We start from the raw sequence: 69,921 nt of genomic DNA on the forward strand, positions 1-69,921 counted from the left end.
TGGATCCTTAATCCACTGAGCCAGGCCAGGGATCGAACCCATAACCTTATGTGTTCTTGTCCACTATAGAGTAGTGGACAGGTGCCTGGGGGAGAGACATGGATACTGATGTGTATTTTTGGGACCATGGTGACAAAATCCTCCAACGGGAGCACCTCCACTGTGATGAAGACCCAAACCCAACACTCTCAGAGCAAACATTTCATTCATTCATTCAGTCAACACATCTTCCTTGAGGCACACTGTGGGCCATGCAAAGTTCTAGGCAGCTGAGACTCAGGCCTGCCCTCATGGGGCGCTCAGTCTAGCGAGGGAGACAGATGAGAAATCAGGCAGTCACAAGGCAGCCAGACAAGCAGCAAGCAGAGTGGGTGCTCTGAGGAGGGGAAGAGGAGCTTACCTCTCTGAAGGGCCCAAACATGGAGAGATGAGAAATAGCACAACTGGCAGGCAAGAGTCTTGTAATTCTTAGAGTTCCCTCTGTGGCGCAGTGGTTAAAGAATGACCAGGAACCATGAGGTTCCCAGTTTGATCCCTGACCTTGCTCAGGGGTTAAGGATCCGGCGTTGCCATGAACTGTGCTGTGGGTCGCAGATGTGGCTCGGATCCCTCGTTGCTGTGGCTGTGGTGTAGGCTGGTGGCTACAGCTCCGATTAGACCCCTAGCCTCGGAACCTCCATATGCCACAGGAAGTGGCCCTAGAAAAGGCAAAAAAACAAACCAAACAAAACAAAACAAAAAAGAGTCTTGTAAATCTTGTAATTCTACAAGAAAAGCCCAGCTGCTGAAGCAAATGTGTGAGGAGGGAGGGGCAGGGAGGAAGGTGGAGGAGGAGGTGGTAACAATCCCAGTTCCAACTGCTTTGCACAGAAAAACTCTTTTTAAATTTTTTAAAAATTTAAAGTTTTTTTACTGCTGCACTCACACCATATGGAGGTTCCCAGGCTAGGGGGCAAATCGGAGCTGCAGCTGCCAGCCTACGCCACAGCCACAGCAATGTCAGATCAAAGCCACATCTGCGATATACACGCAGCTCACAGCTGGATCCTTAACCCAATGAGTGAGGCTAGGGATTGAACTTGAATCCTCATGGATACTAGCTGGGATTCTTAACCTGCTAAGCCACAATAGGAACTCCAGCAAAAGTCTTAATCTTCATGAGTCTTTGAGGCAGGCACTCTTAACATTCTGATTTCATAGAGAAGGAACACATGGAAAAGTTGGTGCAGAGAAGTTTAGTAACTTGCTGGGCCACACAGCTAGAAAGTAGCAGGTGGGGTTTGAACCCAGGAAGTCAGCCTCTAGCAGCTGTGCATCTTTTTTTTTTTTTTTTTTTGTCTTTTTGCCATTTCTTGGGCGGCTCCTGCGCATATGGAGGTTCCCAGGCTAGGGGTCCAATTGGAGCCGTAGCCGCTGACCTACACCACAGCCACAGCAATGCAGGATCTGAGCTGCGTCTGCAACCTACACCACGGCTCACGGCAACGCCGGATCCTTAACCCACTGAGCAAGGCCAGGGATCGAACCCACAACCTCATGGTCCCTAGTCAGATTCGTTAACCACTGAGCCACGATCGGAACTCCTACCAGCTATGTTTCTGATCACACACGGCACTGCTTTGGCAAGAGAGAGTCAAACCATCTCGGTCCTTTTAAGTCATGTTAAAGGGCCCAAAATGATCCCCTGGGCAATGGGGGGACCATGAAGCCTTCAGTGGAAAAACTTCTCAGACTGGCTCTTTAGAGGACAAATGTGGAGGCCACAACAGAAGATGGATTTTAGGGACAAGGCAGAAAGAGTGGCTAGGAGACTGTTCATTTGACCAGGTGAGAGGAGGGCAAAAGGGGCTGGTGAGAGATCGCAGGTGGGGGTAGGGGTGGGGGGGGTGGAAGAGGTGGGGGGAGGGGGTTGTTTTGAGAAAACTGAGAAGGTAAACTCGGTAAGATGTGGGAACTGGCAAGAGATAAAGAATGAATTGGAAGGAGGAGGTGTGAGCTCCTGATTTCTGGCTGGATGCCTGGGGCGGTGCTTCACCTGCCAGGATCCAGAGTCCAGCAGAAAGTATGTCGATGGTGGGTATGGGGGTGACGCGTTAGGGATGGGACGTGTTACTTTTGAGGTGCCTGTGGGACGCCCAGCTAGAGATGCCCAGCCATTGCGAAAGAGCTCTTCAGCCCTGCCGGCTGGGGTCCCACTTCCTCCCACCCTCCCTCTCCCCCAGCCACCCACTGCCCAGCCCCGCCTTCCACAACCACCCAGAGCCCCGGGCTGGTTGGAAAGCCCCTGTGCTCACTCTGGATTCCAAGGGCCATGGTTTCCAGGGCCCCCTCCCAGCCGATAGCGGTAGCCTCCCAGTGGATGGGGTGACACAGACCCTCTCCCCTTTCCGGAAGGGACTTTTCCACTCTGTTTTCCCCTGGCAGCTGTGAAGGTTCCCTCCCTCCCTCCCTGAGACAGACCGCTCCGCTGTGACTCCACCCGCCTCAGACTGAGAAGAACCCCCCGCCCCCCACCCTTTTCCCGCCAGTCCGCACCCAGGAGCTGCCAGTCACCCATCAGCGTTCCCAGGAGGCAGCCCCCAGGTCTGCGGTGAGAGATGGAGAACCCAGCGCGATGGGGCAATGCTGGGGATGGGCGGGTCCCAAGGTGCCCCGCAGTGACGGCGGACCAGGGGTCAGGACACCGGCTTGCTATTCCTGGCCCTGCCGCAGACCTGCCACGTGACCCTGGGCTACTGACTCACTTGCACTTGTTCCTCTGCAAAAGTGCAAGCTGTCACCTATGCACTTTAGCTTTCACCCTCGCAAGGGCCGCCTCTCCCATCTCTAGGAGGAGAAAGGCCTGGGGCTCCCAGGCCACAGAGTGTGGGTCTGGAGCGGAGAGGGGCGCTGGCAGAAAACTCCGCAAGGTGTAGCAACAAACAGGACAATGGAGCGGCTTAGCGCCGGGAGCTTATGCTGCTTATTTTTCCTTCTGTGTGTCAGGACATGCCAGGGCTGGGTGTCTACATTTCTGTAAGCCTCTCGTTACAATAGCATTCTCTGCAGCTCCAGTCACTTAGACCGCAGTGTAATCCGCTCAGGAAGCGTCTGGCCCTGCTGCTGTAGCCCCACAGCCAGTGTGTTTGGAGCAGGGCGACCTCCTGCCGCTGCAGCGACTCCTACTGCCTGCCTTCCCTCTCCCCTTGCCCCTTGTGTCACCCTCAGATGCCTTACAAATGCACCAACAAGCCTGGTCAGTGGGAGCACTTTCTCAATGAAAGGAAGTGAGTGAGACACTAGGAAGCAGTGGCCAGTGCTGGGGTGGTTCAGTTGAGCGCAACGTGGTCTCTCTTTGTTGCAAGAGAGTTTTAAAAATACAAGCTATTTTCTGGTCTGAGATAGAAGTTAGATGAATGCAGGTCTGGCATGAGGTTAGGGAGCTGGCCATTCAGCCTCCAGAAGCTTCTGGAAAGGAGATGAATGGGAGCTGGGAGGACTACATCAAAGACGTGGGTGGGGAAGCCTCCCAGAAATAGCCCTCCTTTCCCCTTTGAGGTAATGAATTTGACTGTGGATCCTAAGTCCTGGGTGTGGGTCTGACTATAGGAACCTCTCTGACCTGCTAGTTCCTCATCATACAATTTGTGGTCGCAAAACCTCTCCGACCTGACACTCCCAGTGTTTGATACTATTCACTTCTCCCTCTAGGCTGAAATCGTCTCCTTCCTTAATTGCCAAATGTGACATTTTTCAGCATCTCCTCTTTACTTGGTGCGAGTTAGGAATCTTCCATTCGCAAGAAATAGAAAACAAGACCTAACGGGCTTAAAGAAAAAAGGGCAGTTATTGATTCCTGATGGTTCAGGCAGGGCCTGATGGAGCAACTTGGGGATGTCACCCTGGGCTGCTTCGTTCCCTCCCCACCTCTATCTTCCTCAGCCTAAGACTGGCTTCCCTCGGGGACCCAGAAACAGCCTCCTTCTTCATAGACGGATGGAAAGAGCTTCTTTGTCCATCACATCCATCGAAAGTGCTGAAACTCGGAAGTTCCCTTGTGGCACAGTGTTAAGGCTCCCGTGTTGCCACAGCTGTGGGGCAGGTTGCAACTGCGATGCAGGTTTGCAGGTCCAATCCCTGGCTCATCAACTTCTATATACCAAAGGCTCAGCCAAAACAAACCAACCAACCCCCAAAACCCTGTAATTTTCTGATTGGCCTGACATGGGACAAATGCCGCTCCCTCAACAGCCAATCATGGTTGCTAGAAGGGTGCATGCGCCCCACCCTGGGATGGGAGGGGGTGGCTCCAACACACACCCATCCCCTGAGCTTCTCCCTCTAGGTCCTCTCTCTCCAGCTGCTCAGCCCCTCCCCACCTGCTCCCCTGGCAGCCGGACTCCCTCTCTCGGCTTCAGAGATCAGGTCCATGAAACCGATTCCTTCTTGTCTATGTCTTGAGCCCTGACTCTCTTCTAATATTCTACCCTGCATCCTGATGTGCTCACAGGGCTTTTCTACTCAAATTCATCCACATAGAAAAAGAATTAACCATCTTTTCCCTCCATCGCCCACTCACACGTACACGCTGGACTCTCCAGCTAATCCCGTCAGGGGCTAGTTCTTCTCCTTCAGCCTCCCCATCACATCAAGCTCAGCACCCTGGTGGTTCTTCTGGAATCCAAGCCCTTTCCACTGTATCTAATTATCTTAAGCCTGGACCTTAGAAACATCCTCCTCTACTTTCTTTCCAAGGCACCCAGTCTCCTCATCACTTTCTTTCTTTCTTTTTTTTTTTTTTTCTTGGTTGGCCACCCCATGGTGTATGGAATTGCTGGATCAGGGTCAGATCCCAGCCACAGCTTTAACCCAAGCTGCAGCTGTGGCCACACTAGATCCTTAACCCTCTGGGCCGGGCCAGGGATCCAGCCTGCATCCCAGCGCTCCCAAAATGCTGCCAGTCTGGTGGCACCACAGCAGGAGCTCCTCCTCATCACTGTCATATCAGCCTTCCTGGGACACCATTGCTTCTACCCCCCTCAAAGCCTTCATGTTCGCATGCCACATGACAGAGTCATTCTGAGCTGTATCATTTGGGACTCTTCCAACTTTAGGGGCTTACACTCTGCTGTCTGGTTCACTGTGCACCCTGAAAGATGTGCACACTCCTGCCTCTTTGCTCTCCTTCCTGATGCTTCCCAAAGGCCATCTGCCCAGCAACCTCTCTGTCACTGTCCCCTGCCAAGACACATCTGGGGGTGGATGTGCCTGTGTGCCCTTGCGTTCCCAACTGCATCAAAGCCCTCGGACAAAACAGTCCCACTGCTGCCCCCAATCCCCCTGGGGGAGCCTGTCCTGGGTAGAAGTGAGCTCATGTGTGTGGAAGCACTTGGTGGAGGTGTGGCTTGATGCTTCACCAGCCTGGAGGGCAGGGGCAGGGACACTAGAAGAAGCTGTAGGAGGTGGTACCTCAGAGAGAGGGTGGTCACTAAGGACAGTCTGTTGACCCGGAGAGAGCTGCTCCTGGCACTGGCAGAGGTGACACGGGCTACAGTCCCAGCCATCCTGCTAACGAGCTGGGGGACCCCAGGCACGTCACCTCACCTGTCAGAGCTTCAGTTTGCTCACTGAATGAGGAGCGTTATTCCTCTGTTGTCATTGGAGGATGACATGAGGTGATATATAATAGACCAGAGAGGAAGTGTTTATCCAGTGACCTGGCCTCAGCCTGGGCTGCCTCTGGGGAACAGAGAAAGGGCAAGAAGGAAGCCCCGCCCACCCCCTGCGGGAAGCTCTGCACCCGTCTGACCCTCAGCAGGCTGTGAGGAGGACATGAGGAGATCAAAGGCCAAGGTTGTAAACAGCAGGGCCTGCCCTTCTCTGCAGGCAGGAAACCTGCAGATCAACTCCATCTGACACCCTCCCCGCCGCCAGCAGGGCCTTCCTGCCCTCTAGTGGACACAGTGAGGTGGTGCATGCACTTCAGTAGCAGAACTGCAGGCAGTTGCCTGCCCTTAACAGCAACAAGGTCTTCAGAAAGTCACTGTGCATTGTGCTATCAGTTTTGTCATCATACAGAATTCTCAATGGTCCTTCAGGAGCTTCCTTATCATACCCATCTTACAGATGGAGATCCTGAGGCTTAGAGGTCATGGAATTGCATGAGCTCACACATTTCATAAGAGTGATCTCAGCTCTCTAGCACCCCCGCCTCTGGGGAGAGCTGATTTGCGGTTAGGAAGATGTAGGTTCATTGTGGGGGAGCTTTGTCATGGGAAAATCAGGCTCTGCAAAGGCCTCCGAGGGCCCACCCCTCCTTCTGCTCCTTGGCTGCCCCTCTCAGCCTGAACTTCCCCCGGGCAGCTTCCTTTCCAATAGAGGGAGTGGATCTTGTGGCCCAGGGCCCTTTTCCTCTAAGGTAGGGCTCCACAGACTTTTCTGTAAAGGGCCAAGGAGTATTTGAGGAGTTCCCACACGACTCGGAGGGTTAAGGATCTGACATTGTCACTGCTGTGGTTTGGGTCACCTATATGAGCGAAGCTTTGATCCCTGGCCTGGGAACATCTGCATGCCAGGAGTGGGAAATAAGTATTTTAAGCTTCATGGGACTTGTGATCTCTGTTGCAATCCACTATGCTATTGTAACAGAATGCAGTCATAGATGATACATAAGTGAGCCTGGCTATGTCCCAATAAAACTTTATCCATAGACATTGAGGTTTGAATTTCACATAATTTTTTTTTTTTCTTTTGGGCCAAACCCATGACATATGGAAGTTCCCGGCTAGGGGTCAAATCGAAGCTGCAGCTGCCAGCTAGGGGTCAAATTCAAGCTGTAGCAGCCATAGCAACGCAGGATCTGAGCCTCGTCCGCAATCTACTCTACAGCTCATGGCAATGCCAGATCCTTAGCCCACTGATCGAGGCCAGGGATCAAAGCCGCCACCTCAAGGATGCTAGACGGGTTCGTTAACGTTGAGCCACAATGGGAACTCTCTCATGTGATTTTCAAGTGTCATGAAATAGTATTCTTCTTTTGAATCTTTTTTTTCTTTTTTCTTTTGTCTTTTGTCTTTTTAGGGCCGCACCTGCAGCATATAGAAGTTCCCAGGCTAGGGGTCTAATTGGAACGTTGCTGCCAGGCTACATACACCACAGCCGCAGCAACATGGGATCCAAGCCTCATCTTTGACCTACACCACAGCTCATGGCAACGTAGATCCTTAACCCACTAAGCGAGGCCTGGGATTGAACCTGCAACCTCATGGTTCCTAGTTGAATTTGTTTCTGCCGCGCCACTACGGGAACTCCTGAATCTATTCAACTATTTAAAAATGCAAAAAATATTTTTTTCTTACCTTGCAGGCAGTACAAGACCAGGCAGCAGGGCTGACCCCGGCTCTAAGATCTAAGATGTGAGGGTCTGTCTCTAAAGCATTCAGACTTAACACCTCTGACTGTTCCTTCTCGGCCCATTGTGCTATTTCTCCTTCCAATCCCTCAACAAGGCCAGAACCCAGGAGCCCATCCCCTGCCCTCTGCTCTCCTCTCCCTCCTCTCCCCGTGGATCTTCATTCTTGGCATCTCTATCTCCTGAGTCCAGGGCAGGGTCCACCCCCTTTCCACCGCTTCTCAGCCACAAAGGCTTTGTCTGACCTCCTCAGGGCTCACCCTTTAACTTGCCTTGCACTTCCTTATCTATACCTTTTAGAAGGCTTTGCCCATCTCCAAACCCCCAGCACTGACGTGGCACCCTCTAAAACACCCACCAGTATCGCCACCGCCCTGACATGAGTGGGAAATCTGACCCTGGCACCAGCCAGCATGTAGCTTTTGTCTTGTCCTTCTCTGGGCCCTCCTTTTGGTCATGTTTTCTGCCCCCTTGTTGGAAAAGCAGTGTGGTGCTGAGATATGAGAACTGAGTCAGGAGCCAGGACCCCCAGGTTCTAGTGCCAGCTCGGAGCTTAGGGTCATTATAGGGTGTTGGGGTGCAAGAGCCACACACATCAGGACACAGAGATCTGGATCTCAGAGGAAAGAAAAATTGGGGCAGAGAGGTCTCACCTCCAAAATAATTAAAAATTAGGAGTTCTTGTTGTGGCTCAGAAGGTTAAGAACCTAACCAGTATCCATGAGGACGTGGATTTGATCCTTGGCCCTGCTCAGTAGGTTAAGGATCCAGTGTGGCTGGGAGCTGTGGTGTAGGTTGCAGACATGACTCAGATTCTGCGTTGCTGTGGCTGTGGTGAAAGCCGGCAGTAGCAGCTCTGATTGGATCCCTAGCCTGGCAGCCTCCATATGTTGCAGGTGTAGTGTAAAAAGGAAAAGCAAAGCTAAATCAATCAACTGATTAATCAATCAATCAATCAATAACTATATAAAGTGATGGTTGTGTTAACTAAAGGTACTGTAGTGAGCATTCAGAATATGTACCTGTATCAAAATCATCACATGGGAGTTCCCATTGTGACTTGTCAGGTTAAGGACCCGATGTTGTCTCTGTGAGGATATGGGTTCAATTCTTGACCTCGATCAGTGGGTTAAGGATCCGGCGCTGCCACAAGCTGCGACATAGGTCGAAGATGTGGTCCTGATCTGGTATTGCCAAGGCTGTGTCCTAGCCAGGCAGCTGCAGCTCCAATTCTACTCCTAGCCTGGAAACTTCCATATATCACAGGTGCAACTGTAGAATAAAAATAAGAAAAAAGGAGGAGTTCCCGTTGTGGCGCAGTGGTTAACGAATCTGACTAGGAACCATGAGGTTGCAGATTCGATCCCTGGCCTTGCTCAGTGGGTTAAGGATCCGGCGTTGCCCTGAGCTGTGGTGTAGGTTGCAGATGCGGCTCAGATCCCGCATTGCTGTGGCTCTGGCGTAAGCCTGCGGCTACAGCTCTGATTAGACCCCTAGCCTGGGAACCTCCATATGCCCTGGGAAGCAGCCCTAGAAAAGGCAAAAAGACAAAAACAAAAAACAAAAAACAAAAAAAAAGAAAGAAAAATAAAAAAGGAAAAAATCATCTCATTGTACATCTTAAACTTACACAATGTCTTTCTTTACATGTATAACTGAATCACTTTGCTGTACACCTGAAACATGTTAAATCAACTATATGTCAATTAAAAAATGGAAAAAAAAAAAACCGATGTTGACCAGGATTTCTAGATCGTTTCAAGCTATGTTATGATTCAGTTAAAAAAAAAACACCAATCTTTAAAAAAAGAGCACACAATATTAAGTCAGTTCCATCTTAATAAAACTTAAAAAAATATGGAATAACAAAAAAAGTATATATTTGGGAATCAACAGTCACATAAATCTGAGAGACAATGACGTCACTGAGACAGGGAACGTGAAAGGGAAGATTCCTGAAAAATACCCACAGAGCTTGTCTTAACCCTCTGTAGCCAGGAGGTGGCAGCACAAGCCGTTAGGGGATGCTCTCAGGGGCAGGAAAGAGGGGCTCTGCAGAGAGAAGGAGCGGCGCGTTCCCCCCGCCCCACAACTTCAAATTTGCTTCCTGGTTGAGCAAAGGTGCCTGGCGCCCAAGGGAGGGAGGAAAGGGGAGTTGAATCAGAGGGTGTACGTATAAGTGAGTAGAAATATACATAGCTTTTTCCAACTAAAACCCTTCTGGATGGGGATCAAGTGCCTAGAACACTGAACTGGGAATCATCTGGGGAGTGATGGAAGAGCACAGGCTACCCACTCCCAGGCTGCCTACATTCAAATCCCAGCTCTACTGCTTACTAGTCTGTGATCTTGGGCAATTGACTTAATTTCTCTGTTTCAGGTTTTTTGTTTGTTTGTTTTTTGTTTTTTAGGGCCACACTCACAGTATATGGAGGTTCTCAGGCTGGGGTCTAATCAGAGCTACAGCTGCCAGCCACAGCCACAGCCACAGCAATGCCAGATCCGAGCCGCATCTGCGACCTACACCACAACTCACAGCAATGCTGGATCCTTAACCCACTGAGTGAAGCCAGGGATCGAACCCGCAACCTCATGGCTCCTAGTTGGATTTGTTTCCACTGCGCCATGATGAGAACTCCCTCTGTTTCAGTTTTTTCAACTTTAAAATAGGACAATGACAGTATCCTTCTCCATGGGGTGGTGTAAGTATTAGATGAATTGATACATGAAAAGCTCTTAGAACAGTGTTGACACATAGAAAATGCTTAATATATATTAGCAGTTATGTCATTGCCTTTTTAAGACCCACACTGACTGAAAAACTTTCCAGGTCCCTCTTTCCTAGGAAGAAGCCCCAGGATCTCAGCCCTAGAGCTCAAAAAGGTAGCAACCATGCCAGATCAGCCACGAGAGAAGGGTCCTGGCACAAGTATAGCATACCAGGCCACCCTGGCAGCCTCGGATTCCAGAGGCCGTGCCAAGGTTACAGTCAGAGGGCACACTCCCCCTTACCCGAAAGCCCTTTTTACCTGACCAGGATTTAGCACCTCCCTCTACCAGTCTCCAGGAGGAATTAGTGTGGATTGTGTGAATACAGAGTTTGTTGGTGGTGATGGGTTCTCTTTTTCCTTCACTAACCCAGTTTGTCTCTGATGCTGAACTCAAATGATGGAAAGATTTGATGGAAAGAGCTCTGGGCTGGGCATTAGGAGACCCAGGTCCTAGTCCTTGCTGTGTGACTTTGGGTGACATAATTTCCCTCTCTGATCCCTTCTGGCTCTGATATTTCATGGTGTTTGAGTGGACCTTTTTTTTTTTTTTTTTTTTTTTTTTGCTTTTTAGGGCCACACCTGCAACATATCAAGGTTCTCAGGTTGGGGACTGAATCAGATTTGCAGCTGCTGGCCTACACCACAGCCACAGCCACAGCCACATGGGATCCAAGCTGCATCTGCCACTTGCACCACAGTTCACGGCAACCCTGGATCCTTAACCCACTGAGTGAGGCCAGGAATTGAACCTGCGTCGTCATGGATTTAGTCGGGTTTGTTACCACTGAGCACAAAGGGACATCCCCGAGTGGCTTCATGAGTCCTCTCCGTGGTCCTGCAGCTGCACACCAGACTCCTCTTCTGTTCTCTTCTCCCTTATTCCCCCTCGCCCCACACCAGCGTCCTTGTAAAAGGCTCCTAGACCTAGAAATGAGGTATGTCTTTGGAGAGCAAAGGAGAGAAGACAGACAGCCTCCCTGCCTATCAGTTTCCATTTCCCTGGCAGGATGCTTCTCAGAGTTCAGTAGGTGGGCCCAGACAGCCGAATTAGCAAAAGGCTGGGCCCCTGGGAACTAGAGCTAAAAACAGCTAAGGGTCAGACGCAATGCCGAGGAGGTCAGAAGCCTCGGAGAATCTGCACTGAGGGAGGGCGGCCTCTGGTTCCGCCTCGGCTTCCAGTCCTGGGACCTGCCCTGGCCATCATTTCCCGACCTTGCTGCTCAGAGCTCTGTCTCTGCCCTGGCCTGCAGCCCTTACCCCACAAAGGCAACAATAAAGCACTAAACTTAGTGTGGAGCCTCCTGAGTGTGGGGCCTTCTGAGCACTGGACCCTGGGTGACACATGATCACGTGCCCAAGAAGCCAGCCCTGACAGGAACTAACATGCATTAAGCACCTACTATGTGCTAGATGCTTCATATGCAGTATCTCATTTAATTCTCACATAGCTCTATGAGGTAGGTATGACTAGGACCTGTTTTGTTTTTTTGTAAGTGTTGCACCCGTGGCATATGGAAGTTCTTTGGCTAGGGACTGAATCAGAGCTACAGCTGCCAGCCTGCACCACAGCCACAGCAACACCAGATCTGTGCCACATCTGCGACCTACACCACAGCTCGCAGCAATGCCGGATCCCCAACCCACTGAGCGAGGCCAGGGTTTGAACCTGCATCCTGAAGGATACTAGTCAGATTCATTTCCACTGCGCCACAACAGAAACTCCCTGATTTTGTTTTAGAAGTTCCTGGGCCAGGGGTTGAATCTGAGCCACAGCTGCAACCTACACCGCAGCTGAGGCAATGCCAGATCCTTTAACCCATTGTGCAGGGATGGGGATCAAACTTGAGTCTCTGCAGCAATCCGAGCTGCTGCAGTCGGATTTTTAACCCACTGCACCACAGCAGGAACTCCGAGGTCCTCTTCGCTGGAATGAGCAAAGTTAGGCTCAGAGAAATTAAGCCATTTGCCCCAGGTCACATAGGCTAGCGAATGGTATCTGAATCCAGATTTTTCTGAGGCCAGAGTCTGTGTTCTTCTCTTGAGTGGTGCTGCCTCTGATGTGCAGTCTCTGGGGGCTGCCAGGAACAGGACATCTGAGTGTGGGCACCCTGAGGTTGTGGCAGAGACCCCCTCCCCCTGTCTGACCTGGCCCATACTGGACTAAGGTGTGGAACCTGGCTTGAGCATCCAGCCATTGCAGAAGGCACATGTGCTGTGGTCTCAGACAGACCTGAGCTGCGTTCAGCTCTGCCTCTCACTAGATGACCAAGAAAGTCACTTGAGGAGTTCCCGTCGTGGCTCAGTGGTTAACAAACCTGACTGGCGTCTGTGAGGACACAGGTTCGATCCCTGGCCTCACTCAGTGGGTTATGGATCCTGCGTTGCCATGAGCTCTGGTGTAGGTTGCAGATGCGGCTCGGATTCCGAGTTGCTGTGATTCTGGCGTAGGCCAGCAGCTGCAGCTCCAATTGGACCCCTAGCCTGGGGAGCTCCATATGCCACGGGTGTGGCCCTAAAAAGAGAGAAAGACAAAAAAAAAAAAAGTACTGGACCACTTACAAGCCTTGGTTTCCTCATCTGTAAGATGAGATAACAATATCTACTTCCTATTATCATGAGGATAACTCTGATCTATATATGGTACCTGAAATAACAGGCATCCAGTAAATTCCCATCAGGAAACCACACTGGCAGCCACCTCAGCCCCCACCTTCTCTCTCTTGAGCGAGCCTCGCTCCCTCCTCACCTGCCTCCCTTCCTTAAAGCAGCCTCAATTCACTCTGTCTCTGGAACAGGAGAACCCCAGGACCAGCTGGCAAGGGAGCTCCCTCAGCTGCCTCTGCCTTAAAGAACCTGGCAGGGTACATGGCGTTTCAAGGTTTATTGCTAATCGCACCAGGGAGAATAACAATGCCTAATGGAGACATCACCAAGTGTCTGGATCCTTAGAGCATCTAGGTGGGTCTGACTCCTTTCTGCAGTGGCAGCCCCCGGCCCTGATGCTCAGGTACCATTCCCCAGTGGGGGCTAACCCCCGTCCCCTCTTTCCTCTTCCCCATCACCTTTCAGGGGAAAGCAGGCTGAACACTTCCTGCAGAGAAGCCACCTTCCCCTTCTAGCCACCCTCTGGGTCCTGGGCAGGACCCGGGGAGTCTGGGTTCTGACAGCTCCTGGCTAAGGGCCCTCATCTACTCAACTTTCACTCCTCTCAGGGACAGTTTCCTGGGGACAAAGTTCCCTTCCAGTCCCTCCAGGCCCATGCCAGGAAGAGGCGGGGATGGGGGCATGAGGGCACACCTGGAATCTGAGAGACCCTCTGGTACCCAAGGACAGAGGGCACATCCTCCCTCCCCACCCCCACCCCCGCCCCCACGAACCCAGCCAACTTCCGCTTCAGGCTGCCTGGGGTGACGCCTGCCCCTTTGCCCTCTCTCCGGGAGTAAATACTGGATCAGGTTCAGTCACCATCTGTCGAACTAAGAGCAGAGTCGTGGGTTCATAAATGGCTGGGATCTTAGGGAAGAAACGCTGAGCCGTATTAACACCCTGGAGGGACCAGGATCGAGCCCCTGGGGCCAGCAGCAGGCCTGGGAGGCCAGACTCTGTTCACAATCCCTTCCTTCCCTGGCTACACCAGGTACTGCCAGATACCAACCGGTGAGGCTGGGCTGTCACCTAGAGTGGCTGGTTCCCTGGAATAGGTCTTTCTTGCCAGGACATTTGGCACTCGGATCTGATTCGGCTTGTGCCTGGTCATACACGTTGACTCAGACTTACCACCACTGCCAGGCCACTCAGGTGCATTTTGACATGGTAGCATCCGCCACGTTCAGATTTTTTTTTTTTTTTTTTTGCCTTTTTGTCTTTTTAGGGCTGTGCCTGCGGCATATGGAGGTTCCCAGGCTAAGGGTCCAATCGGAGTTGTAGCCACCAGCCTACGCCACAGCCACAGCAGTGAGGGATCCGAGCCACATCTACAACCTACACCACAGCTCATGGCAATGCCAGATCCTTAACCCACTGAGCGAGGCCAGGGATCGAACCCACATCCTCATGGATGCTAGTCGGGTTCGTTAACTGCTGAGCCACGATGGGAACTCCTCAGGTGTATTTTGATCAGACATACCTGCTCACTGCAGATCATTCAGGTGTATCAGAGCGGGCCTGGGATCTGCTGCATCTCTCAGACAGCATGTGCTCCGGGGAGACCCCTGGTGATCCACACCGTTCTGGTCATGGAGTTACCCCAGGAAAGAAGGGGTTGTGAGCCTCGCCCCCTAATTCTTCCATAATTACTCCTCCACATGTGCCCCCCACCCTGGGTCTGTCCAGGTTACTGCTGGTTCCTGACTCCTGCTGACCCCTCCCCATCTGCCTGGTCCCCCTCCCACCCCCTCAGGCCACACCTGGCTGCTCTGGAGCCCCAGCCCCTCCCAGGCTGCAGGAAAAAGGGGAAGCTGGCCTGGGAGGAGCCCCAGGAAAATGAGCCTTGGCTCCAGGGAACAATGGTCCCCGGGCTGGGTTCACAAGGTGTGGTGGCCATGGGCTCCCAGCTGGTTCCAGCAGGATAGGCTGGGCCAGGAGACTTGGCTCCTCCAGGCTGGGGTGGGAAGTGAGATGGCTGCCCCAAGCCTGGCACAGGGCTGCTGGGGAGTTGGGATTCTGAGAAGGGGTGAAAGGAGCCTGCCCTGGCATTTCTCCGGGCTCCGCCAACCTCAGAAGCCAGCACCGTGAATCACCACTGCAAAGCTGTCCTCAGCCTCCTGCCCTCCCCAGACTGGGGAGGCTGGAGGGGCAGCAGCTGGGCCCAGGGCCAAATCCGAGCCAGGATAAGCACGGGGGAAGGGCAGGGCTGGGCTTCTATGTGTGCTCCGACTCTCAGCCAGTCCCCTGGGCTCTAGCCGGGCGTTGGCCACCAACCCAGCCGCCCAGTTTAACATAAAATGCCTGCCGAATGGCATCCACATCTATCCACGCCCCACTTTCAGCCGCTCTGGCCTCTGGGTCTCCCTGTCTCTGGCCCCAGAGAACTGGCCTTCTTGCCTACGTGACTGGTTTTTCCTCCATGGTGCTGTACTTCCCCATCACAGTCCAGCTGCCGGAGCCGCAGCTTGGAACATCCTGCAGTGGTCACACCTTCCAGACCCAAGCCACTCAGGCAGGGGGAGGAGGAAGGACACAAGAGAGCTCTAGGGGGCGTGGTGCTCCCCTCCCCAGGCCCCAGGCGACTGCCTTCTCTCCCACCTCCTCTCTCCTGCTCTTACTGTGGGCCCTGGGGAGAGGTTTAGGGGTGAGGGGTTGCGGAGAGAGAAGGGCTGCAGTCTTCTCTATCCCTCTTCCTTCAGCTGGAGTCCTGGGTGGCTGGAGATGTGCCGGCATCCAGGGCAGGCCAGTGACCTGGTACCTCTTCATGAGGATGTCTCTTCAGTGTTCAAAGTGGATTCAGGAGTTCCCGTTGTGGCTCAGTGGTTAACGAATCCGACTAGGAACCATGAGGTTGCGGGTTCGATCCCTGCCCTTGCTCAGGGGGTTAAGGATCTGGCGTTGCCGTGAGCTGTGGTGTAGGTTTCAGATGCAGCTTGGATCCCGTGTTGCTGTGGCTCTGGCGTAGGCCGGTGGCTACAGCTCCGATTGGACCCCTAGCCTGGGAACCTCCATATGTCACAGGTGCAGCCCTAAAAAGACAAAAAAAAAAAAAAAAAATACAAAGTGGATTCAGAAGAGAGGCCAGGGGCTTGTCAGGGTGGACAGAGAACTGGTGGGACCAGACCTGGTCCTCTTGCCTTCCTGGTTGGTCCCCGTGCCCCACACGGCAAAGCAAAAACTCTGGTGTTTAGCCAACCCCACTCTCTTCTCCATAGAGCATCCCTTTTTTTTTCTTCTTTCTTTTTCTTTTTAGGGCCACGCCCTCAGCATATGGCGGTTCCTAGGCTACGGGTCCAATCAGAGCTACAGCTGCTGGCCTACACCACAGCCACAGCAATTTGGGATCTGAGCTGCGTCTGTGACCTACACCGAAGTTCATGGCGATGCCAGATCCTTAACCCACTGAGCAAGGCCAGGGCTTGAACCCGCAACCTCACAGATACTAGTTGGATTCATTTCCACTGCGCCACAACGGGACCTCCCCATAGAACATTCTTGACCTCGAGCAGAGCTTACCTCTGCCCTAAGAGGTTTGTCCAGTGATTTCTCCTACACATGTCTCGTTACATTTCCAGTATTCTAGGCATCTGCCTGCTGGCCCAGCCCTTACTACAGTTCTGGCTACAAGGGCCTCTGGGGGCAATGCTGTCCCACCCCGAGACCTCCCCCTGCCCCAGACACCATGCCCATCAGCCCCCTCTGACTGAGGACCCGTGGGGGGGCTGTGTGTATGTGGCATGTGTGTCACGTTGGGGTGTCTGTGGTGGGTGGGGTGCCTGAATGTTCTCAGACAAACCTGGAGCAAAGACTCCATACACACCCCACCCCCCCTTGCCCGGACTTCACTTCTGAGGCCAGCTCAGAGTCACCTGCGCAGCCAGTCTGGCCCATTTGCTCTTTGCTCTTGGTCCCCGGATGCCCTGGGTGACCAGGCAGGGAGAAGGTGGGGTCCTTCCCCCGTTCCCTGCCCTTTCACTTCCTTCCCTGAGGACTTCCTAAATCTCCTCCCTCCCAAGGTCATGGGAGGGCCGGGGACTCCCCACTCACAACTCAGACCCCTCTAATTTCCCATCCCCTGACTCCCCCGCCTCCCCCCAGAGCAGGGCCCATAGCCAGGCCTTGCCCTGCCCCTGCCTGCTGCCCCCCTACCCGCCGGGAGGGGCGGGCGGGTGCCTTGAAGAGACCAGGATTTTGTGTTTAATTACGGAGCAGGCGCTTGGCAATGAGGCGGCTCCCGGCAGGGCGTGCAGCGTCTCTGGCACCCTGGCTAATGAGACAGTGCCGAGCCAGCTGACAGAGGCAGGCAGGCTCTGTAATTTACGGGTGCCTAATTGCTATGGAGGCTATTGCTTTTTAATGCGATCAGGAGCAAAGGGCTTCTTCGTCCTCTTCTTCTTTTTTTTCCCCCTTTAATCTGTCCATCTAGGAGAAATAGGGTTCTGGTCTCTCCTAAAAAGTTGCCCAAGGGACACACTACTCAGTGGCCACGGGGGTCCATTCAAACCGTCTTTAGTCCTGAGCAGTTTGTTTGTAGAGTAGGTTCCTGAGCTGCTTGGTGCTTGGCAGATGCAAAGAGGAAGTTCAAGGTGCCCCGACTCTCCCTCAGCCTCAGATTAATGCCGCTTTAGCACCTGTCACAGCCCCGTGGTAGGCATACAGGTCATTCCACCAGTGGACCATGGGCTCTTGGTCTTTTCTGGATCATAGAATCCTCTGAGAGGCTCACAAAAGTTTCCCTCACTCTCTCTCTCTCCAAAAGAATAAGAGCCAAGGAGTTCCCGTCATGGCTCAGTGGTTAACGAACCCGACTAGAATCCATGAGGATGCGGGGGTTCGATCCCTGGCCTTGCTCGGTGGTTAAGGATCCGGCATTGCCATGAACTGTGGTGTAGGTCATAGATGAGGCTCAGATCCTACTGTGGCTGTGGTGTAGGCTGGCAGCTACAGCTCCGATTAGACCCCTAGCCTGGGAACCTCCATATGCCGTGGGTGTGGCCCTAGAAAAGACAAAAAAAAAAAAAAAAAAAAAAAAGAATAAGAGCTAACACTAACTGTCCTCTTAGTATGTTCCAAGCACTGTGCTAAGTTATTTACATACATTTCCCATTGAACCCTCACTCTGACCCTATGAGAAGGGTGCTATATTATCCCCACTTCACAGATTAGGAAATTGAGGTACAGAGTGGAAAATACTTTGCTGTGTCAAACAGATAAGACTTGAATCCAGATTGACTCCACTTGAATATGTCCATTTGTAGAGTCTCTATCTTTAGAACCTCTGTCTCTGTCTCTGTCTCTCCCCGCACCCCACCCCCCACACACGCAGAAGTCAATATCAGCATATAACAATGAGTTTTCATAGACTCACTGAAGCCCTCCACTGCTCCAGGGTATAAAATTCCCCACCTTCAGGAGACCTGAACCCAGGCTACGAGATACCTGAGGGCTGGAACTGTCCCCAGCATTGTGGCCATTGGATAGATAGCACTTCATTCATGTTTATCGAAGGAAGGAAAGGGGGAGGCGAGGGAGGAAGAGAAGGAGGACAAATCCCTACCTTCGAGAAGCTCATGGAGTTCCCATTGTGGTGCAGTGGTTAACAAATCCGACTAGGAACCATGAGGTTTCGGGTTCGATCTCTGGCCTTGCTCAGTGGGTTAAGGATCTGGTGTTGGCATGAGCTGTGGTGTAGGTGGCAGATGCGGCTCGGATCCCACGTTGCTGTGGCTCTGGCATAGGCCAGTGGCTACAGCTCCGATCGACCCCTAGCCTGGGAATCTCCATATGCCACAGGAGCGGCCCAAGAAATGGTAAAAAGACAAAAAGACAAAAAAAAAAAAAAAAAAAAAGAAGAAGCTCAGGATCTAATTAGTTGGGCAATATACACAAATTCAAAGAAGACTTTTATTTATGTATTTATGTATTTATTTTGGCTGTACCCTGGACCAGGGATCGAACCAGTGCCATAGCAGTGAACCAGAGCCACACCAGCCATTTAACCCACTGAGCCACTAGGGAACTCCAAAGAAGGCTTTGGAATAATAACTCAAAAGGAGCGAAGAGCCCAACCAGTCCAGGCAGGATCCACTGTGATCACTGGACAAAATACACAGACAGACACTGAGGATGGGAGGCCACTGATGCTGCGGGGATTGGGGTGGTGGGAGGACCTGTTGGGTGACGGAGGTGGCAGGCTTGGAGCCCTTTAGGAAGAAGGCAGCCAGATGCCCATGGTGGTCCTGATGCCAGCTTTGTTTGCTTTCTCTGCTGAGTGGTGTGGCCAAGAGAGCTCCTGCCTGCTCTCCCCTCCCAGCACCACCTAACAGCTCAGCGGTACCCCAGCTCCCTCCACCACCTTCCAGGCACCCCTCAGTCCCCCACATCAGGCTCCTGCCCACCTCCACCCTGGAGCTGCCTTTGTCAAGCTCACCAATGGTGGGGGACCAACCATCTCCATTTGCCCAGGACTTTTCATTTTTTTGCTTGTTATCGTTTTTTGTTTGTTTGTTTGTTTGCACCTGCGGCACGTGGAACCTCCCCAGCAAGGGATCGAGCCTGTGCGGCAGTTCCACACAGCCACAGCAACGCCAGATCCTTAACCCTCGAAGCCATAAGGGAACTTCCCGCCCGGGACTTTTCATTCTAGAGCTAGAAGAGTCTCAGGAAAACTGAGACCGCTGGCTTTCCAGTTGCCAAACTCAGTGATGCCTTCAGTCCTTAACCACCTTGACCTCCTGGCTCCTCCTGATGCCTCTTTCCTTTTTGATGCTCTCTCTGCTCCTGGTTCCTGGCTCATTCTCCACCTCCTTTGATGGCTCCATTTCCTCTGCCAATTCAGTTCCACCGTTTTGGTTCTCCAGACCTATTATATGCCAGGTACTGGGAATACAGAGGCTAAAGATGTGGTCTCTGGGAGTTCCTATCATGGCTCAGTGGTTAGTGAACCCGACTAGCATCCATGAGGACTTGGGTTCGATCCCTGGCCCTGCTCAGTGAGGTTAAGGATCCAGCATTGCCATGAGCTGTGGTGCAGGTTGCAGACTCAGCTCAGATCTCGTGTTGCTGTGGACGTAGTGTAGGCCGGCAGCTACAGCTTAGATTCAGCCCCTAGTCTGGGAACCTCCATAAGCTGCAGGTGCGGCCCTAAAAAGAAAAAAACAAAAGATGTGGTCTCTGGCGTCAGGAAGCTCACAGCCCAGTAAAGAAGACAGAGTCAGAGCCCCTGTGTGTTAGGAGGGACTTTGCAAGAGGTGTGCTTCAGACTGCAGAGTGATTAATCCTGTCTGGACAGCATCGAGGGTCCCGCCAAGGAGGTGGTAACTCCTGAGGAGGCCTTTGAAGAATGAATAGGAGTTGACTAGGTACCAGGTGAAGAAGGAAGTCTCTCTGGTTGGTGGGAGCAACATATGCAAAGTCATGGAGCAGAGAAACACAGCAGGTGTGCAAGAGAAGCATGAACTTTTTGAAGGGGCCAAGCATATACCAATGAGGGAAGCAGAGGCCAAGTCACAAGGGGCCTCATATACCATCAAGTGAGTCTATGCATGAGCTTAAAGAGGCCCAGAGCTCCCCAAAACGAATGAAATATATGGTGCGTATGTGTTTGATTCTAGGAAGGGAGTTCCTCAGCTTTTGTCAGATTCTGAAGGTCTTGGGGACTCAAAGCCCACTCTTGGGGAGCTATCAAATGTGACTGAAGTCTATTATCAGCTTTTCATTTTTATTTTATTTTGCCTTTTAGGGCTGCACCCATGGCATGTGGAGGTACCCAGGCTAGGGGTCTAATTGGAGCTACAGCTTCCTAGTCCGATTGCTTGCTTTCTGCTGCGCCATGCTGCGAAATCTGCGCTTTTTTTTTTTTTTTTTTGTCTTTTTTTTGCCATTTCTTGGGCCGCTCCCACAGCATACGGAGGTTCCCAGGCTCAGAGCTGTAGCCACCGGCCTACGCCAGAACCACAGCAACTCGGGATCTGAGCTGTGTTTGCGACCTACACCACAGCTCATGGCAACACCGGATCGTTAACCCACTGAGCAAGGCCAGGGATCAAACCTGAAACCTCTTGGTTCCTGGGCGGATTTGTTAACCACTGCGCCATGACGGGAACTCCTTATTTTTAATTAATATAGCTCTGGGGCATTCCCATTGTGGCTCAGTGTGTTAAGAACTCGACTAGTGTCCACGAAGATGTGGGTTCCATCCCTGGCCTTGCTCAGTGGGTTAAGGATCTGGTGTTGCCGTAAGCTGTGGTGTAGGTGGCAGATGTGGCTTGGATCTGGCATTGCTGTGGTTGTGGTGTAGGCTGGCAGCTGCAGCTCCGATTCCACCCCTAGCCTGGAAACTTCCATATGCCACAGGTGTGGCTCTTAAAAGCAAAATAAATAAATAAATTAATTAATTAAATAATAAAAATGTTTACTCTGGCGTAAACTGAAGGGAGGATTCTGAGGTATGGATCCGAGAAGCCAGGTTAGCAGTGGGGCACACAGGGTCCAGCCTCAGCTTTCTCATTGGACCTGAGCAGCATCTCCCTAAGGCAGTCTGCCATCCCCACTGCAACCTGCCTCCAGACCCACCCAGCGGGTCTCCTGACATTTCCAGACATCTCCACCAGGGTGCTCTGCAGGCCCCTCAAAGTCCACCTGGTCACAGGCACAATTGGCATCTGCACCTGGCAAATGGTAGATACCAAGTAAATGTTTTCGAGTTGAGCTGAGTTCCAACTCTACAATGAACTCATGAGCTGGAATTTAGGGTTCGATTTTAGGTCTTTCTAAGGACCAATCAACTCTCTTTTCTACCCACAAGTCTCCAAATTCTTCAGGTTTTCTGAAAAGAAAAATCAATAGTTTCCTTAATTAATTCATTATTTAGTGTTGTTAGCCATGCCTGCAGCAAGTGGAAGTTCCTGGGCTAGGGATCGAACCTGCACCCCAGCAGTGAGTGGAGCCAATGTAGTGACAACACTGGATCCTTAACCTGCTGTGCCACCTGGGAAATCCCCATCCTTATTAATTTTCGTTGAAAAGTAACTACATTCTCTTAAGACATACTAGAATGTAAGTAGGATGCTTTGAGCCCATCTATAGATGAGCAAATTGAGGCCCACAACTAAAAAAAGGACTCAGAAAGCCCAGGTGAACCAGCTTTCTCTCCTCCCCCATTCTGCATGGGGATCCTGCTTAATGACCGAACCTCAGCCAGTATGGTCTGTGTCCTCACCTCCAGTGACTGGTCCAGTCTCAATGCTAAGGGCCACTTTACCATTTTCTAAGCTCTGTGCGGTGGTTTTGTTGCCGTGGCAATGCAGCAACCTGAAGGCTGTGTGTGTGTGTGTGTGTGTGTGTGTGTGTGTGTGTGTGTGTGTGTGTGTGTGTGTGTGTGTGTGGTATGTTTGGGAGGCACTGCTGGATACAGGGGTAGGGTTCTAATTGGCTTGATGGTTGCTAGGGTCAACAGGGCTGTGATTGGCTGACTCTGTTTCTGTGCCCACCCTGTCCTAGAACCCTCTGGGGATGCAGCTGTTGCCCCATCCCAAGTCTGGAGTGGTTGCACATGGCCTGTGTGTGCGTCTGTGTGTGCACATGTGTACACAAATACACAAAATTACATGCACAAATACACACAGGCCTGTCTGTACATTTGGCACAAACAGTGAGGAGAGGGTGTGAGGCTTGGTATAGTGTTAAAGTGGAAACTCCCAGGCTCTCTGCTAGAATCACAACGGAACCATGTAAAGGACATTTTTCTCCTACTTATCCCCATTCTCCACAAATCACTGGAAAACAACAGCCTGGGTTTATGCAGAGGAGGAGCAGGAATCGGCTGAGTCCAGTCACATCCTGCTTTCCCACCTGACTAGGACACCCCAAGGAACTAGGTCACAGGGGATCGGGACATGGGCTCAGGTCTCTGCTGCCACCCTCCCTTCTTTCTGCCAAGGACATACATGCCCTTGAGGAGAGCTTCTCTCTGCTCTTACTTAGTTTCTCATTTCTCTTGTTTTCACTTGTCTCCTTGAATTCTAAAGAGGGCTCTTTGGCCAAACACTGATCTCACACACATGCACGTCTTCTTATGGTTTGCAAAGCACTTTCGCATTCACACTCTCATTGAATCCTCCTGAGCGGCAGGCATTTAAGTTACTCCCATTTTACAGAGGAGGAAAACGGAGGCTCAGATAAAGGCAACGACTCCTGCACCTTAGTGTCAGAGTCAGGTCTCTGGGCCTCCCAAGGGTTCATGGGCTGCTTCTGGAGACCGTGCCTGTGTGGCTGTGGGTGGGGCAGAAAGGAGGGGAGCTGCGGCAGTGGCATTGCGGCAAGGAGATTTTCTGCTGGCTGAACTCTCCCTGCCTGGATGCTGCGCCTCCCAGGAGAAAGCGGGGTGGAACTTGAACTTTGGTTTTTCAGAAGCTATTCGAATGTGCTGCCCACACAGTCTGTGAGGGAGAGCTGTTTCCAGCTTCCCTACTCAGCCCTCAGGCACCCAGGGACGCCTGTCCTATCTGCAGAGCAGTGGCCTGTCACTGGCAGTGGGAGGAGAGACAGGATCAGGATGGAGCGAGGAGTGGGCTCGGGGGTGCTCCTGGGCCCCCATGGTCATGCTGCTCAGGCCTGCCAGCACATTGTGCTAGAGTCCTCGGGGCCTCCCAGGAATGCCACAGACCCTTTAGGCAGCAGAGGGGAGGGACCAGCAGGGCCTGCCTGGGAAAGACCCCAGGGGCCAGGGTACCAGGAGGAACCGCCAGCTGAGAGTGTCTTGGCTGACCCTCAGCAGGGAGGCAGCTATGGGGCTGCAGAGAAAGGAAACAAGCATTGATTGGGTGCAGAGTTTCCATCTCATTGAAACCTCACAACAGCCTCGTGAAAGAGAGACAATTACCTTCTCCATGTTACACACGACAAACTGGAGCTGTGAAAAACTGTCCAAGGTTGCACGGTCTATGTGGCTTGAAAGCCTGAGGTCTTGCTTGGAGGGGCAGCAGGGTGCGAGTCCCTCTTTAGTGGATGAGCCAGGTAGAGCTGCCTCTATGAGGCTGGGAAGAGATGCCAGGGAAGAAAACTGGCACGGGAGAAGGGTAGGGGACACCAAAGGATTTGGAGGCAATTTTCGCAAGGGCAGAGAGGGAGCAGAAAAATTAGGATGAGCCAAAGTGTGCTCGCAAAGGCACATGCACACACACACACACACACACACACACACAGGCTCTTTATCCAGCTAGTAAGCTCTGCCCACACGCCCATGGTCGCTCTTACCTGGTTCCCCCTTCCACCTGCCCCTATGCTCATGCCCTTCCCAAGGCTGCCAAGGCTCCATCTGCCATACAGATGCCACAGAGACACCCATTTGCAGCCCAGCCCCATCCCTCAACCCCAAGGAGCAAGGCATTGGCTTCAAAACGGAAGATTTCAGATTTTGAAATGCAATCCCGTGTCAGCGGCTGGGGGTGGGGGTGGGGGGTGGGCAGTGATGTGATAGTCTCCAAGCAGGTAGTTGCCCCTACATCATTTAAGCTGTCACCTCCGCTCTGTGAAATTGTTCTTGTTTCTCTTGGGCACCATTAAAGGATTCCTCCTGGGGCCCCAGCCCATATTGCCTCACGAGGTAACAGTTCTCTCTCCGCCTGGATGCTGACCTGCATGAGAATACGGACGGAGTCTTAAATCCCAAGGATCCGGTACAGACGCTGGCACACAGCAGGTGCTCAATACATGTTGAATGGACAAAAATGGTAATTATATCTACTACTTACACAGTGCCTGTTACGTGCCAAGCCATGTGCCTTGGCATATGTAATCTTTAATACGCACGAGAACCACACAAATCGATTTTAATACCTTTGTTTGTAGATTGCAAAACCAGGCTCCGAACGTTGAAGTCATTTGCCTGAGGGCACACAGCCAACACAAGGAGTTCTGGGAACCGGGGCATCACTAAGAAGCTCCCAGCTTGGCCCTTCACACCAGTGTTTCCATCCCTGACACCTTCTGCTCCCTTATCTTCTAGACTCAAATAGGCACAAAGTTCCATGACCCTGTCTCTTACCTATCTCTCCTCCTCTCTTCCCTGCTGCCTCTGCCTGCATGATTTTTTTTTTTTTTAAACCAGATTCAGCCTCGAAATTGTGGTTCGCATCTCAAGATTTGACACCACCATCAACCCTCCACTTGACTGCCAGAGGGATCATTCTAAATCACCGACCTGGGGATAACTCTTTCCTCTGAGATGCTCCGGGTTGCCTTGTATTGTCAGGAGAGGGTCCTGGCTCATTAGCCATGGAGTATGTAGAGGAGCTGTCAGAAGCCAACACTTTCCCACTTTATGAAGTCACGTCCAACCCCACCCCTTCGAAGCTCTGGCCTCACAGAACCATCTGGCTGTATTTTCTCACCCCTGCACTTCACACATGGCGTGATCCCTGCTGGAAAAGCAGAAACACCCTTCCTCCTCTCCGCTGGCCTCTTATCCCATTACCCTCAGCTCAAGCAGCAGAACAACCCCTCCAGGCAGCCATGGTTCCAACCTTGGCCTTGCAGCCCTGGAACTGTTCATTTACCTGCCCCATGAGACAGTGAGCTTCCTGAGAGGCGAGGTTGCATTTCGCTCATCTTTTGTGCCTAGAGATGTAGCTGTTATTTGGCAGACGAGTGATGCTCAGAGAACCTCTGTTGAAACCTCTTGAGGCCATCCTTCTCCCTGGTTCCTTTGGCCCCATTCTCTCTAATCCTGTAAAACACAATTCCTCACCACAGCTCCTTCCCGACCTCTGCGTGGCCTCCTCCCTGTGCCCTAGTGTTCTGATCACATATGTGGATTATGGAGCCAGGCAGGTTGCTTCCTCTCTCGAAATCCTAGAGGCTCAGCCCAACCACTCTTTGCACCCCTTCAATGCTCGGCAGTTTTATTAGCATCCCTGGGAAATCTGTATGACCTGGCAGAGAAAAGAGATAAAGAGTTGGGAGCCCTTTGTGAGGTACCCCTGCCGACTACCAAGTCACTCTCCTAACAGGCTCAGTGTCTTCCTTCCTGCTCCCGAGTCCAAGCCCCGTGGAGTTGCGAGAGCTTGTGGATACAGGCTGATGTTGGAGGGCAAACCTCAGGCCCATGTCTTCCAGAAAGGAATTTTTCCTACTCTCAACAACTTGTTCTCCCTAGGGAAAGATGCCAGGCTCAAAGCCTATGACTTGAAGAAAGGCAGTCACTTCCGAGCAATCGTCAGAAAGGGTTCAGCAGAAACCCATCCACACAGCGGACCACGCCTCCTCAAGAGATCCCTGCCAGGGCCCCCAGTCTGCAGAGGCCACACTCATTGGCGACCAGCGACCATGGAGCTCCCCGATTTGATGCCCATCAGATCCATGGCACCATCTCCTCTCCTCACAGCCTTCAGGAGGAAGCAGGGCTGGGAGGGGCTTGGATGGGCTATTTCATCCCATCTCAGTTTTCCTTTGATCCCTGAAGTCCGATGACGGGGGTGGCGTGGCCATTGGCCTCGGTCCTAATCATGGCTTGCCACTAACTCCTCATGGGGCTTTGGGCCAGTCCAATACCCTTTCTGGGCCTCAGTTTCCCCTTCTCTAAAATGAAAGCTGGGCTGGCAGTAGCTAGTCGGTAAGGCTTCTTGGATGATTAGCACTTGGTCTGTGGGGCTTATTTTGCAAAAGGACAAACTGAATTACTTGTCGAGGTAGGAAGTGGGAGTGATGGCTAGAAGTGAAGCTTCCTCCAGGCCCTGGAAAGGTGGGGTCAACTAGGTGGGAGCTTCCTCCCTAAAGGTAGGTGACAAATCCCACTGGACAGGGGGAAGGGAGAGCCCTGCCAGGACTACTGTTGTCAAGAGCTCTAAAGGCAAAAATGACCAACAGGACCTGTCTGTGCACATTAGCTCCTGGGGTGCCAGTCGCTGGGATCCAGGATCAGACTCAGAAGGGAGGTGAGCTACACGTAGAGACGGACACAGCAGACCAGCCCCTGCCCTGGCCCGGGTCCTGGGTGCCCCAGTCGGGAGGGCTTCATCCCTAGTCACGGCTCTCAGGGCCAGTCCCGCAGGCCAGGCCTAGGAACGAAACCGGAAGAGGCACTTGGACCCTGGTTCCCAGAGTGGGAGAAAGGGTGGGCACCCGGGCAGAGGGAGCCCCAGGGATTGGCAGCGGCTGTGGGCAGGGCGGGAGGGACGGGGAGGAGTCAACTTGTACGTGTGAAAAACTCTGGCGGGGGCCGGGCTCTTCCCTTCCTCCTCCTCCTCCTCCTCCTCCTCCCCCCTCCCTCCTCTTCCCCACCTTCCTCCACCCTCTCCCTTCCCCTCCCCTTCTCCCTCCTCCTCCTCCTCCTCCTCCTCCTCCTCCTCCTCTTCCAGCTCAGGTTGCAGCTTCTCTGGGGAGCCGCTCACCTTTCCGGAGCAGGGGAAGCCGCCCCGAGCCCGGGCAGGGACCCCAGCAGGGCGCAGGGCACAGAGCCCAGCCCCGCGGCAGCCCGGCCGTCGCGGGCGGGAGCCGGCGCGCCGCGGCCCCAGGACACGCGCGGTGAGTCCCGCGGGCGAAGCGCAGTGTGGGTCCGGCAGGGCGGGCGGTGCGCCGGGGGAGGAAGGGGAGGTCGGAGGAGGGGGCACTGTGGCGCCGGGGAAACGGAGCAAAGGTAAGCGGAGCGGCTCTTAAAGGCGCAGTTCTGCTTTTGCCCTGGGGCGGGAGGTTGGAGGGAAATACCAGGGCGCCGGGGGAAGGTCGGAGATCACGAGGCGTGAGGACAAGTGTGTTGGAGGGTGGCGATGCCTTGGCAAGGCCAGTCCCGGGTTCCAGGTGTTTAGGAGGGAAGGACTGTTTTGCATTCTCAGACCTCCCCCACCTCCTCCGCCGGGAGTCTCCACCGGGACTCGCTTTGGCCCCCCGGGCTCCTAGGAAGCAAAGTTTTTCCACCCCGCAGGGAAGCAAGAGCTTTCTAAGCGTCCTTCCGTCTGGGAAGGGCAAGGGTCAGGAGTCTCCGGTAATGAGAGAACCTGAGAAGGTGGAGCCAGATCGCCGCCTCGAGGGGCTTTCTGGGCTCTGGTGAACTTTCCAGAGCGCCAAGTTGAGGGCGGGGGGGGGGGGGGGGGAAGGCCAGGGTCCTGGAGGGTGAAGGTGGAAAGACAGGTGAAGCCCTGCAGGTTCCAGCGCTGGGGGCTGGCTGTGTGTGTGTGTGTTAGGGGTGGGGGTGCCGAGTGGGGGCCTCTGAGGGTTCCTGTGCCTCTTCTCTCCCTGCCTACCTGGGAGCCCAAAGGGGCAGTGCCATCCCCCAGCAGCCAGGAAAGGGTTAATGCAGCAGTGGGAAAGAGTGAGTGGCCTGTTTGGAGATGTGGCTTGAGAATTCTGCTCTCTGGGGGCCGGGTGGGGGGAGTTGGTGATGATCAGGAATCAGAAATCTGAAGTCGGCTGTGGGCTGGAGGCCTCGGTTCTCTCCCTGTTGTGCACACAGGGGTTTCTGGCGCTGTCTGCAGGCCTTGTGGTGGGGATCTGGCCCTTCAGACAGTGACCGATTTTCCATTGCTGCGGGTCGACACCCTGCTAGGCACCGGTGGCTTTGTTCCTCTTCTCTCTGATCCCATCCCGACAGCAAGGGTGGGAGAGTTGGGGCTGTGAGGAGGGAGGGTCTGCTCCCCAGAACCCCCACCCTCCACCCCCCAGCCCAGCCTTCAGCAGTTCCCCAGCTGTGGCCTGGGCCCTGTGACTCACTGACACCACGGCCTGCCCCTCCTGTGTCAGCACCCTGTGAGATTCGGCATGTTCCTTTGGCGTTTTCCACTGGGCACACAGCACATTCCTGGACGCTGGCCTGAGGGAGCAGAATCCTCGAGGACAAGGACGAAGCGCCTGGAATGTCTGGCTGACAGACTTGTCCTCAGAAACCCCCTACCTTTTGTCTGGCCTCCACAGAAGGCTGGGACACCCACCTTGCTTAAAGTTGCGGGGGAGGCGAGGAGGGCCCCAGGCAACCCCGGCTCCTGGGTTTGGGTCAGCATCCTGAAGGTGTTCTGGAGAGAGGGTCACCTTGCCACAGCAGAGCTACTGTCTTGGGTTACCCTGCCCCAGTCACCTCCTGAGCAGCTGGTGAGCCTGTGAGGCTGACCTCCCCCCCCCAGGCCTGCAACTTCGCAGCCCGCTAGGTGCCTTGCCAGGAGCCCTTATTCTTCCCAAACCTCTTGGGGTTTCCAAAGCCAGAGTAGACGTCAGTAAATTACATCTGACTTCTGAATGCCTTGGTGGCTACTGTTTATTGAATATCCACTGGGTGCCAAGCTGTGTGTTACACAGCTTTACAAAGTAGGTATTATCCCCATTTTATGATGTGGAAACAGAGACTCGGAGACGCCAACTTTCCCCAGATCCACATAGGTGGGATCCAGCCCACTTCCTCTAACCTCAGGCCCCCTGGCTCTCAGTCTCTCCCCGCTTAAGGGAGATCCCAGCCCACTCTGAAGTTGTCGAGTTCTATGTGGATCCTAGGAGAAGGAGGGAGGAGGGCTGGCTGAGTAAGGAGGCTTGCACTTGTCCTGTGCCAGGCAGAGCCAGGCTTGGGTCACAGGAGAGAGGGCACCGGATCTGAGGAACAAGTAGGTTCTTGGTCTGAGACCTTATAGGATGGGGCTGCCTGCCTGGGAAGCCTCCCCCTTGGGCCTTGAGATGGAGCTGCCTTTACAGCTGCATTTGTTTTCTCTGCAGACCCAGACTGTCCTCTGCCGACTGGGCCTTCCTGCGCCCAGGCAGACAGCTCCATGCTGTAGGGCAGAGCCTGGCCTGGCTCCTCCCGGCCCCTGTCCCAACCATGCCTGTACTTGCTGGGGTCACCTTGTTTTGTCTGAGTTTAGGAACTAAAGGAGAGGGCCAATCGAGGCCCCTGGTGGAATCCAGCTCCAGCAAGTACTCCAGCAAATTCCTGAGCTTCTTCCAGCCTCAGTTTCCTCATCTGTGAAATGGAGATCATCATATGATTGGTTGTTATATGAGTTCAACGAAGTAACACACAGTGCCTGGCACACAGTAGATGCTAAATAACCAGTAGCTGGACTTTTAACTTGGAAAGGAATTCCTAGTTATCACACTGTGCCTGGCTTTGGGTAGAGACAGAGGCGGGCTCTCCTAATCCCATCAGGCTGGACCCTTAAACAGTATCTTTCCTGTTCCTCCAGGTTGGAGAGGAGGATTCTGTGTAAGAGAATGGGGGCGGGGTGGGGTGGGGTCCTGGCTGGATAAGAACCTGCCAGGAGAGGACCAGAAGTTAGTGTGATGGGACTCCAGCCTCCCCTCTATCCCAGTTTCCAGGATGAGTGAGGAAAACCAGCAGCCTCCTGCCCAATGGCCCTGTGGCAGGGTCTCCTTTCGCTGGGGTAAGAAGACCCTCCCCCAGTCCTTAATTAATTGCGGTCTCTGTTCTGCTCCGTTGTCCAAGAGGGAGTGTGGCTGGCCTGGATCCAGACTCACCTGATTAGCTTCACTCCTTTGGGAGCAAGTCACATTTCTCTTTCCCTGTCCATCCTGGACCCTTCACCCTCCTGGCATCAGCTGCTGAGTTGGCGCTTTCCCATCTCCAGGGGGTGGGAGCAGACCAAGGGCTTGTCTTGGTCCCCACGGTGGCGTATGTGCGTGTACACACACGGCGCCCAGCGCTGAGGCTGGACTCCCGACAGCTCATGCAGAGGGTCTGGGACCCAGGATCAGGAAAGAGCTGGCGGCGGGGACTGGCAGGAGCTGGCCAGTGCAGCAGCAGACCGGGAAAGGGAAAAGCCGTAGGCGTGTCTCCTGTCCCAAGGAGAGCCATCTGCTCCTGAGTCTCCGCAGTTCCATCTGCAGAGGGAGGGGGATAAGGAGATGAGTGTGAGAATTGCCTTTGAACTGAAAAGAACCTTGAGGTTCCCTGACAGCCTTGGTGACCCCAGTGAGACAGGTCACCCTGGTCTTGGAGATATCGGCTCCAACTTGTGAAGGGACGGTGGTGGGACCTCTTTCTTGGCACTTTGGGTAATGGTGTCACCTACGCTCCCATCCCACCCTTCTGACATTGAATAAAGTCTTCTCTGGAAATGGAGGGGTCGCTGTAGACAGGATGGTGACCCGAGAATGGCCGGCTGTGTGTGGATCCTGTGTCTCCTGCCCACCTTGGGTGTGTGTAGACTTCACGGTGAGTTCAGATCCTGCCCTCACTGCTTAATGAGTGGTTGTCTAGGGCGAAGGCACTTGCTTACCCAAGTGTTGGTTTCCTCTTTTAGAAAATGGAGAGTAATAGCATTGCCTCATATGGTTGTGAGAATTCCAGTGAGATAATGTCCCTGATACTCCTAGCATTTTGCCTTACCTGTGTCATTATTGAGGGTGGCGGCAGACAGAGTTAGTGGGCCCCCTTTGGCAGTTCTCAATACCCTAGCCTCTCCTTGATCCCTGTAGAAACCAAGGCTCAGGCACCCACTGGGAAGGAAACTCTTCTTAAAACATTTCTGCCCTCCCTTGCCCTGAGTGCCCTCTTCATTATATCACTGTTATGGGAAGCTCCAGCAAAGCTTGAGAATCACTTCTGTCCTTGCACCTTGCTTTCCTAAAGAAGCCTCTCTTTTCCTGCCTCTGAGGCTCCTCTCCTCAGGAACGAGGGCTGCTTCTCTCCTCTGGCCCCAGCCACTCGGCAATAGAGACCCGTACTGGGTGGCCAGGCCCAGGAGAGGACATAGCTGTCCTTCCCCACATCCTGGTAGGATGTAGTGCCTGGAAGCAGGTAGACAGTAGGTCCTGTGCTAGAGGGCCTCATATTCATGACATTAGCAGTGCTGGGTCTCAGAGACCCCTCTGCCCGCAGGGCATAGGCTGAGGCCAGCAAAGGGGCCCTTGGGCCCCTCCCTATTCCTGGCATGGAGCCCAGCTGGCAGCACCCCCCTGCCATGGCTGGGCTGGGTGCCACCCTCTGGGCTGAGGCCAGACCTGCCTGGCTCCTTCTCTGCACGAGGCAGCCCTCCAGTAGGGCTGCTGATTTCGTTGATAACGGTGCCCAATGCAGGGAACACTGTCTCTGGCCGGGTTCTTGCCGCCCCTTTCAACCCTGCGAGAACAGAAAGGGCACTGCACTCAAAGTCACAAGCCCTCAGTTCTAACCTCAGCTCTGCCTCATCAACTGAGTGGCCCTGGGCAGGTTGCTCTCCTTGCCGAATCCTGCCTTCTTCCCCCTGAAAAATGAGGGCACAGACCAGGGGATTTCTAGGGCCCTGGCCAGGATGGCTGGTGTGTGGTTCCAGCTTTTGCCAATCCTGCCGACGAGGTGATCTGTGCTCTGAGACCCCAGGAAGGACCCTGCTTCTGATCCCCCTCCCCGGACGTTGGAGTGCAGGGCCTTCTCCCGGCTGAGGCCAGGGCAGCCAGTCCCTGCTGCAGCTCAGGTGGACGAGGAAGCCCCAGAAGGTCTCCCCCTTGTCAGACAGGAGGAGACAAGATACTTCCCAAAGGACTGGGTGCCGGATTCAGACGCCACACAGCCACTGGGTGCCTGCGGGTGGGGCTCGGTGAACCGTGGCTCTTGGCCAGACTCAGCCTAGATTAGTCTGACCCATGAGCTAAGAATGATTTTTATAGTTTTTAGTGGTTGGGAAAAATTCAAAAGCTGAAAGTAATATTTTGTGACACTTGAAAATTATATAAAATATGAATATGAGTGGAGGTGTACTGGAACAGAGCCATATAATCATTTACATCTTGTCTGTGGGTACTTTCTATGAGGATGGAGTTGTGTGATTGCAGCAGAAACCACATGGCCCACAAAGCCTAAAATATTGACTGTCTAGCCTTTTATAGAAAAGGTTTGCCGACCTTGCTTAAGATAATCATAGCTCTCCCAAGGCTTGCACTAAACAGCTCTGGAATCTCAGTCTAAAAAAATACTTTCTTTTCATTTAAAAAGAAGCGTTGCTTCTTCTTTGAACATAAGCAATGAATGTTCATTATGGAAATATTAGAAGATGTAAATAAGCAAAAAGAAGGTGTTAAAATCACCCATAATCCTGCCGCTCTGCTAGATGACTCCTGTCAGCGTTTTGACTTAGACCCTTCTCAATTACATGCATTATGTGCGTACACACATGTATATACGTATATTTTATATTTTAATATATAATACATATAGCATTATATGGTTTTGGATTATATACAGTTTTGTATATACATGTATTTATATAGTGTACACGTATGACACGTGTCTGTCCAGCACACATGCAGCTTTTACAAGTTGCACACAAATGCGCTTTTCTTTTAAAAAGATATCCCAGGAGTTCCCACTGTGGTGCAACAGGATCAGTGGCATCTCTGCAGCGCCAGGATGCAGGTTCAATCCCCGGCCTGGCACAGTGGGTTAAAAGGATGCCGCGTTGTCACAGCCGTAATGTAGGTTGCCGCTGCCACTCGGATCTGGTCCCTGGCCTGGGAGCTCCATATGCTGTGGGGTGGCCGAAAAGAAGAAGAAGAAGAAAATATATATATATATATATATATACAATAAAACACATCGTAAGAGTTCCCGTTGTGGCGCAGTGGTTAACGAATCCGACTAGGAACCATGAGGTTGCGGGTTCGGTCCCAGCCCTTGCTCAGTGGGTTAACGATCCGGCGTTGCCGTGAGCTGTGGTGTAGGTTGCAGACGCGGCTCGAATCCCGTGTTGCTGTGGCTCTGGTGTAGGCCGGTGGCTACAGCTCCGATTCGATCCCTAGCCTGGGAACCTCCATATGCCGCAGGAGCGGCCCAAGAAATAGCAAAAAGACAAAAAACAAAAAACAAAAACCACATCACAAACTATTTGCTGTCTCTGGGACTGTCCTAGGCCCAAGGGCGTTGTTCTAGTATCTCATGCCCTAGGGGGACATCCAGAATGAGGTGACCAGCAGGCAGTTGGGCGTGTGTGTATGTGACATTCGGGGCTTGGTGGGGCCAGAGCCGGGAGTCACCGGCATGTGGCCGGTGTTTTCCACTGGTGGAGAGCATGAGGTCACCAGGAGGCATGAAGAGGGGGAAGATCAAAGGGCCAAAGAGGGAACTCTCAGGAGTGCCGACATTCAGAGACAGGTAGAGGAACTGAGTCCAGCAGACACGGGAAGGAGGAAGAAGCAGGAGGCTGGGGGAGGGGAAGACAAGGCGCGAGCCTGGGTCAGTGCCTGTTGCCCAGCGGATCCTTGTGAAATGATAGAGGGACTCCGAGAAACCAGCACCTGCCCTGAGCTCTGGATGGCGGGTGCCCCAGACGAGCACTGCACAAAAAGTTGCACAGTGACAGTATGTGCATAGGCTTCCGGGAGGGGACCTTGGAGATGAAGAGGTGCAGGGGACAGGGAGGGTTCAGGCCTGGGCCCAGTCTGATTGGAGGGAGGCCATTCTCCTCTCCATCTGGCCCTGAAAGATGGAGAATGTTGGCCAGGGGATCCTTCAGAATGTGGGCATGGCGTCATTGGGCCAGACCAGTGGCAGTGGGGGGCTGGGAATGGAGTATAAATAGGAATGGGGATGCTGGGAAAGCCACCCCTCCTGCCCTCCCCGCTTGCAAGACTGAGCGGTCCCCCGGGACACCAGCACTTGAAGGCCCCTGAACTTCTGTTGCTAAAGTTGGACCTGGCAAGAAAAGAGATGGTCAACGGAGAAATGTTAACAAAGACCCCACTGGAGTCCCTGTCGTGGTACAGTGGTTAATGAATCTGACGAGGAACCATGAGGTCACGGGTTCGGTCCCTGGCCTTGCTCAGTGGGTTAAGGAGCCGGTGTTGCCGTGAGCTGTGGTGTAGGTCGCAGACAGAGCTCAGATCCCGAGTTGCTGTGGCTCTGGTGTAGGCCGGCAGCTACAGCTCCGATTCGACCCCTAGCCTGGGACCCTCCACATGCCGTGGGAGCGGCCCTAGAAAAGGCAAAAAGACGAAAAAAAGAAAGACCCCATGACAGGTTCTTCAGTCTGGACAAGGGAAAGCTAAAGGGGAGGTGACCTCGTTGCTCTTTATTTCTCCTCCTATGGGTTGTATAGCGCATGGTGCACCGCAGCATCTCTGCTCAAGCAAACAGAGAGGAAGCAGCTGTGAGCTCTTCCTACTGGGATTTAGGAAGGAAGACCTAAGATAAGGTTCCAGACTTTGGAGTTTTAAAAACTCTGGGAGTTCCCGTCGTGGCTCAGTAGAAACGAATCTGACTAGCATCCTTGAGGATGCAGGTTTGATCCCTGGCCTTGCTCAGGGGGTTAAGGATCCGGCATTGCTGTGACCTGCAGTGTAGGTCGCACACGCGGCTCGGATCCTGAGTTGCTGTGGCTGTGGTGTAGGCCAGCAGCTGCAGCTCCGATGTCTGGGAACTTCCATATGCCACAAGTGTGGCCCTAAAAAGACATTAATTAATTAATTAATTAAAATAAAAACACTGAGTGGTAGGTGAGAGACCTTCCTTGGGGGTCTCTTGAGGGTCCTTAATGGACGCCGCTAAAAGGAGAGTGAAGGGGTCTCTTCTGTCTAGGAGGTGAGATGGGGCTTGTCTGGAAGCAGATGTGAGAGACAGGAGGTCTGGCCTGCACTGGCCCCTTGCTCCCGCCTCTGGATGGGGACATTCTGCACGGCCAGGACCAGAGCTGACAGAAGGGCACCTTGTCCCATCTTATCACTTGGAAATCCAGAGCTTCCCCAAAGATTGCAGGCTGGCCTCAGCTGAGGCTCTCAAAAAGAAAATACCAGAAGATGATAGATGTGGCCTCATTCTTTGAGCTTTGGGAAGCCAAAAAAAGGAGCAGCATGAGTATCAGCAGGGCTGATGTGGGGCTAGAGAGGGCATGAGATCACAGCAGGGTCCAAGAAGAGGTTGTGCCTGACTTGAGCCTTGAAGATGTGAACACGTTGCTGGCTTCCCCTTGTCACAGGTCCCCAGGTCCCCTGTTCCAGTTGCCACCCAGAGCCAGGAGAACCGAGGAGGAAAGACGCTCCAGAGAGTCTCGAGCTGGCAGATGGACCCCTGGGCTTGCTCTGGTGTGCCCAGAAAGGGGGCAGGGCCAGGCCGCCATGGGCTCACGTCCCATCTGCTGAGAACAGAACTGGCCTGACAGGGAGAAGGTTCACCTCGAAACAGGTGCCTGGTCTTCCGGAGAATGGAAGGAAGGGTCTGCCCACAGACAGGGGCCTGGGGACTCAAGGTCCCAAAAGCTCTTTGTCTTCAGGGGGCCTGAGGTTTAAATATCTGTAGGGGAAAGAGGCTGCAACTCGTCGTTATGGTGCAATGACTGTGGTCTAATTCAGCCACGCATTGGTTCAGTCCACAAACACTGGCTGAGCCCCTGGTAGCTTCCTTCTGTTGTCTGAAGTGCTGGGGAAGCTGAGCTGCCTGCGTCCGTGCTCTTGCTCTGAAGGGCATCACCATCTAGTTCCAGATGTGCTCGGGCTCTTCTCATTTTACCTCGAGGAGGGAGGGGTGGCCACGCGCGGCTTCCCAGGGGAAGTGACACTCTGGTTGAGTTTGGACACGGTTTTACCCAGGGGAAGAATGAAGAAGGGCCTCTCAGGCCTGGAGAACGTCCATGTGGGCCTGCGCACGGTTGACTCTGAGAACGCCAAGTCCGTTCCATAAAGCTGGACCTTCCAGGGCGGGCTGAGAAGGAGACAGTGGTCAAAACACAAGCTGGCCTAGTTTGCTGGCCACTGGAGTTTGGACTTTTTCCTGATGGTGGTGTTAATAGTGAAGGGTTTTAATGTGTTTAGTTTTATTGTCTTTTTTCTTTTCTTTTTTTTTTTTTTAAGGGCTGCACCTGCAGCATACAGAGGTTCCCAGGCTAGGGGTTGAATTGGAGCTACAGCTGCCAGCCTACACCGTAGCCATAGCAACGCAGGATCCAAGCCACATCTGCGACCTACACCATAGCTCATGGCAACGCCAGATCCTTAACCCACTGAGCGAAGCCAGGGATCAAGCCTGCGTCCTCACGGATGCTAGTCAGATTCATTTCTGCTGCGCCACGACGGGAACTCCAATAGTGAAGGGTGTTAAGTAGGCAAGTGACATCCTCGCAAAGCAACTGAGAAAGTTAGGTCTCTCTGCCGGTGGCAGTTGGATCGGAGGTTATGTTTTATCCCCATTTAGCAGACGGGGAAACTGAGGCCTGGGTGTCTTTCCAGGTCACAGTGCTGGTAAGTGGGAGAGCTGGGCTTTCTACCATGACTCCAAACCACAGAGAATTTTGGAGAACAGACCTGGACAGCACATGGCCCTCCCTGGAGGATGTTTGCATCCTGTAGGATGCCGTGGAGGCTGGTGGTACATGTGTCCAGGGCAGGGGAGACCCTGAGCCCCAGACGCTCCCTCTCCTGACTGGCTGCCTGCACATTAGTCCAGCTCCTGGAAGCCCTTCCCGCCTGCTTCCTGCATTCCAAACAGAGGCTGTGGGAATCTTCGCTGAGCTCTGTGCCCCAGCTCTGTCCGGGGCAGCTGTTCATTGGCAGGGTGACTCCAGGCCTATCTGTCCCCTCAGTTCTTGCTGCCCAGAGGGCTCCAGGCTGACAGCCTCTCTCATCCAGGGCTAGAGTGAGGTGAGTGACCAGGGCTCCAGGGCTTCTGCTTCTGCCTCTGCCTCTCAGCTCCAGGCAGTCACGGGGTGACCGGCTTCCCCTGAGGTTTGTCGCATGCTGGGGAAACTACAGCCTCCAGCTGCAGAGCAGGGTCCGTCAGAGGATGAAGGCAAGATGGTATCTGCCGGCTCCCTGCAGGCACAGTTCTCCTGGGAGGAGGGAGTGGCTCTGAAACCTGAGCTCATGACGTCTGCAGACTTGGTCAGCCGTGGCCTCTCGTTCTCTGGAAACCTGCCCAAGGTCCAAAGTGGCTGCGTGGCTGAGGTGGGGGGCAGGGAGTGGGCAGCAGAGAGTGTCATACGGATCCTAGCCGGCGCTCAGCCTTTGGGACTGAGGGTCAGACTCTCTGGGCTGCCGAAAGTGGGCAGTTGGAAGTCACATCCTTCATACCCTGGCCCCTGGGCTCCCAGAGACTCCGACCTAAGAGAAAAGAAGGCGACACAAAAAGACGGACTTGGAAAAGCATCTGACGTGTGCGCCTGGAACGCAGCAGGTGCTTTGCGTGCTGATGACCCGGCCAGCGGGGCCTGCTGTTTGTCAGCAGCCCTGGGCACAGGTCAGAGCGCCCCTGGCAGGGGAGGCATGAGGCAAGTCCTCTCTGTGGTCTCTCAAGATGCTGTCCTTTCACGGAGTCCGCCCATCAGAGAGGCACCTAGTAGTCCTGAGCGATCTGGGCAGCAACTGAAGACCCCGGACCTGACCTGAGTGTGGGGTGTGGCCCGGAGGGGAGCTGGAATGGTGGGGAGTAGGGAGAGTGGAGCGGGAGAGGAAGGGGCCAGAGAGGAAGGACCTCAGGTACAGGCGGCGAACTGGGGCTTTATGCAGAAGGGAGGCAGAAGGGCTTCTTGTTCCCTGAGGGGTCTCAGACCCTGGCTGCCTGGAGGGTAAGAAGCAAAGCCGGCCCCCACCTCCACACCAGTCTGCAGCCAAACTTCTATGAGGGGGAGGCTGCGTGCCAGCTTCCCTGGATGCTCTGCCAATCTCCTTCTCTGCCTCTGTGGTCCCCCCGGGCTGGGTCTCCCAGGCGTCCCAGCCTAAGGGCAGTGTTAGGTCGGGGGCCCGGCAGAAGTTGCCCTGGGCGCCGGGGGCAGCAGGACATCTCTGGACAACCTGGAGAATGGGCCTGTGGGGCCAGCCTGTCCTGCCCTGTGGATGGGAGCTGTCAGCCAGGAGGCTGAGGCCCCCTGCCCCACACGTGGCCCTGCCGAGCTTTCCTAGTCTCAGTATGGGGACCCCTCGTGCCTGGCCTTCCCCCTCCATCTGGTGGCTCAGGCCTGCCGATGGCTGACCCTGCTTCCTGTTCATCTCTGTCCCAACCTCTCGCAGAGCCGTATGGGCTGTAAGAAAGTCTGGGAGGGATGTGTTTGATGAGCTTTATATGGGCCTCTTTTCTGGTACATTTTGACATCTGTGCAGGAAGTTGAGAGGAAAAAAAGGAGAAAAGAGAGCTAACATTTTCTGGATGTTTTCCTTGTGTCACTCAGCAGCCCCACTCAGACATCCGCTGGACATAAAACATATGCACCAAACCCACCCCTTGTCATCCCACCCAGACCTCCGTTCCCAGCATCCTTCACCCTCACAGCGGCCACCCACCCTTCCAGTTGCCCAGCCCAAACCCTTCAGAGTCGTGCTTGACTCCTTTTTCACATCCCATGTACAATCCATCTGTCCAAATCTACCCAGAATCCCGCCGCTTCTCCCCACCCCCCTGCTCGACACTGGCCCCAGCCACCACCTCCTGACTGGGCTCCCTGCTGCCCCCTGCTGCAGCCAGAGGGAGCCTATAACCTAAATGGGATCCAGTCACTTGTCTCAAACCCTCCCAAATCCCGAGGGGCCCCAACATGCTCTCTCGTCTCGAGCCACACTGCTGTTCCCAGACCATACCGAACTCACTTGCCCCAGGACCTTTGCACCTGCTTCCCCCAGATTCTTCATGGCTAGTAGCTCCCTCCCCAGTGCCTACTCCGAATTCTTCCCAGAAGATGTCACCTTCTCAGGGAGGACTTCCTGACCACCCTATTTAAAATTCAGCACCCCACCTCTCACACCCCAATCCCTCTTCCCTGTTTTATTTTTTGTTGTTGCACTTGTCACCAGGTAACAGCATATGTTTTATTTACTTATTGTCTATGTTGCCTCTTCCCACCCCCATTAGAATGTTGTTACCACAAGGCAGGATTAATGTCTGTTTTATTCACAAGTGTATTTTCAAGGTCAACAACAGAGCCTGCCACATAACTGTTCAACAAATAATTGTTGTTGGTTTTGTGACCTATGCCGTAGCTGCGGCCATGCTGGGTCCTTAACCCACTGTACCGGGCCGGGGGTTGAACCTGCATCACAACACTGCCTCACCTCAGAGACACTGCCAATCCCCTTGTGCCACAGTGGGAACTCCAACAAATAATTGCTGAGTGAAAGACTGGAGGCAAAGCTGTGAGCGATGGTGTCACTTCATTGCTGTCATCAGCCTGCTAGTGGCAGCAGCAGGATTGGAACCTGGGGTTGTCTGGCTTTAATTCAGGGTGGGGGTGGAGGAGACCTGGAGGGGAGAAAATGGCACTTAGAGCCTGGGCTGCAGGGAGGGGCCGAGTGGGGGGAGTTCCAGTTAGGAGAAGAAAGGAGCGATGTGGTCACGGAGTTTGCGCACTTGGCACCCGCCAGGAAATTGCTGCACGATTTTGAGCAAGTCAGTTCCCCTCCGGGAGCCACATGGTCCTCAGCAGGCCAGCAGGGACTAGAATAGTGGCTCTGTAAGCGCCCTCTCCTGCTAATGCTCCCGGAATCCAGCCCTTTCTCGAGGGTGCACAGTGGCCTCTGGGCAAGTGTCAGTTTCCTCCTGGCCTGGCTCCTCCTTCCTCCTGTCCACCTGCTTCTCTGGCACCAGCAAGAAGTGCTGGGGTGGCTGGTCTGTGCCCAGGAGGAAGTGATGGCAGGTAGGTGAGAACTTTATGGACTTGTCTGGGCAGGAGGGAAGGTTCGGTGCGGGTCTGCCTGCCCCCCCGCCACAGTCCCAAGGGGAACTGCTCCTTTAGCACTGCCCCCCCCAACCCGGCCAGGCCAGCATCTCCCTCTTCCCCTGGCACCAACTGCACGGGGACAGCCCCAGATGGCTCCCCGGCCCTGGGGACAAAGGCCACACTGTGCTGAGCCCTGGGCTGGCCTCAGACTGGGTCACACTGAGTCCTTCTGTCCCCAGATGGGGGTGAGGGGCAAACGGCACGAAGGTAACAGGCCTTTTTCCTATCTCCCTGCCCCCTTGACCCCCAAATCTGAGGAGCTGACTCTCCCAAGAAAGAAGTGACAGAGGCATCTTGTGTCCTGAGCTAGGGAACAACAGACCATTCACTGCCCAGTCTGCCCTGTCACACCCAGACCCTGTTGGGTTCAATGCCCCGATTGTCCCCTTCGGAGAGAGACGTCCACTCTGCATGGTCACCACCCCTGCCGCCTGCTCCCCTGCCACCATCAGGAAGTCCATCCCTGCATCTGACCTCCATCGCTCCTGCAACAGTGACAGCCACTTCCTCTTGGTGTCTTCTCAGGCTGGGTGGAGAACAGCTGGTCCCCATCGTCTGCGTGGCAGGGGCCCCCGCATTCCTGCTCCAGTCCGCCGCCCCCAGTTTCACCCTCCCCATGCTTCCTGGTCCTCCTGGTGGCCCCTCGCTCCCAACTGAACCCTGAGGAAGCAGGTGCGATTCAGGCTGGTTCTCCTTTGTCTGGTAGAAATTGGGGACCCCTGTCCCAGAAGGCTTTTGCTGTGCTCCCCTCCCCCTCCCCTACGTGCAAGGGCGTGAGATTTATGGCAGCTACTGGTGGATTCCTGAGCCACAAACCCAACGCGCCGTGCCATAAATCCTAGACTGTACGGCAGCTTTATGGGGAGCCCTGTTTTTAGAAGAGGGCGTGACTGGGCCCCTCTTGGCAGAGCGCAGACCTCAGGAATCCCAGTGCCCCGTCCCCCAACCCCGCTTAGGATGACTATGATTGAGCCTGGGGCGTCCGTTTGTGCAGAGCAGGCATTTTCTCCCCTTCTGGGTGGAGTGTGTGTGTGTGTGTGTGTGTGTGTGTGTCTCCTGCTCCACTCAGCATTCCCTCCACCTTCCTGTGCCTCCCCAGCTCCGAGAATTCCCCAAGTTGGCATGTGAGCACAGTCTGGAAACCCATCCCTTACCTGGACCTCAGCTGCTCCCCAACCATGGCTCCAATGTTCAGATCATTGGGGAGGCATTTTATTTTATTTTATTTTATTTTATTTTTTATTATGGTATAGTTGATTGACCGTGTTCTTGCAGTTTCCACTGTACAGCAAAGGGGGATGCATTTTATTGTTATGTATTTATTTTGTCTTTTTGTCTTTTTAGGGCCGCACCTGTGACATATGGAGGTTCCCAGGCTGGGGGTCGAATCAGAGCTACAGCTGCCGGCCTACACCACAGCAACTCAGGATCCAAGCCGCGTCTGCCACCTACACCATAGCTCATGGCAACGCCAGATCCTTAACCTACTGAGTGAGATCAAGGATTGAAGCCGCATCCTCGTGGATGCTAGTCGGGTTCGTTAACCACCGAGCCACGACAGGAACTCCAAGGAGGATGCATTTTAAAGATGCATTTTTCAGGGAGTTCTCGTCCTGGCGCAGCAGAAACAAATCTGACTAGGAACCATGAGGTTGTGGGTTCCATCCCTGGCCTCACTCAGTGGGTTAAGGATCCAGCCTTGCCATGAGCTGCGGTGTAGGTGGCAGACGCGGCTCATATCTGGTGTTGCTGTGGCTGTGGCGTAGGCTGGCAGTTGTAGCTCCAATGAGAGCCTTAGCCTGGGAACCTCCATATGCCATGGATGCGGCCCTCAAAAGATTTTAAAAAAAAAAGAAAAAAAGGAGAGAGATGCATTTTTAGAACCTTAGTTGCAGAATCTGAGGATGAGACCCAGGAATCGGAATTTTTTCTCCATGCCGGTGCTGATGTTCGGCTAACTTATAAACAGTTGATTTGTGCAGTGGGGCCATCTCCACTCTGTGTCTTGTGGGAAATGTGAGTCAACAGGCAGCAAGGTCTTCTTGTCACTGGAACCCATATGCCACCACCATCCTAAAACCCCCATTGTTGGGGGGGTCTCTTTCACCCCCCCGGCTGGCTGCACACAAGAATGAGGTGTGTGATGGTCCTTGGGGCGGGGGTGGTGGTGGTGGGGGGTTCCTGTCCATGAGGAGCCTCCAGACGGCAGGCCCAGGACACCACACCAGAGCCAAAAGGGGTGGCTGAGGTTGGCTGGCAAGAGTGAGTTTGAAGATGGAGAAGCGGAAAAGCCCCGGGGTGGTGGGCTTTGAAAGGAGCTGGAAGAAGAGGAGCCCTTAGCTACTTTCTCATCTGAGGTGGCCTCAGCCCTGAGTTCTTTGAGAAAAGGGACCTGGCTTTACTCACCACAAACCCCAGTGCCTGGCACATCGTATTGACCTGAACTGTGAGAAACTCCAGGGCCCACTGGCAGAGATGGGCTGGTCTGACTACTCTGAGAGATGCTAGCCCAAGGAAGGAGGGCCTGGCCATACACAGTCTCTGGGCTCAGGAAAGTCAGAGGGTCATCCCTTAGCTGCATTTGGGGGCAGCCAAGAGCCTGCAGGCCCAGGCCAAGGACCCTTTCCAGGCTGGCTGAGGATGGAAGGATGTGATCATTAAGCAAACTAAACATGTTACTGACCCATAATCCCTTAAACCAGGAGGATTCAGGAGGGGGCTGGTTGCCTTGGCAACTGGGTACTGGCCAGTGACTGTGCTGAGAGCATCCTCTCGGAATGGGCTGTGCTGGGTGCCTGGGTAAAAACTGGGAGAGGGGGCCAGCTGGCCCCCTCTCATCCCAGGGCTAGCCCTGATGGCTTCATGGCAGGTGTAGCTGGGGGCCTTGGGGGGCGTCTTGATCCTGGCAAGGGAGAAGTAGGCAGAGCTGAGGGAGAAGTAGGCAGAGAAGAAGGAGGGGGTGGCCACACTGGGAGCTTATGAAACCATGAAGGGGAGGGGAGAGGAGGAGGGAAGGGGGGTGTGACAGCCCCGTAGTGGGTTTCAGGACAGAACAGAGAAGGAAGGGTCTATGGGAAGAAGTAGTTGCACAAGCCTCAGCGGGGTCTCCCCTCTCTCAGAGGGCAAGAGGGCTGAGGAGCAGCAGGGAGGGAACCCCTCCTGGGTGGGGAAGGGGCCCTGGGATGAGCAGAGCAGCCCACCCCACTCGCCTGTCCGTCCTCTGCAGTGGGCACCCTGTCTGCTCCCGGCTCTGGCGTGGGAGGGACCGGCCGCACTCCACCTCCCCTCCCGGGGGCCCTGACTCTTTCCTGTAAACTTCTGTCTTTCCCCTGAGACATTCAGCTCCTCCTGACCACCCATGTTTCAACTGCAAAGATGGGGCTGGGCCAGTTCAGATGCACGAATCATCTCCCTCATCCCTTTCCTCTCTTGTCCTGGCTCCTGGGGACCCAGGACAAGCCAGAGAGGGCCCCCAAATATCCCCATCAGGCTGAAACGGGGTTTGGACCAGACCATGCTGCAAGGGTGTGGGCTGAGCTGATATTCAGCTTGAGTGTCAAATCACTAAGGCTTAGTGGCTGCTGACACATTCAGCCTCTTCCATGTAAGTTGCTAAAGATCCTTTAGCCTAAAGGCCCACCCGGTTCTGGTGTCCTTCCTGCTACCTAGCCTCCTTCCAGAACTCTCTAGACCTCCCGCAGCTAAAAGGTTACCGCCTCGCCCTGGGAGGTGAGCCGTGCTTTGCTGTGGCTGCTGGATACGCATTGTGAATATCTCCCAGGGGCAGGAGTCCTGGGGGATGAGGTGCACAGGGAGGAAGAGGGGTAGGAACTCCCCCGAGGGAGCTTGAACTTTGCTGAAGATGCAACCCTGGTCCCCTTGACAGAACTTGAGAGGAAGATGGAGCCTGAGACCCAGAATTCCCATTTGGTGTTGATTGGATCGCCTTGCCGTGTTCTCAAGGGCTCTTCTTCTTTTTTTTTTTGTCTTTTTTAGGGCTGCACTCGCGGCATATGGAGGTTCCCAGGCTAGAGATCTAATCAGACCTATAGTCCTTGGTGTACACCACAGCCACAGCAATACTGGATCCGAGCCGCGTCTGTGACCTACACCACAGCTCACGGCAACACCAGATCCTTAACCTACGGAGCAAAGCCAGGGATTGAACTCGCAACCTCATGATTCCTAGTCAGATTGTTCACCCCTGAGCCACGACGGGAACTCCCTTCACCGGGTCTTCTCCCACCTCCTGTCTCAGGACCCGGCTGCCTGGTCCCTGCTGATCATGAACAAGATGAAGAACTTCAAGCGCCGCTTCTCCCTGTCAGTGCCCCGCACCGAGACCATCGAGGAGTCCTTGGCCGAGTTCACGGAGCAGTTCAACCAGCTCCACAACCGGCGGCACCATGAGGGTGAGGGGTCTGCGGTCCTTCCCCAGCCCCTCCCCCCGCCCTGCAATCCCCCCGGCCCCTCCCTGTCCTCCCTGACTCACTGTGGCCCATCAACGCTGGCCTTGGTGGGAGAGTATATCCCCCTCCCCCCTGCACCCCAGGGCAGAGAGGCCCGGAGGGGAGCTGATGCCTTTCCCTCTCAGACCTGCAGCTCGATCCCCTTGGCAGAGACCCCCAGCCAGAGTCCAGCACCTTCTCCCCGACAGACAGTGGGGACGACCCCGGGCAGCCGTCCCCTGGCATGCAGTTCCGGCGGCAGAACCAGCGCCGCTTCTCCATGGAGGTGAGGGGCTCTGGGCTCTACCCTGTGGACTTGGCAGGACATATCCACACATGGGCACCCGGGAGGGTGGTTGCCTTGGAGCCAGACCTCATGGGTTCAAATCCCGGCTCCGCTACTGATTAACTCTGTGATCTTGAGCAAGTCACTCAACCTCTATCTACCATGGTCTCCTTGTGTTAAAATGGCTCATTAAGAAGATTAAGTCTGTTCTATGCCAGGTGCTCAGAACATTCCTGGGGCTAGACAATTGGACTATTCCAAGGGCGAGACAATTGGACTGTTGTTCTTATGACCCATATACATGTGCCCAAGTGTATGAAAAATATGCTTATAGAATCATAGTGCCTATAGGAATCTCGTTCGACAGATGGTGATTCTGAGGCCCAGAGAGGGAAGGGGACCTCTTAAGGTCACACAGCAACCCCTGAGGGTTCACGTGTGTCTCTGAGCACATCTGAAGCATCACAGCCCATGTTTCAGTCCTGCTGGGGTTGCTCACGGGGAAAGCCAGGCCCAGGGTGAGAGGCGAGGGTCCCACCACCCTAGCTACCCTGGAGCAAACACTGGCACCTGTGTCTCATTGTGTCCACTGCAGGACATCAGTAAGAGGCTCTCTCTGCCCATGGACATCCGCCTGCCCCAGGAATTCCTGCAGAAGCTACAGCTGGAGAGCCCAGACCTCCTCAAACGGCCCAGCCGAATGTCCCGTCGCGCCTCCCTGGTGAGTCCTGAGAGGGTTAGAGGTCACCAGGGTGGCACAGCAGTCCTGGTTTTGCGTGTTCCAGCTGCGGTCACTAGTCGTTTTCAGGGTGGTTTCTGTTCCTCTGGCGCCACCTGCTGGCCGTAGAGGATTCCAATAGCTGGTCCTCCTTGGTCAACCTCCATTCTCCAGTTGGGTCCCATCCGGGCTGGAGCCGAGCTCCACACCCCCTCTGGTGGCAGGGTCTTTACGCAGGTGAGATCAGTCATCCAGCTGGCATGTGTTTCCAGGTCTTGGCTCCCTATCCAATTTCCTTGAGTGCATCTTACAAAGCACAGATTCTGGTCCCCACTCTAGATACCTACGGAATCAGACTCTGGCCCAGAAATCCATATTGTGCAGGGTTGGGTATTACTGAGCTAGAGGAGGTGTTCTGATGAGAGAGGCTACAGGGAGGTGGGTTCTGAAGTGGACCTCAAGTGCAGTGGAGAAGAAGACGCAGTTCCTGCCCTCGAGAGGCTAGTAGTCTGAGCAGGATGGAGACAGACAGGTGATAAAACCGTGCCGCAATCCCACTGCCACGAGATGGAGAAACTCACTCTTCCAAGGGCTCTTTCCTTTAGCCCAGGGATGAGGGAAGAGGTGGGGAGGAAGGATTTGGGGCTGCCCTCACCCTGCTAGCCCTGATTGTTCCCTCTCCCGCATGGGGGTCTCCTCCCCTTCCCACCTGAAGGCTGGGGGCGGGAGGTGTACTGTATGCGGGGCGGCTGGGGCCTTCCAGCTCACGGGACCCTACCTCTCTCCCTCTCAGTCAGACATCGGCTTTGGGAAACTGGAAACATACGTGAAACTGGACAAACTGGGGGAGGTAAGAGGCTGGGTTCCATTCTCCCGCCCGCCAGGCAGGATGGCTAGAAGGAGGAAGGTGGTCCCCCCCAGCTCCCCCAGCTCTGTGCTCACAGGGCCCGATGCCCCGCAGATCCTGCCATGCACGATCTTGGCCGTGCTGTCTGGCCCCACCCCTGGCAGGGGTTAAGGTGAGCCAGGTCCTGGAGGAGGGCCTGAGGGCAGAGTGGCTGATGGCTGATGGGCTCTGGGGCAGAAGCTCGTTTTCGGTTTGTTTGTTTGTTTGATTTCCTCTGCAAGTATTTCTTGCCTGGGATCAAACCCCAGCTCCACCATTTACCAGCTCTGTGGCCTGGGGTGAGCTGTGAGCTCCCTCTGGGCCTTGGTTTCTACCTCCGTCCAGTGGAGGTTGTCAGGCTTCTACCTCACAGGGGGCTGTGAGGGCGGATTGGGTCACTCTCATAAGCTATTGTGCTGCAGAGCTATTAGCTATTTCCTTTAGCGCTGCGTCAGCCTTTGTGTTCCAGGCTGGGGGTGGGCGATGGTTTACACAGAGCAGGAGGACTTGGGCCCTTCCCTTCAGGAGCCCGGAGGAGACTTAACACATACACATCAACATAATATTCGGAAGGGCAATACTGCTGTTATAACAGAATAATTGATGGGCACCTCACCTGCTGGGGGCTTAGAGGAAGGACAGTTCCTTCTGACGGCGGAGGGGTTAGGGACAGTTTCCCAGAGGAGTGGGCTTTGGAGGAAACACAGAATTTCAGTGAAGGGAGGGGGGCAGGAGGGGAAGCCAGGCTGCTCAGCTAGACCCAGGGCCTTGGCCTCTTTGTTCCAGCTCCTCCGCCCACACTGGCTGCCCCCTTTCCTTAGTTCTGGGGTGGCCCTGCCCCCCTTCCCTCATCCTTCCCTGCACACTCACTGTCTTCGAGCTGGTGCACACGCTCCCCCAGAGACCTGCCAATGTCACAGCCCAAGAAGAGGCAGAAAGGGGCTGGCACGGGACAGAGGAGAGCGGGGCCTGAGGGGGGCTGGCCTGCTGGGGTTCTCATTCGCAGGGAACCTATGCCACAGTCTTCAAAGGGCGCAGCAAACTGACAGAGAACCTCGTGGCACTGAAGGAGATCCGGCTGGAGCACGAGGAGGGGGCGCCCTGCACTGCCATCCGGGAGGGTACAGCATCCTAGGGTCCTGCAGTCTCGGGGCTCCTGGGTGGAGGGGTTCGCTGGCCTGAGCCCTGGCGGCCAGCCTGGGGACCAGGGGGTCATTGCTGGGATGGGGACTCCTGGGGCTGATCCTAGGAAGAGTGGGTATGAGGGGCCCACAGGGCCTCAGGGACCCAGGCGAGCCTGTCTCCCCATAGTGTCTCTCCTGAGGAACCTGAAACATGCCAATATCGTGACCTTGCATGACCTCATCCACACGGAGCGCTCGCTCACCCTGGTGTTTGAGTACCTGGTGAGTTGGGGTGGGGGTCAGGGGTAGAGGGGGAGGGGGGCCGGGCCTCAGGGGCAGCTCAGAGCCAGGGACCTGTCCCACTCCTGGGCTCGGGCCCTCCCCACGGGAGGGCTTGTGGCCAAGGGTCCGGTCAGGGCGGGGCTGAGTCAGGCCCTGTGTTTCAGGACAGTGACCTGAAGCAGTACCTGGACCACTGTGGAAACCTCATGAGCATGCACAACGTCAAGGTAAGAGCTTCCGTGTCATGGAGTCTCCTCCCCACTGCACTGCAGCCCTGTCTCTAACCCTGAGCATCAGTTTCCCTATCTGTCGAATGGGAGCAAGAGGTACCTGCCAGGATGAAGAGAGGCTTCTGGGAAGCTCAGAGGGGTGAATGAGTCTCCCGCCGCTCCCTCCCTCTCTCCCCCTCCTGCCTCCTCCGCATACCTGGCACCCTCCCCTCTGGATCGGATTCCTTGGGGTGGATGGGATCCAGGATGGGCAGGAGAAGCAGGTAGCTCCCCATGTCCTTCACTTCCACCCAGTCCTCATCCCCATCCCAGCCGTGAGGCAGAGGCACAGGGTCCCCCACGGGATACGCTCCCACCTTCCACTGCTCCCTTTCTTTGCGCTCCCCCAGATTTTCATGTTCCAGCTGCTCCGGGGTCTTGCCTACTGCCACCGCCGCAAGATCCTGCACCGCGACCTGAAACCCCAGAACCTGCTCATCAATGAGAAAGGGGAGCTGAAGCTGGCTGACTTTGGTGAGAGCCAGAGCCCACAGGGCTGGGCTGGGAGCAGGGGCCCTTGACATGATCTCCGCAGGATGTGGATGCTGTGGGGAGAGGTTGAGTGATGGGTCTGTCTGTAGGACTGGCCCGGGCTAAGTCAGTGCCCACGAAGACCTACTCCAATGAGGTGGTGACCCTGTGGTACAGGCCCCCCGACGTGCTGCTGGGGTCCACAGAGTACTCCACCCCCATCGATATGTGGTAAGTGAGGGCCATGGGACCCAGGTTAGGGTTAGGGTTAGCAAGTCCCTACCCCCAAACTTGCTTTTGCTGCCCCGAGAGTCCTTTGAATTCAAAACTTTGTGGCAGAGTTCCTTGGTGGGATCTGGCATTGTCCCTCCTGTGGCGTGGGTTCAGTCCCCGGAATTTCTGTATGCTGTGGACACCTCCCAAAACCAAACAGAACCAAAAGCCATGTGGCATCCTGCTGAACTGGTTAAGGAATTAAGTCTGAGCTACACTGGGGTTTCTTGGGCTTTAAATAGACCTTCCAAGGCTGTGCTTCTGAAATTTTCCCACAGGGGTACCTGGGGGTTACCAGAGGATACAGGAGTCCCCCACAGTAAATATGGTGACTCTTCCCCAAGCATCAGTTCTCCTCAAAATCTAGAAGGGATTTATTATTTTTCTGTTAAAATTAACACACACCTGATTCGGTGTAGGATGAAAAGCCAGCCCAATTTTAAAGCTAAAACACAGGTTTCCAATGAATGGCCGCTGTGTCTATGCCTGGGGTATCCTTGGAGAATGGATTAGTGGATTTCTCTCTTTCAGTGGGGTACACAGTGGAAAAAGGTTGAGACAACCCAGCTTTGAAGACCTACCACATGGGTGCTGGCTGTGCAGGTCCAAACCCTACAGAGTGAAAGGGGAGAGGGCAAAGCATCCTAGAGCCCAGAGAAGCCCGCAGAGGAAGGCTGGAGTCGGGGGCTGTGCTATGCTAGGAACTTCTCCAGCCCTGGGCCACTCACCCCAGTGCCATGAGCCATTCGAGCCACCATGGCAGGGCATCGTGGTAGCGCCAGAGGCCCAGCCTGACGCCGCCCCTGTCCCTTGCTCCCTGCAGGGGTGTGGGCTGCATCCACTACGAGATGGCCACAGGGAGGCCTCTCTTCCCCGGCTCCACGGTCAAGGAGGAGCTGCACCTCATCTTCCGGCTCCTCGGTCAGTCTCCTGCCGCTCCCTCCCTCTCACCACGAGGGGGCGCCAGAACTCTGTCCAGCTCAGGCGCATGTTGCCAACGGGAAGAGCAGCTCCCACCCAGTCTCCAGGGGGGTGGATCTCCATGGGGCGGGGACTCTTGTGGCCTCAGCTGTTCTCAGCCCCCGCCTGACCTCCTACCTTGCACCCCCCAAGTCGCCCTTGGCCCTGGCCTCTCACCCCTCCCCGCGCCTTCTCATCTCTCCAGGGACCCCTACCGAAGACACGTGGCCTGGGGTGATGGCCCTGACCGAGTTCCGAGCCTACAACTTCCCCCGGTACCTCCCCCAGCCGCTCATCAGCCATGCTCCCAGGTAGCCCTTCCTCCCACACCCTCTCCTGCTGGTGGTCCTGGCTGTCCCTCCCGGAGGTGGTCGCAAGCCCCACCTGCCTCCACCCTGCCCCCCAGGTCAGGCCTGTGCCTGCTCCTTCCTCCTGCAGGTTGGACACTGAGGGCATCAACCTCCTGACCAGCCTCCTCCTGGTGAGTGTGCTTCCGGCCAGGGCCAGGGCCAGGCAGGCAGAGAGCTGAAGCCCCAAGACTCCACCCAGCCCTCCGTCCCAGCCGCACCCATGTGCTCACAGGCCCTTAAGCCTGAACCCTCCACCCCCCACCCCCGACCCCTGAGCCCAAGACGAATGCTGACTTCCTCAGGCTTCAGAGTGGGGGCGCTCCAAACTCAAACCCCAGTTCAAACCGCAGCTGTGTAGCTGTGGGCAAGTTACCTCAACTGCAAGGTGGAATTAATTATTCACATTTTATGAGATGGTTGTGAGGATACATTGAGGTTATGGAACAGGCTTAGAATGGAGGCTGTCTTGAAGAAGCACACAATAAAGAATAGTTGTTAGTATTACTTGTTAATATTACTAGTATTCATGTGATGATCTTGGATGCTGCAGCATCTGTATTTCTGTCCCAAGAGGCAGTCATGCTCTGAAAGTCCCATTTGTGTTTTTGTTTCCTGGTGGCTGGAGCCCAGGGACCCTGACCAATGAGACTGCCTTGGGCTGTCAGCTCAGGCCCTCCGGTGTTTCCTCTGCTTAGCATAGAAATGGCATTGCCCGGAGGGGTCCTGCTGTCCCCCAGCCAGGGCCCAACAGCCCACCCTCTGCCTTTCAGTATGAATCCAAGAGTCGTGTGTCAGCAGAGGCGGCCCTGAGGCACCCCTACTTCCGGTCCCTGGGGGAGCGTGTGCACCAGCTCGAAGACAGTGAGTGTGCAGGGAAGGTTGGGGGAAGGGGGGCAGGGCCACCCCAGAACTAAGGAAAGGGGGCAGCCGGTGTGGGCGGAGGAGCTGGAACAAAGAGGCCAAGGCTCTGGGTCTAGCTGAGCAGCCTGGCTTCCGCTCCTTACGTTCTCGTTTGTAACGAAGGCATCAGACCCTGAGGACCCCAGGTGCTTGCCCCTAAGTCCCAGCTGGGTGCTGCTGGGCCAGTCCTAACTGAAGTGGGTGCGCCCAGCTCCGCGCGCATGCGCAGTCAGCATGGGGGCCCGCAGGTTGCAGAAGCAGGGCCAGCTCCGCTCAGCTGTCTCCGTGCCTCCCTTCTCTCTCCCGCCAGCTGCCTCCATCTTCTCCCTGAAGGAGATCCAGCTCCAGAAGGATCCAGGCTACCGGGGCCTGGCCTTTCAGCAGCCAGGTAGGGGCTTGTGCCTCCCCCACCTCCTCCCCTTGTTAGAGGAGAGCAGGGCAGGCAGCTCCCTGCTCGCGAGGAACAGAAATAGAGCCCAGCAGCCCCCTCCTGCCATGGGAATCAGCGTGGCCTCCCCGACTTTGGCCTGCCTTCCGGGGGCCCGTGGGGAGCGGGGAAGGGGCTGGTTTCCTTATCTCCTGCCCAGACTTCCTCCTCCAGCATCTCCCTCCTCAACCCCCACCCGAGACAGAACGCTGCGTCTGACAGTGGCCCTGGCTAAGGTGCGAGCTTTCTCTGGTTCATTCTCTCTGCTGATTCTTTTTTTTTTTTTTTTGCTTTTTAAGGCTGCACTTGAGGCATATGTAAGTTCCCAGGCTAGGGGTTCAATTGGAACTACAGCTGCTGGCTACACCACAGCCACAGAAACGTAGGATCCGAGCTGTATCTGCAACCTACACCACAGCTCACGGCAACGCCAGATCCTTAACCCATTGAGCGAGGCCAGGGATCGAACCTGCATCCTCATGGATCCTAGTCGGGTTCGTTAACTGCTGCGCCACGAAGGAAACTCCCAGGATTCTGAGCCCTCCAGCCTCCCTCTGGGGAGAACTGGGCTTTGTCTTTAGACTTGCCAATGGCCTCAGATGTGACCAGTGCTTTTGGTCCCTTATCTCACTTAACCCTAAAACCCTCCTTGAAAGTGGCCCTGTTAGTTAGCACTCCCCATTTCCCAGTCAATGAAACCGAGGCTCTGGGAGGCTTAGTTGCAGTTGCATGTAGCTAGTAAGCAGCAGAGATGCGATTTGAACCCAGACTGACCAGCTCCTGAGAACATGCTCTTGCTGGCTCTGTCACAGTAGCTCTGGAGGATGTCTGTCCTTCCTGATCTCAGGCAGAAAGCCCAGCCTTCTCCCTGTGGTCCCAACAACTTCTCCCTTCTCCAGGGCGAGGGAAGAACCGGAGACAGAGCATCTTCTGAGCCCTGCCCGGAAAACGAGAGGTCACACTGAGCACAGCTGCGGCAAGATGGGGCCCGGGTGGCCTCAGAGGACTGAGGAATGAGGGCTAATGGCCGGCCCAGAAGACTTCTCGGCAGCCCTGCTGGCCACGGCTGTTTCCTCTCCCTGCTTCCCACATGTCTCCCCAGTGGCCTTGGCCTGGATGCCAACCCCTCCATCACCTGCCCTGGGGCTGGGCATGAGCTGGCTCCCCAGGTGGAGGTGAGGGGACAGGGAGTGACCTCAGACACTTTCCACCCTGAAGTGCTCGGGCACCAGTGTGGACACGCACAGACAAGAGAATCGAGAGGCCGGGCTGGGTGCTGTGCCTTGGATGTGGGCACCACCATGTCCCCACCCCACCCTGGGACTTGCCCACCTCAGCTGGGTCAGGTCCCTTTCAGGGCTCCTTAGAGCCCACACGTGATTCCCCTTGCCCCCTCTGAGAGCGGGAGGCGACATGGCACCTTGTCTGGGATCCTGCAATTCTGGGTGCCAACGTGTGTACCAAAGCCCTGCCCCCCACCTAAGGGGGTGGGTGTCCACAGATCAACAGAGGGAAGGGTGGCCCTACCTCCTCCTCTCAACACCCCCCACTCCTCGCCAGAGGCCCCTTCTGCTGCTGGATGCCCAGTTGAGTCCTGAGGTGGCCTGGTCCCGCCAGCTGCACGCCTGCCGGCTCCGCGGGGCCCCGCCCGTCTCCCCGGTCTGAATGGGGTTGCCTTAAACCTGCAGGTGGAGAGCACACACTGCCCTTGGAGCCCTGATCCGAGCTCCTGCCTATCCACCCTTTCCCGAGAGCAGCTCCAGCTTATCACCCCCGAGTGCCGATAAGCCGCCCTGGGCCAGGGTTCCGAGGACAGTGCCCAGATATGCAGGGTCACCCTGACGCTGACGCGAGGCCGGCCTCAGCTCCCTGGGGCTGGCACAGCCTCCCTCACCCCCTCCTTCCCAGCCCCCACAACCCTGTCCTTGGTCCACCCTATCCAGGCACTAGTCTCCCGGTGCCCCCAGCCTCCCTCGAGGGTGGTCACGAGAGGGAGGGTCAGCGCCACAGTCTGATGTACAGGAAGGTGGCTCAGGACAGGACACGCTTTGATCCTGAGATCCTCACCCCTGGGGACCAGGAGCCTGAGGGACCGTGGCCCCCAAAGAAGGCACACCCACCGCCCTTATGGAGCATGCCTGTTTTATTCCCCAAGGTCGTGGCGGAATCTTGGATGGCAAGGACAGGACTGTCCTCCCGCCCAACCCCCTCAGCCTAAGGAGCAGCCCTGGAGGGTCTTGGCTTCCCCACAAGTCCCTTCGCCCCTCCCCCACTGTACTGTGAATGTCCAGTGACTCAGCACAAAGACAGATAATATATTTAATTCATGCTGTACAGAAAGGAGTGAGCAATCTCATGCAGAAAAGCTGATGTTGACAGGTCAATGCCAAAGATGGAGTCCTGAAGGCCCTCTCCAGGCCTACCGAGTGCAGGTGGGGCTGGCTTGTATATATTTATACGTATATGTATAAAGTGGAGAGAGAGTTTGGTTTGTGTGTATCTCTGAACTCGCCCTGGGCCGTGGACGTGGTGCCCTGCACCCTCCCTGCTATATTTCGGGCGCTGCTGCACTCAGGGCTAGAAGTCAACTCTGGGTGACCTGGGGTGGGAGCAGAGGCCTGGGACTCTGAGGGGTGGGACTCGCCGGGAGTCCTGGGGAAGGGTCTGGGGTTCTGGCTGCTGTAGCTGACCCTTGTGCTCCCCTATCCAAGTGGCTCTGACCTCTTGGAAAGCAGGGAGGTAGGTTTAAGAGAGGGTTGGAGTTCCCTGGTGGCCTAGCAGGTTAAGGACCTGGTGTTGTCACTGCTGTGGCTCTGGTTGCTGCTTTGGTGTGGGTTTGATCCTTGGCCTCAGAACTTCTGTGTGCCGTGGGCGCAGCTGAGAGGGGGTGGGGAAGGTCAAGGCCAGGGCCGCAAACTGGGGTCTACATCTCACTGTAGTTCTGACCCAGCAGTAACTGCACAGACCTCACTCCCTCTCCTGCTGCCCAGATGACCTCTGACCTTTGGTCTGTCCACACACCTCTCCCTGGGTTCTCAGCATCCTGTTCTGTCTGTCAGTTCTTTGTTCAGGTTTGTTCTCCCTGAGACTGTCAGGCCCCAAACCCCAGCTTCTGGCCTTACCTGTCCAGTGGCTTCATGTCTGGCCATAAGAATGTTCCAATTTGCTGGCCAACTGGAGGGGGGTGGCTGCTTCCCAGAGGAAGAAGCTTGTGTTGAGAGGTTGGGGGCCATCCCCCCAAGGTCATGGATGTTAAGGAGCCTGATTCTCAACATAAATTCTGCAGCCTGGACCTCCTCACCTCTTCAGGGCAGCAAGTCACCAAACTGGAGGACAGTTAGTGCTTGAGAGGAGGGCAGGGGCCAGGAAAACATTAGTGGAAATGCAAGTCAGGCCTTTTAGGTTGAATATGGGAGGAGACTAGCCAAGACCTAAGGGACCCGTTAAGCCCCCTGCTCTGTGCCAGGCGCCGTGCAGAAGCCTCTCATTTAGTCCTCGCAACAGCCCCGTTTCTCCCCACTTCATAGGTGAGGGCAATGAGGTTTCCAGGGTGTACATGACTTGCCTGGGGTCACATAGCAAATAGAATCCCAGGTCTGTCTGCCACCCCAGCCCTTGGTCTTCAAGGAGGGGATGGAGTGAAGAGGGGGTGTGTGGGCAGGGTGGAGCCCCAGAAGCCAAGAAGAGGGGGCTTCCAGGCTAACGTTGCTTTGCTGGAGCATCTCTTGAGACCAGAGCTGCCATTGATCATCGCAGCGGCACCCAACTGGTTGACAGAGGCTCCTTCAAGAGCCTTCAGGGGTGGGGCCGCTGATCTTGCTGGTGCAGTTTCTGTCCTGTCGTCGTTGTCCTGGAGGCTCCCTTGGGTGGGGGGACTTTGGAGTCCTCTGAGCTTCTGCTCTAGGAAGCTTGGGCAGGGTGGGGCGTGATGCTCAGCTGGATAGGCTCATACCAGGCCCTAAAATGATGATTCTGGAGAAGGCTGGTTATGACGGGTTGTGAGCTGCTGGGGCAGAAGGCTGAGGGTTGCCGCGAGGCTTTCCGGTGGCCAAACTGACACCACACAGTGTGCGTGTCCAGGAGCCTCTGTTTCCAGGCTCCCCCACCATCATTCCCTTGTGCCTCGTGGCCCTCAGCAGCCCATCCCATAGGCTGGAGTCCTTGCCCCAAACCCCCTTTGGCCAGTTATGTTCCCCTCTGGCCTCACTTTTGCCGTCTGCTCCTGGGATGGGGCAGGAGGGCTTGGGCTCCCGACCAACTTCTCCCGTCACCATGCCCACTTGGCAGCAGCATTTGTGCTTTGCAGCTGCCTGAAAAAAAGTTCTCGATGGCAGCTGCAGGGGCGAGGGTGATGGCAACTCTCCTGCTGGGCTCTGCTCCACATCAACTACTTCCCTGGTGGGACCTGGGGCTGGCTGTCCCCTGCCTCACCCTTCCTGTCAACCTGTCCCTCTGGTCTGGGTCCAGTGGTCAGGGCTGATGCCCTGAAGGCTGCCGCTCCCCCTGCCCTGCTAGCTACCTGGCCGACCAGGCATCAGACACTTGCCAGACCTCCTTCCTCCTTGAAGCAGCTCAGCCCCTTTCGGCCTATCATCTTTTCTCAGACCCCTGCTTCCAATCTTGACACCCTTCAGCACCCGCATGAGCCCAAGTCTCCGGAATAAATCATCAGCACCATGAATGGGTCATAGCCTGGCCCTGTGCTGGACACCAGGACACTGAGCTCCAACATGCTGCACCCTCGCCTTCCAGGAGCCTAGACCTGCTGGTGGTGATGGCTTTTCTCTCAGCAGATTTTTTTTTTTTTCAAGTGCCACTGTATGCCAGGCCCTGTGCTGAGCACCGAGGAGGGGCTGTGAGCAAGTCCTGCTCTCATAGAGAGGGAGAAAGTGTCACCCAGGTAAACACATGGCATATCAAGAGATCAAGTGTGATGAAGCAAGATCAGACAGGGCCAGGGAAGATGTGATGGTGCAGGGTCGAGGGCTGACATAATGTGACCCAGGGCCCTAGGTGACAAGACTGGGAAAAGCAGTGACTTGTAAGGGGGCCACATGGACCTCCAAGTGCAGCATATTCCAGCAAAGGCTCCGAAGGGAGGGTGCTTGAGGATGAGCAAGGAGGCAGCCAGGCTGGAGCACAGCCACCGCATCGGGTGGCAGGAGGCTGGCTCACATGGAGCCGTGGTTCTGCATGTTAAATCCACCACCCGGGAGTGTTTAGGAAGAAGTACTGATGCCCGGCTCCAGCTCAGACTGATTCACACAGATTTTCCAGCAGTGGGATGAGGCATCAGTGGTTTTTTTTTTTTTAAAACTCCGCAGGTGACCCCAGTATGTAGCTAGAGTTGAGAACCACTCACATGGGGTCCTGAGGGGCGTGGGAGGGACTCCAGATCCCATTCCGAGTTGGGAAGCCACTGACCTCTGTTTTTATTTTTTATTTATCTTAAAAAAATTGGGGGCTCTTTTTGTCTTTTTAAGGCCACCCTGTGGTGTATGGAGGTTCCCAGGCGAGGGGTCCAATTGGAGCTGCGGCTGCTGGCCTACACCACAGCTCAGGGCAACGCTGGATCCTTAATCCACTGAGCAGGGCCAGGGATTGAACCCGTGTCCTCATGGATGCTAATTGGGTTTGCTGAATGGGAACACTTAAAAACATTTTTTTATTATTATAGCTGATTTACAATGTTCAATTTCTGCTGCATAGCAAAGTGACCCAGTGGTACATCCGTATACATTCTTTATTTTCCAGACTGACCTCTGTTGTGTTTTTTTGTTTGTTTGTTTTTTGCTTTTTGCTTTTTAGGACCACACCCACAGCACATGGAGGAGGTTCCCAGGCTAGGTGTCGAATTGGAGCTATAGCCACCAGCCGATGCCACAGCCACAGCAACGCAGGATCTGAGCCTCATCTGCGACCTACACCATGGCTCATGACAATGCTGGATCCTTAACCCACTGAGCGAGGCCAGGGATTGAACCTACAACCTCAGGGTTCCTAGTCCGATTCGTTTCCGCTGTGCCGCAATGGGAACTCCCTGACCTCTGTTTTTAAAGGCTCAGAGAGGCCAATAGGAGATGTCAGCCTACGTGGGAGAGTGCCAAGGGAGGAGGGGAAGGACCCCCACCCCTCACCCCAACACACACATGTACAGGCACTAGGAGGAGACTCGGCTCTGGAGCACAGGAGGGGAGGAGGGGCCTCCTGGAGGAGTGATGGCCTGGGCTGAAGGCTGTCATCTCATTTCCCACGAGGTGCCTGAGGCTCTGGGTGAGGTAACTTGTCAGGCCGCACAGAGCCAGAGAATATCAGAATTCAAACCCAGGTCTGCCTACCTGAGCAGTGCAGTGCTGGCCTCCACCAACTGCTGGCACAAGGAGGCTCCATCTCATTTGTCTGCTGGGTTCCTGGGGGCTGGGAGCAGCAGCAGCACCCGTGTGCATGTGCACAAGTGCACACACACACACACACAAAAGCACACCTGTCACCTACAAGCATGGCTGATAGGCAGCCAATAGGCCCCAGAGAGTTAGCCCTGCCACGTGCCCCCTGTCATGGCCCAGGACCCTGAGGACCTCCCCACCATCCACCAGCTCAAAGGGTAGCGCTGGGCACTGGGGGCCCCAATTCCTGTGCCAGCGCCATGACTGACGTTCTTTCTGGCAGCTCCAGGGAGAAAGCGCCAGCTCTCCTCAGACAGGATGGTCGGGGCGGGTGGGCAGCTCTGATGGGATCACAGATGCCACTTGGCCACTTCCTTCTCTCTCCTATCTCTCTCTCTCCCTTTCCCTCTTCAGCCCCCTCCTTCTGCCCTTCCCCTGCCCCTTCCTCTGCCTGCGGTGGCCCTGAGCAGTACAAACCCAAGTAGTACAAACCCAGAAGCTCCATCATCTGATCGGGCTTTTTCCCTGCAGAAGCCTCGCCTAGCTGTCCACCCCAGGCCTGAATCCCTGAGGTCTCTTCATGCCAAGTGGCACCCCTTCCTCTTGCACCCTGGTCCATTTCATCCTGGTGATGCCAACCCAGGGTGTGGCAGTGCTATGGCCATGGTGGTGTGCACTCGGTGGGGGTGGAGGTTCAGCCAGGGTGGCAGGTGCGTGGCTCAGCCCTCCTGGTTGCAGTCAGTGCTTCTCCCTCCTCGAATCTTGTAGTCCAGCTCCTCATCTTCCTGTCTCGTCCTGAGCTCCTCCCTCCCACATTCATTCATTATTCACTCGAGGCTTCCTGACTCCGTGCCAGGCTCTGTTTCCAGTATCTGGGATACAAACTTGACCCTGACTTAGACCCCGACTTGCAGAAGCGCAGAGGCTCGGGCATCAGTTAACATGTGGTCTTTGCTTCCTCTCAAGAGGTCTCAGTTCCTGGGGAGGAAGGGGAGTTGTCCATTAGTCATTCTTTTCAAATTTACCAAGTTTTTTTTTTTTTTTCCCAGGCACAATAAGATTTTTTTTATGCCATCCCTGTTTTCCCTGGAGGAGGGATCAGCTAGGTCCTGGGTTCCTGGGGAGGAGTCCTGCCCATCCAAGGCTCCAAAATACATGACTCTGGATTCAAATTCGAGCCTTGCTGTTTGCAAGCTCTGTCACCTTGGGCATGTTACTTAACCTCTCTGTGCCTTAGTTTCCTTCTCTGTGAAATGGAGATGGTGACATGGCCTTTTTCATGGGATTGTAAGGATTCATAAGCGAGTCCCCATAAGGGGTCTAACACGGAGTGCTCGGTGCGCGCGGGGCGGAGGGGGGCATGCATATCACTCTGCACATGCCCAGCCCCTTCGCCACGAGTAGAAATTCCAGCTCCCTCCCTCCCCCAGGGGTCCCAGTCCTGGCATTTAAATTGGACATACTTTTCCTTTTCTTGCATTCTTCATCCTTGATAAGATCTCAATTAGCAAGAATGTGTTAAGCAAATTCTACCTAAAAGATTTTGCAAGACTGTACAATTACCTCACCGGAGAGTTTTGTCTCCACAGAGCTTTAAAGTCAGCTGGGGGAGTAACATGGAAAGAGAGTTTACGATAAAAAGCACTGGGTCACAGGTATCGCTCAGTGGATCAGCAGCCTCCCGTGGCAGTGAGCGCTCTGTCCCTAGAAGCATTCAAGCAGAGTCTGGGAGACCACTTGTTGGGAATTTCAGGGGTGTTGCATTGTCTCTGGTGAGTCTTGCCACGTTGCAGAGGATGGGGTCGTCTTGGGGTCGGCCAGATCCACCCCTAGTCTGACCCTGTTCCTTGGGTCTCTACTTTGCCAAGCAGAGCGGCAAGATGCGGCCCACAGGTAAGACGTGTTTCTCGGAGATGCTGAGAGGAGTGTGGCAACCATGGCTGCGGGCTTGCAGACATCCTTCCACCTGGATGCCGCGATGCCCAGTGCATCCAGTTGAGCCACTTGCTTTGAGGCCAGATGACCTCGGCCTCTCTAGGGCAGATGCTGTGGGAATATGGGAATCAACTAACCTGGGATTCTTACAGCGGGAGCCGATGAGGATGGGAGCAGATGCTGCCTCGGAGCGGGGGCGTGGACCCAGGGTTTAGGGCCCAGTGACTGTTTTCTGCCTTGAGCTGATGACTTCCAGCGTTACCCCCAACCACCTGTGATTTTGTTTGGTGATGGAATTGATGGCCTAGCTTCAGGGTACCAGCGGAGGGGGGACAGTTGGGATGCCCAAGCAGTTACAGTGCGGGCGTCAAGAGCGAAACTCTAGTGCCAGCTGCCTCTGCTCACATCCCAGCTCCATCACTTCCTAGTTGTGGGATCACACAGAATGGCTTCTCTGTGCCTCGTATCCTCACCCAGAGGATGGGGTGATCATAGGACTAGTGTGAAAATTAAATGAATTAATACATGGAAAGCACTCGGAATATGTATTAGCCACCTAAAAAAGCACCACCTAAGTACTGCCTGTTATTATGTGGCCTGTCCCTGAGGGTGGAAGCAGGCATCAGTCTCTAGAGGGGGAAATGTGGTAGGGGGCTCAGGGGTGAATAAAACCCCTTTGTCCATGGGGACCCACCCCTCCTCTCAAACTGCCTTCAAAGTTTAAGAATTCTTACGTTCGGAGTTCCCGTCGTGGCGCAGTGGTTAACGAATCCGACTAGGAACCATGAGGTTGCGGGTTCGGTCCCTGCCCTTGCTCAGTGGGTTAACGATCCGGCGTTGCCGTGAGCTGTGGTGTAGGCTGCAGACACAGCTCGGATCCCGAGTTGCTGTGGCTCTGGCGTAGGCCGGTGGCTACAGCTCCGATTCAACCCCTAGCCTAGGAACCTCCATATGCCGCGGGAGCGGCCCAAGAAATAGCAACAACAACAACAACAAAAGACAAACGACAAAAAAAAAAAAAAAAAAAAAGAATTCTTACGTTCCTTATCCTAGCATGTATATATATATATTAGACAAAATAATATGAACTTAACAGACATTATCTCCATTAAAATTTTTTTCTTTAATTTTTATTGTATGTTGGAGCATAGTTGTTTGGCTGTGTTTGTTAGTTTCAGGTGTGCAGCACAGTGACTCAGTTATACCTATATGTGTATTCGTTCTTTTTCAGATTCTTTTCCCATAGAGGTTATTACAGGATATTGAGTAGGCGTCCCTGCACTGTATACTAGGTCCTTATTGTTCATCTATTTTATATATATTAGTGTGTATACATGAGTCCCAAACTCCTAATTTATCCTTCCCCCATCTTTCCCCTTTGGTAACCATAGGAACAAAAAAAGTTGTTTTTTTTTTTTTTTTTAACTTAGCAGACGTTTATCCAAAATCTCCTTGGTCCAGACCACTCTGTGAGGCTCTAGAGATTCCACATTCAGTAAACAGTGCTCTCGCCTCAAGGAACTCACAGGGTGGTCTGGGAGGGATAAGCTGATTGCAGAAATAACAATAGAGGGTTATTATCTGCATCTCACAGGTGCAGATAATCCCAGAGGGTTTGAGCCACCTGCCCAAGGGCCTTGTCACTTCTACTACCTCCCTCCCCTCCCTGAGAGGGCGCAGGTACCTGGCGGTGTCTTGCAAGCCTCCGAAAGTGGGCTAGACCTCTAGGCCTCCTGCTTGGTAGTTGTGAATGAAAATGAATTAACATGGAAATGAAAAATCTGGAGTTCCCATCTTGGCGCAGCGGAAACAAATCCGACTAGGAACCATGAGGTGGCGAGTTCGATCCCTGGCCTCACTCAGTGGGTTGAGGATCCGGTGTTGCCGTGAGCTGTGGTGTAGGTCGCAGACGAGGCTCCGATCTGGCATTGCTGTGGCTGTGGTGTAGACCGGGGGCTACAGCTCCGATTAGACCTCTAGCCTGGGAACCTCCATATGCCGCGGGTGTGCAGCCCTAAAAAGACAAAAAGACAAAAAAAAAAAAAAAAAAAAAAAAGAAGAAAAGAAAAGAAATGGAATATCTGATACCACAGGAACCTGCTGGAACCCACCCTTGCCAGTCCCTTTCTTCCTGGCCTGCATCACTGAGCACCCTCAGGCTATCAGGCCAACAGCTGTAGCTCCGATTCGAACCCTAGCCTGGGAACCTCCATATGCCACAGGAAGCGGCCCTAGAAAAGGCAAAAAGACAAAAAAAAAAGAAAAAAGACATCCTGTTAACTGTCCCACTGTCATCTCCAAGGGGCTGTGCCCAGGCCCAGCAAGGCGTCCCTGAACCGCCTCTCTCTCCAGTCCCGTGTCTGACCTGCACGCTCCACACTCCTGCTTAGCGGAACAGGGACCACCTTTCCCTGAAGGCACCGCCTCCTTCAAGTCCTTCCCCCCTCCGGCAGCAGCTCAGTCAGACTCTCGGCCTCGAGCAGGTGCTGGGACTTGGTGCTCCTGTCCCTGCTGTGATGGGGGTGATGGGGGTGGTGGGGGTGCGGACCCCACAGCATGTCCTCCTATCTCCCGATTTTGCATCAACCTGTCTGTTCCCAGTTTAGGTGTTGTGGGAACCACTTTGCTCTCTCCTCCAGGAAGCCTTCCCTGGTCAACCCCTGAGCCCTCGGTGCTCAGGTCCGTGGGCACCATGTAGGCCCACACCAGGGCCAACGCAAGGGCTTCATGGGGCCTTGACCCCCTCATAACCTCCATTGCCCAAAAGGCCCCCCAAATATACACAAGCTAAAGAAAGACGGATAACTGAGTAGGGACCTGTGACCTCCAGGTAAGTTGTCCATAGAGGCCCCGCTTCACCCAGTCCTAACCCCCACTGGACTCTCTAGAAATGCTCACAGCCTGTATGTATCCAGGTTTCCAACATGTTAGGTTTCTTCCTTGGGTTCAGGTTGCAAGCTGCCTGGGGTGAAGAGGGCCATGCTCTCTTGGTGTACCTCCCCCAGGGTTGCCACCCCGGTCCCCATTTGGAGACCTAGTAATGTATTTGTAGTTATGGAGGTGCTTTCACGCACAGTAGCCCACTTTGCTCTGAAAACACCCTGTGTGGGGACAGGGCGTATACAGATTACCCCATTCAATGGATGTGGAAACTGAGGCCTTGGGAGTTTTAACACCTTGCACATAGTTAATTAAGTGACAGAGCCATGCCTCCCACCAGGTAAGTCTACCTGCCTCACGGCTTCCTGAACTGCTTTGTTTGCCAGCTCAGGGTTTAATCTGGTTCAGTGTCAGGGCTGTTGCGCCGTGATTCTCGGGCCTGACAAGGGAGCCAGAATAAGCAGATTTGACTTCTAATCTGACTCGCCCAGCTGGTTCAGGATGTAGCCAACCTGGGGAGATTTGGTCCTGCTTCCACCCCCCTTCCCCTCTTCCACAGAGGCTTTGGCATCCTCTAGCACCCCTCCCCCCAACCCTGGGAGCCATGGGTGGGGGTGGGGTGGGGTCCCAGGAGGCTGTGAGCCTATGGACAGGCGGGATGTTTTTCCTACTCGGCATTGTTCTGGCCTTGCCCATTGTGTGGGCTGAGAGCAGGACGTCACCAAGTCGCCTGGCAAGTTTTCAGCAGAGCCAGGGAACATTTCCTGAGAGAACCGACCCATTATGAATGGTGGACACTTTTTATGAGCTTTGGCATTTCTTTGGATGGGCCAGATGCCGGGGAGCCAAGGAAAGGGAGGACTTGGCGACTCCCCATTCCCAGCAGCCACATGCGAGGCTGAAGGTCCCGGGGAGCTTAGCAGACCTGAGGTTTGCCAACACCTGACCCCAACTTGGGATGGCTCATGCCTGAGGGTGGGAAAGGACCCAGTCACCTTGAAAAGCTTCACTGAGCTTACCCCGGAGGAAATCCAAGGTCACAACTGTAAAGCAGCTCAGTGTTTGCTATGGGGTGAGTAATGCTCAGTGTTCTTAACTCACAGCACTTCCCTCCCAGGGCAGGCATTTATTTACGCATCCTTCTCTTTACCACTAGACTGGGTGTGCCTCCAGAGCGGTTCCTGGATGCCAGGTGCTTGGCATCCATTTTCTCACGATTGCATTGAATCCTTGCAGCAAGACCAAAGGGCGGGTATAGCATTGACTGGGGTGCTGGCAAAAATGCAGGGATTCTGGGCCGTGCATCCTCTCTGACTCTAATTCAGTAAATTGGGGTGGGGCAGGAATCTGCATTTTTGCCAGATAACCTGGGATTCTGAAACACTGGAGCACCTAGTTGAGAAACACTACCTTGGGTGCTGGGCTCTGTTTTATGACTTCAGCCGAGAGAGCAGCAGCCAGGTCTAAAAACATAGGCACAGCCCCAGGCCCCTGCGGAGACCTTAAAAGGTGGCGCTGTCCCCTCACTTATCTCTGGTCATGTGTGCAACCCAGGAGAAGCCTAGAGTCGAAGAAGACAAAGGGAAACCACCTACAGCCAAGAGAAGTCCCCCATCACCCTTTATAATATTTGAAATACACAGGAGCAGAGTTCCCGTCATGGCGCAGCAGAAATGAATCCGACTAGGAACCATGAAGCTGCGGGTTCAATCCCTGGCCTTGCTCAGTGGGTTAAGGATCCAGCACTGCCATGAGCTGTGGTGTGGGTCGCAGACACGGCTTGGATCTGGCATTGTTGTGGCTGTGGTGTAGGCTGGCAGCTGTAGCTCTGATTAGACCCCTAGCCTAGGAACCTCCATATGCTGTGGGTGTGGCCCTAAAAAGACAAAAACACTAAATAAATCAATAAAATAAAATGAAATACACAGGAGAGGCATTTGAGCAACAGAATCAGAACAAAGGGGCCCTCATTCACAACCTCAGAGGTATAGATGCCCTGCTGTGGGAAAGGGCTTGGGCCAGGCACCTCTGAGGTTCTGAGGTGGTGACTAAGGCATGTTTCTCAGAGCTGGGCACCTCAGGAACCTCCTGCTTCAGAGTTAGCTGGGGGATTGACTAAGAATGCTGAGTCCTGGGAATCACCCAGACCTCCACTGTCAGAAACCTTACAGGGGGTGGAAATCTGGGAATCTGCATTTCATTTTTAAATATGCTCCCCAGACAATTCTGAAGCAAATACGGGTTTGAGAACTGGTGGCCAACTGGGAAGGCAAAGAACTCCCAAAGCTTAGGGAGCCCAGGAGGGCCCCGAAGCTATAGCAGGAGTGGGGATCCCTGGAGCACAGCTGTAGATTGGAATTCCAGTGTGTGGAATTCTGGGTTTGAATCCTGGCTTGACCCCTCTGCTCTCCCCAGCGCATGACAACATCCCTGAGCTCAGCTCCTCATGGGCCACCAGGAGAATCTAGTCCATCTCTCCACATGGCTGTGAAGAGCTGGTGCGCAGGCGGTGGGCACTGAATGGGCAGCAGCAGGTGTGTGGTGGAAGAAGCTGGTTCTGAGGTTTCACAGGCAAGGCCATCTGCGAGGGCTCCCAGCAGCATCCGGCTGGCACGGACCCACTCCGCTCCATTGGAGAGCCAAGGGCTGGGTTCGGCGGTGGGGGTTAGAATTCAGAATCATGACTGCGGACTCAGATGGAGTGGTCTGGGGCACCCCCAAGGGTCAGGGGACCCTGAAGCCCAGGTCATGTCCAGAGAATCATTCCACCCCTCCACACCCCTGTGCATTCACTCTGCAACCCTCCACTCCACACCAAGAATCATACCAGAAGCATGAGCTCTGAGGACTCAGCCCAGGGACCCTCCCCCGTCCCACCTCTTGTTTCCCCAGAGTTGTCTCTGTTGAGCTGGGGGACCTAGCTGTTCCTCCCTCCTCCCCACCACCTTTAGATGGTTCCAAGGACCACTATCTCCACGTCCTTGACCCTCACGCCCTCTTTAGAAGCTCTTCTTTTTTCCCATCTCAAGAAGCCCAGGAGTTCCCATCGTGGCGCAGGGGTTAACGAATCCGACTAGGAAAATCACGAGGTTGAGGGTTCGATCCCTGCACTTGCTCAGTAGGTCAAGGTTCCGGCGTTGCTGTGAGCTGTGGTGTAGGTTGCAGACGCGGCTCGGATCCAGCGTTGCTGTGGCTCTGGCGTAGGCTGGCAGCTGCAGCTCCGATTCGACCCCTAGCCTGGGAACCTCCATATGCCGCAGGAGTGGCCCAAGAAATGGCAAAAAGACGGAAAAAAAAAAAAAAAAAAAAAAAAAAAAGAAGCCCAGGGGCCATTCTCAGGCCACCTGCCAACTCCTTCTGGGGGAAAAAGGATCTGATGAACCAATTCACACCCAGTAGGTGGACTGGGCTCGCCTGAAGCCCTCCCCTGGAATATGCACACTTTACAAGCACCTGCAAGAAAGATATCCAGGGGGCTTGAGAAGCCCTCTCCCTGGGAGTCTCACCTTGAGGTTAAGAGCACAGGCTCTGCCGAGGGTTCAAATCTTGGCTAGACCTTTCATTAGCTCAGTGACCTCAGGGCACTCACTTCCCTTCTCTGTGCCTCAATTTCCTTATGCATCAGAGATACAACAAACCTATGCACTTCTTTAGCACAGGAAAGGCACTCAGAATATGTCTGGCACATTTTAAGTACTGAATACGTATTAGTCATAACTGCTTATTAATAGATGGGTTTGAGATATGGGGAGACTTTTTTTTCCAGCCACACCGGCAGCATATGGAAGTTCCCAGGCCAGAGATCAAATGTGAACCCCAGCCTTGACCTATACCACAGCTATGGCAACACCGGATCCCACTGCGCCAGGCTGGGGATCAGACCGGCGCCGCCACGGAAACAAGCCGGATCACCGACAGACTGTGCCACAGCGGGAACTCCACAGGGGAGACTTTTAATAGCCTGGACTTCATAGGTAATGTCTTGTGTCCATCCAGGGCCGTGTGTATGCCATGTTCAAGCTGAGCCCTGGCTGTCCTCATCTAGAGGGGATGCAGCACGTGGAGCCAAGTGTTTGAGTTCTCAGACTAGGATTCATTCTCTTGGTAAATCTCCTTAGGAACAAGGGTAAGGATGAGAGCAACAGCGGCTGGATTAGGGAAGAGTCTCTATTAGTACCGCTTAAGCCAGGGCTTAAGGGAAAGCATAGATGGACATGAAAGAAATTCCACATCTGCTCTCGCTGTCATTTCCTTTAGATTCAGTTGCGGTTAGCTGGGGGAGGGGCTTGGTGGTTTGGGGCGGGGCTTGGTGAGCTGGGGGCGGGGCTTGGTGAGAAGGGAGGCGGGCAGCTTATGAATCATTGGGTCTCCGCCTGAAAGCCTAGGAAGGAATGGGATTCTCTGCCAGCGCGTTCCTCTGCTCCAGTCTGTGAGTCTGGGAAAAGGCAAAAACGGACTCCAGTCCTCCAAGAAAAGGGAAGGATGATGGCGCCTGCTCCTCCTGCTTCTCTCTGCTCCCCTTCTGGCCAGTTTCCCTCTGAGTAAGGGCAGGCAGGAGGACTCAGAAGGTTCCTGGAGGGGACTGGAAGTCTCTAGGGCAAACGTCACCTTATTTCCCAGCCCTGCTTTCTCCAACGAACATGAGAAGAGTACTTTCCCCCCTTGCCCTCTCCATCGGGCAGCCCAGCCACCCTGGGGAGAGTCCTTTTCCTTCAAACTGGACCGCTGGGGGCGGGCTGATCCATGCCCATGGCTGGTTTCGAAGATGCGGCTCTCTCTGAAAAATGTCGCTGGGTAGGGGGGCCCCCAGGATGGGAACAAGGACTGTGGCCAGGTCAGGCAGAACACCAAGATCACACCTCAGAAACTCACAAACAGAAAGGGGACACCAGAGTGAGGTGAGCGCTGCAGCCAAAGGTAACTGTCTTAGCACCGAATCTCACAGAAGGTGGAGGAGGTGACAAGTGACAAGCCCCTGCCCCCCCCACCCCCTCAGTTCCGCCTGAGGTAGGGCCTGGACTGCTCCTGGAGGCTCAGTGACTCCTAAGGCAAGGGCCACACACAAAAGGAAGATAGTTCAGAGGGAGATAGTGAGTCACCCTAGCGCAGGGGAGGATGCCACTGATTCTATCTGGGTGGGAGGACATTTGAGCTGGACACTGAAGGCTGGGTCATATTTCTGCAGCACAGGGAAGAACAGCCAAGGTGCCGTGTTCCAGGGTCACAAATCCCCCTGTGGGGACAGGGGGAGGGGTGATAAGAGAGAAATGGGTGCAGGGCCTCAAAAAGCACATTGAAGGCACTGAGCTTTATCCTGTGGACGGAGGGGAGTGGGGAGCACACATGATTTTTTCTTGATTATGAGAAACAATTTATCTTTGGCAGAAAAACCAGGGAAGGAGAGTTCCCATTGTGGCACAGCGGAAATGAATCTGACTAGGAACCATGAGGTTGCGGGTTCCATCCCTGGCCTCGAACAGTGGGTTAAGGATCCTGTGTTGCTGTGGCTGTGGTGTAGGCTGGCAGCTGTAGCTCTGATTTGAACCCTAGCCTGGGAACCTCCATATGCCTTGGGTGTGACTCTAAAACCAAAAAAAAAAAAAAAAAAAAAAGAGGAAGAACCAGGGAAACAGAAACATCTAAAGAGGAAAATTAAAATCACTCATATGCCAACTACCCAGAAATAGCCACTGATGTTCTCCTTTCAGATTCTTTCTTATAAAGAGACCTTTAAAACGAGTGTATGTATAGATACAATATGTAACATAGTCATATTAATATAGTAAAATGCATATCTCATATTAAAAGATGAGTTATTCTAAATCAACTATAATAAAAAAACAAAAAATTTTAAAAACAATAAAAGATAAGTTATATTAGAGCATATTCTGAATTCAGAGAAGATATAGATTAACATACAATGTTATTTTGTAAGTTAGTGTAACATGGTGCATTTTTAAAAAAAACTAAGTTGAGATGATGTAAAGGGGGAGTTTTCATTTTTACTTATTTATTTATTTATTTTGCTTTTTAGGGCCGCACTTGTGGCATATGGAGGTTCCCAGGCAAGAGGTCTAATCAGAGCTACAGCTGCCGCCTAAGCCACAGCCACAGGGACGCCAGATCTGAGCCACGTCTTCCACCTACATCACAGCTCACAGCCGCATCCTTAACCCACTGAGCGAGGCCAAGGATCGAACCCACAACCTCATGGTTCCTAGTCAGATTTGTTTCCGCTGTGCCACAATGGGAACTCCTTTATTTATTTATTTTTAATGGACAACACATTTGTGTGTTCCTTAATTCAAAAGGCACGAGAGGGTATAGAGTGAAAATGTCCCTTCACCCCATCCCCCCCATCAAGCTCTCCTTCTTGGACTCAATGAATGTTGTTGTAACCTTCTGGGAATTTTATGCATAGACAAGAAGATAAATACATATTATTTTCTCCCCCTTTACTCAAATGTCACACAAGTGTTAACCACTTATTTTGCATCCTTCAGTTTTTACTTATATCTTCGGTAACTTTTCCTTTGACTATATAAAGTTTTCTCATTTTTTATTGTTACATACTAATCTGTCATATGAATGTATTCTAATTTATTTGGCAGGTCTGTGCTAATAGTCATTTGGGTTGTCTATAATCTTTTGAATCTATAAACAATGCAGTAATAAATAACTCTGTACATATGTCATCTTGCAATATGCAGGATAACTTCCTGGAAGTGCAATTATAGGTCAAGAGTCAGCTGCAGTTATAATCTTAATGGATATTCCAAACAGCCCTCTGTAAAGGTGATACTAATTGCTTTAAATATCCCTCTTTTTTTTTTTTTAAGGGCTGCACCTGCGGCATATGGAGGTTCCCAGGCTAGGGGTCAAATCGGAGCTACAGCTGCTGGCCTTCACCACAGCCA

The 69,921-nt window shown here is 54.1% G+C and overlaps 1 protein-coding gene across 4 annotated transcripts; it reads left to right on the top strand.

Annotated features, from left to right (window-relative positions):
* On the top strand, positions 27,031–54,291 carry CDK18 (cyclin dependent kinase 18). Of its 4 annotated transcripts, XM_021063281.1 has the most exons (17): positions 27,256–27,330; positions 40,935–41,081; positions 44,668–44,821; positions 45,004–45,143; positions 45,739–45,864; positions 46,655–46,711; positions 47,754–47,868; positions 48,059–48,153; positions 48,318–48,380; positions 48,773–48,896; positions 49,004–49,124; positions 49,990–50,087; positions 50,332–50,437; positions 50,565–50,607; positions 51,247–51,337; positions 51,687–51,764; positions 52,703–54,139. In XM_021063281.1, the coding sequence occupies exons 3-17, from the start codon at positions 44,695–44,697 to the stop codon at positions 52,735–52,737; spliced, it is 1,419 nt and encodes a 472-aa protein (XP_020918940.1). In that variant the 5' UTR covers positions 27,256–27,330; positions 40,935–41,081; positions 44,668–44,694; the 3' UTR covers positions 52,738–54,139. The 4 variants fall into 4 exon arrangements, 2 of the variants coding, with proteins under 2 accessions (XP_020918939.1, XP_020918940.1); XM_021063280.1 differs by lacking the exon at positions 40,935–41,081 and having other exon boundaries at positions 27,031–27,330; XR_002335787.1 differs by lacking the exon at positions 40,935–41,081 and having other exon boundaries at positions 27,250–27,330; positions 50,533–50,607; positions 52,703–54,291.

Source organism: Sus scrofa, chromosome 9 (genome assembly GCF_000003025.6).
Source record: "Sus scrofa isolate TJ Tabasco breed Duroc chromosome 9, Sscrofa11.1, whole genome shotgun sequence".
NCBI lineage: Eukaryota > Metazoa > Chordata > Mammalia > Artiodactyla > Suidae > Sus > Sus scrofa.

Coding starts and splice junctions, on each gene's coding strand:
- CDK18 (XM_021063280.1), top strand. CDS start 44,695: ATGAACAAGATGAAGAACTTCAAGCGCCGCTTCTCCCTGTCAGTGCCC. Junction 45,865..46,654: donor TGTCCCGTCGCGCCTCCCTG/GTGAGTCCTGAG, acceptor TCTCCCTCTCAG/TCAGACATCGGCTTTGGGAA. Junction 50,438..50,564: donor CTCATCAGCCATGCTCCCAG/GTAGCCCTTCCT, acceptor TTCCTCCTGCAG/GTTGGACACTGAGGGCATCA.